Source organism: Trachurus japonicus, chromosome 17 (genome assembly GCF_045865225.1).
Source record: "Trachurus japonicus isolate A0001 chromosome 17, Traja_1.0".
Lineage (NCBI taxonomy): Eukaryota > Metazoa > Chordata > Actinopteri > Carangiformes > Carangidae > Trachurus > Trachurus japonicus.
The window spans coordinates 34,863,023-34,931,110 of record NC_140923.1 but is presented as its reverse complement, the minus strand read 5'-3'; the positions used below and the strand labels follow the sequence as shown (position 1 = coordinate 34,931,110).

General features: G+C 40.7%; 1 protein-coding gene across 2 annotated transcripts; it reads left to right on the top strand.

Annotated features, from left to right (window-relative positions):
- Nucleotides 1–49,811: 49,811 nt before the first annotated feature.
- Nucleotides 49,812–64,307, top strand: rb1cc1 (RB1-inducible coiled-coil 1). 2 transcript variants are annotated; one of them, XM_085805617.1, is made up of 23 exons: nucleotides 49,812–50,163; nucleotides 51,178–51,310; nucleotides 51,403–51,529; nucleotides 51,624–51,794; nucleotides 52,035–52,237; nucleotides 52,450–52,864; nucleotides 52,953–53,123; nucleotides 53,216–53,400; nucleotides 53,529–53,715; nucleotides 54,444–54,525; nucleotides 54,637–54,701; nucleotides 54,809–54,912; nucleotides 55,667–55,793; nucleotides 55,965–57,895; nucleotides 58,122–58,308; nucleotides 59,634–59,742; nucleotides 60,056–60,356; nucleotides 61,819–61,870; nucleotides 61,968–62,015; nucleotides 62,481–62,539; nucleotides 62,758–62,885; nucleotides 63,064–63,134; nucleotides 63,400–64,307. In XM_085805617.1, exons 2-23 carry the CDS (start codon nucleotides 51,240–51,242, stop codon nucleotides 63,475–63,477), a joined length of 4,872 nt encoding a protein of 1,623 aa, XP_085661743.1. In that variant the 5' UTR covers nucleotides 49,812–50,163; nucleotides 51,178–51,239; the 3' UTR covers nucleotides 63,478–64,307. The 2 variants fall into 2 exon arrangements, with proteins under 2 accessions (XP_085661743.1, XP_085661744.1); XM_085805618.1 differs by lacking the exon at nucleotides 61,968–62,015.
- The last annotated feature ends 3,781 nt before the right edge of the window (nucleotides 64,308–68,088 follow it).

Here is a 68,088-nt window from a genome sequence, read left to right as displayed (position 1 = left end):
GTTCTTTTTCATGTTTAATGGAAGAAGAGCACGTATTTTATTCATCAATCCACATTTTAGCGACCACCAAATGGTATTAAATTAAAGGATCCAGCCCAGCTTCACTGCTTAGGCTGTGAACACTTTGGTCAGATATCTTTCACAGGAAAAAAATTTCAATAAAAAAACAAAAAAAAAAAAACAGCCTGCCTCTCACCACAGGACCTGAGAGAACACGAATACGAACGTAACCTGTGTTAGTAACATGGACTATCCACACAACTACACATCACGCTTTCAGCGGCTCCCACCACACAGCCTACACACTGTGGGGGAACTTAAGCTTAATTCCAAGATTGGCTGACAGCTTGCCTATTTATGGTGAGGAAATTGTATTCTGTTTAAAGCTGTGGTAGTTACTGTGGAAGAAAGTGGCACATTGGACACGAGTTAAAACACCACTCAACTTGACATTGTTGCCTATTTACAGATCTGGCTATTCACCATCTAACTTCATTAAGGAAACAGACACTGCCAAAAATCCTTATGTGAACTATCGCATGTTTAGATTAAAAAGAAAACACTGTTTTTACCTCCCCTCATCTCAGTGCTCTGTGTTGCCAAATATAGGCCAATGTACCATAAAGAACTAACCCTAACTGAAGTAAACCAGATTTTACCTGCTCAGCTCTGCAGCACTAGCTGCTGGTGTGTTGTTGGACTTGGGACACTGCCCCCTTGTGGGGAAAAAAGAAGGGAGAAAATAAAACTAAGAATTTCAATTTAAACAATTTCCCTCGGGTCACATTGATACCAAGTTAGTCAACGTTAACGTCAGTGTAATTTGTCTGAATTATGTTTTTATGACACAAGATCAGAACAACACACTCACTCACAACATTTCCTATGTTACATATAAACCCTGAAACAGGTGCATGATTAGAATTAAGCATTAGTACTGGTGAGTTTTTGGCAGAGAAAACCTACAGGAAAACTGGCCGGCCTTTCTGTGAGTGCGTCACAGTGAGGAATCCAGTACGTCAGCATGACTGCGTTGTCATGGGAAATCCACTTTAACCATAAGGCTAAAAGTTGCAGCCCAAGCATCACAACAGCCAGTTCTTACCAGCAGTTGATTGCAACCCCCCCCCCATAAAAAAGTCTTCTAATGCCTGTATCTTTTGTGCTCTTATCAGCAGACTGGGTGGTGTTAGGAAGAAAGCAAGTGAAAACATTTAAGGCATTGTTCCAGGAAACCTGTTGCTTTACTTTTTAGCATGACCTGTCAGCACACGGACAAACACGCAATCAGGGAAATCTTGATGTGTCTTATCTGAGAGGGTGTGTGTTGAATTGTAGTGTACCTTGATAGTGAAGTTAGCTCCTGTATTAAGCTGTCAAAGCTCACTGCGCTGTTTTTTTTTTTTTTACCTTGGTCGAGGTAGCAGGGGTTTGTAATGATCTGAGGCTCAAAGTCAAGCAAACAGTCTTCTTCGCTCCACTGGTCCTGTTGGTGTCGATTTCTACGACGACTCCCAAAGCACAGCAACATAGTCTAGCTGTAATAGGAGTTATCCATGACTTACAGAATATCCTTAAAAAAAAAGGCCAGTGTGCTTGAGATATCACATGTCATTCCAAATGATTGGTCATCTTTTCATTGTCCTCTTTTCCTGGGCTTTGTCTTCTTTCAGGCATTTCTGTGAAATCCTGTCTCCCCTCAGTTCCAGCATGTTGGTCTTCTGTAGCTTCTGTCCAGCACAGCTACTTAAAACTCTTCCGGCATTTGCATCCTGCTGTGGCCTGTGATGTGCCTTCAATGCAGACCTGCTGAATGTGGTCACCAGCAGGAGCCTGAGAGGTGAGTGGACTGAGGAAGTGGCTGAGAGAGGCCATGTGTGTCACACTTCACTCGGCGTCATTACCTCCTGGTGCTTCGTAATACAGGTGTTTGGTTCGCGGGGTCCTACATAAGAAACACTGATAGGATTAAAGTTAATCCACTATCCTGTTGTCTTTGTTGCGGTTCGGTCCGGGGGAAACCTGCACCATGGTAAATCCTGGGATTTCAAAGTGCTGACCAGGTAGCTTCTCTTGTGTGCCCCTCTCTCCTCCTCTGCCCCACGGCTAAATGCTTCTCCCCGTTGTAACCGTATCTTGATGGCAGCTGGGAGGGTTTCTCAGAAAAACAGGATTAACATGTTTTCAGGTTCTGAATTACCCTCCGCCTCCTCCGCCTCGTCTCTATCTGCGTTGACGCACACACCTGCCTGGTTGTGTGCAAGATCCCATACTGTGCATGCTGGCCATTTATCTAATCCGTCACTGTGACTGTACTATTGTCACTTTGCCAACGCGCCGCTGACCGGACTTTGAACTCTACTTTCCTCAGTCCCTTAAGGTTTTACTTTTACTTTACACATCTCTCGTCATATATTATCACTGCCATCTCTGTTGGTTATTTCCCCTGAGCCCTCTCTCCTTTCTCAAAAATGAAGCATTGCATTGTGAATGCACAACACATCCATACAGCTGATCTAAAATAAATGAGAGTACAAGAGGGGAATTTTTTTGTTTGTGTTGTTTTACGGGAAATAACACCTACATTTAATGCGGTGCAGGAATCATCATTTAGTTCTGTTGGAAAATCTTATTACAAACCCTAATTAGACAGGCTGTATTCGTGCCTCTTAATTGAAGTCAATTAGAGCCCATGTTATTCAACAGCATTTGCATTTTCAGTCGACATTATTCCACGCAATATACTTGTCATTTCCAGAGGGGGGCAGTCACAGCGCTAAGGAGGAGCTGCATACTTACTCGCAGAAGGGATTTTTGGAGTTTTTTCAAAATAAAAGTAAATACTCATGTGGAAGTTTGAGTCAAACTTTTCAACCACCACCACCACCACCGTCATCATTTGGATGTTTTCCATGCTGTACTCAGCTACTGTACGCCTGGAGATAGTAAGAGGTTTGAGAATGTTTTTTACAGTATCATCAATAACCTTCAGGGCGTACGCAATTTCAGGGCTTGTGCTACCTTGTGAATACCTATATAGCAGAGACCACAGGGCAGATATGTGTGAACGGCAGACATGACAGACAGGCAGCACTGTGGTGTGTTCATAGGAGGACGCAGACACTGTGCGCAACAAACACTGGCATTGTCTAGCAGATTGCGTGATGCATCCAAGCCACATGAGTAAACCTTACCAACCCCTCGTCAGTATTAGAACATGAGTCAGTGTGAAGAAGACAGCCATGCACATATGTGCGCTCTCTCATGATGACAGTTTGCTTCCACAGGCAAACACGGTTACAGGAACAGCAGATGAAGGCGGTGGTTGAAGTCAAACACTGCCTTTTTCTTTCTGTCAATAAGGTGCCACTGACCTCATTCGCACATACACAACAACAGAAGCACGACTCACACCTGATGGGTGCCCTGCATCCTCAGGTATCGAGTACAACAGACAAACCCTCTGGTGTTATCTGATTTCCTAGAGCACAAACACACGTGTGTCACCTGCATTATTCAGAGGTGCAAGGCGAGAGCTTTGCATGACAAATCAGTGTCAAAGCTTGCAGCAGTGACTCACAAGGTCTAATGAGAACAAAAATGTTCTTGAGTTTCTTAGGTAATGATGTCATGGTCGTATTAGCTTTGTGTGAACATGTGAATTGTACATGAGTGTTTTACATATAGAGAAAGCTGGAGACATTATTCACACCTCTCAGAAAAGTCTTTGATTGAGGAGACGTCTGACCTAACTGGACAGAGTCAGAAATTAGTATAATCTCAAACCAGACACATGAGCTATGAATTGCTAATAAGACCCTGTGTGAGATTCGGCCTGAGGCTTCAGTCAAACCAAACGACTTCTGATGCCATCCTCTGGATTTTTCTTTTTTTAGTTTCTTGCCTGCCAGCAACAAATGATTCTAAGCAGGAAGAGGATGGAAAACATGAGACTTTGTTCATGTACATAGAGAATAAGTGTTCCTGAGCATTCTTAGAAATAGAAAGATGTGGGTATTTGAATGAATGAGGATGAACAAGACAAGCTGAGTCATGACAAGTTTTCTTGTCACCCACTGAAGCATTTGGAGAGGCTTTACCAGCCCTACCAAGGTCATCAAATCATTGGTCCATGACTCAGTGTCAGTACATTTCCTTCCTACTCGAATGGCATTAAACTGATGAAAACTCCCCAATTACTCAAACTGCTTTCAAATATTCAAAGATAGCTCTATAGAAAGAAAGAAATGTTGAGCTATATGTTTACTATAAATGTATAACTTGTAACAAGTGTTGTTATTGTAACTACAATACTTATAGATGTAAAGTAAAGCACTGATTGACTTAATGTGCTACAATAATCAAAATATCTAAAAATAATAATAATAATAAAAAAAAACCCCCAAAAAACACACACATATGTTTACATTACTCAGTTGTGAGAAAACCCCATTAATTAATTTGGCAAATTTAGCTAAACATGCTAAATGATGTCTAGACTGAATATCTTTAGGTAATAATGGTTGATATGAAAAAGAAATCAGATGACATCAGTAGCTTTGGGAAAGTGTGATGGGCATTTTTTTAAGAAACTAAAGGATAACGATAAATTGATAACATTAGGATTTGTTACCTGCAGCTTGAGTGTCATGTAATGAGTAAAGCCATTTAGATACTGTAACAGAATTGTTGAACCAGTCTGACAAAACAAACTAGTGCAAGTTGTGTTTGTTATTTGCTATTCGGTGCCACGTCCAGCTTCACATTCATCTAATTGAGCATCTTCCTATGAAGTCTCCCTGACTGTGATCATGCTGTTGTAGCACCAACAACCTGAACAGGGCAAAGTAATAAGAGAAATGCCTTTTCTCTATGACTTAAAAACAAAAAAGGGGGGGGGGGTGAATAAATTATCACTGTTAATTGTGAGTTCCTCTGGAACACTAATGTGCTCCTCTGTGCAACTACTCAGCTCTCTGTGGCACAATTAACACTTAGTATGGCTTCCCGCAATAATTACAAACAGGTCTGTCAAACAGTGAATTCCCTGGAAACATCGGGATATTTTGATTGGGGAACAAAACACAGTAATGACTGTTAGAGCTGAAAACTGAATGAAAGCGGTCTCTCCCGGCAACAATATTTACTCCCAGACTCCTCTATGGCAATCTCTAAAGACATAATGTAAACAAACTGCAGTTAGGCAGTCATACAAGCCAATCTGTGCATCTGTGCAGGAACACATGTGCTCATACACTGAAAACCACACACACTGAAAATATGAAAACATGCTTTTGACCCTCCCCCTCCACACACACACACACCTAGGTGATTACACACAGCACCAGCGATTACACAGTGATCTGCCAATATTCAAAAAGCAAGACCCCCCCCACCTTCCATTTGCATCCTCCCCTGAATGCATCAACACTGAATTAACATCTGCAACTAAACAAGACAGGAAGAGACAGAGGGGCTACAGACAGCAAGGAAAGTTTATGATAATTAGGCTTGCAGTAGTGGTATTGAGCGTGGGTGGAGAGCTTTTTAAAATTCAGCTGCACTAGCTACAAGCATACGTCACCATTGCTCCACTGCAGAGAAAATGATAGGTTCGAGGACGTCTGTGGGAGGCTGTGAAAAAATTCCAGACGCTTCTGTCTCTAAAATTCTGGTTTCAAGAGAGCGTGCGCATTTCTATATCGTGTGTATAAGAGAGAGAGAGAGAAAGAGAGAGAGAGAGAGAAAGACAGAAAGAGAGGAAGACAGAAAGAGAGAGAGAGAAAGACAGATAACGTATCAGATTGAATGAAAGAGGGAGAGAGAGACAGTGAAGCAGAGTGTGTATTAGTTGTGTAACCTAAGCTGCGTATGAGGCATGAAATCCCCTTATTAAAATGTTTGACATTCAAGATGCTCGCTGCTAATTTTCCTGTTTCCTTTGACAGAAAATAAAACATTAAGCACCAGGGATCAGTGTGTTTTTTGTTGTTGTTTTTTTTTTACATGAGTATTTGTACCTGTAACTACGTGCTCAGGTTGGCGGGAGTCTTGACTCTCTGACTTTTTGCTCCTCGCTAACCATGACAAGCACCCCGGCAGCCAATATGTTACTATTGGCTTGATGTCTCCGAGCCAGAGGAAATTCGAAGTGCAGGAAACTGTGGGTGAGGGTTTGCAGACACTGGCTGGAGAGAATGGAACAAATAACCACAGGAGGAGAAAAAGAAAAGGGGGGGTGGCAGTGTGAATTTCAATAACTGGGAATGGGCAGGGAAACATGGAGGCAACATCCTGGTTTGTAGAAGATGACAAAATGACCAGTGAGAGGATGTAGGAGGAAGCAGCAGAGAGAAGCACAGCTTTTTTTTTTTTTTTACAGGCAGGTTTGTGTGGGCTGGTGGCTCCCAGTCCTCCTCCTCTACATATTAGTTTGCAAACCCCCGCTTACTTCTGGTGTCATCTTTTCAAAACTTGCTTTCGAACTCACTTTTATGCAATAGCTTTGATGTGGTACTGCATTCTGTAATCTTTATTTCAATGTAGGAGTAGCAGCAGCAGCAGCAGCAGCAGCAGCAGCAGCAGCAATATATCAGTCTTATTTTGGGTATTATTACAGAGCAACACACACAAAAAAGAGAGATCATCTTCAGGGAGAAGGGATGAGATGCGCTTGATTTCAGAGATAGAATTCACTGACAATAATGGACAATGATTGCTGTAATGCGCTGTAATTTGTTGATATCTCGGTAAAGCAGCAGACCATTGTTAACTCAGAGAGGTTGTGGTGAGGGCACAGAGTGCGAAACACAATTTAAATGGAAAGAAATCCTTTTAATCAGAATCTTTTAGGAGAAGGGCCGACGAGTCCATATCCAGCCCTGTATATTTCACTATCTATCACCAATACATGTAGCCGTGTAGTCGTGTGATCATGCTACCTGGATCCTCCAATTTCATTCTTCAAACAGGAACATGAAATCTGTCACACGCCATCTGGTTTTTCAGTTGCCGCTGCTGTTAAAATAAATGGAACTGCCAATCACAGCATCAGTCAACCACAAACAGATGTCACCTCACTACAACATGGTAAAGTATCTTCAACTTTACACGAGCTCTGGGTTTTATATACCCTTACTGCTCTTCATTAGGTCGCAATGATGCTCTTGAGATGAGAGTCATAAAAAAAAAAGCCCATTATCACCACTTCTCGCTGTGGTTTGTCCTGTAAAAACCTCACGTCTGTTGTGTTCCTACAGTATAAGCAGTAAATCTACAGTGCATTGTTTTAATTCTGTTCAGTCCTTTTCAAGGTTCCTCATTCCGTGCTGTTCCAGAATGAGGGCCAAGAATAGCGACACATTTGGGCACAAGCTCCCATGTAATTTCCCACGCCTTTTGTCTCCGTTCCTATGCCGCCCATGCACGCTGAGACAATAAGCTGGTTGCTTCGTTATGAAGTTGACAACGCCATTTTTTTTTTTTTTTTTTTTTACAAAAGGAGTCAGGAGTAATACTGTCATTCCTACCAAATGCCATCCACAAGCCCCCAAACCTGCATCTCCCTCATCAGTGCTAATAACAAGCAAACCTGCAGCACCTGCTCACGGCTTTAACTAAAGTTTCCATTTGTTTCTATAGAGCTGATGCAGTTCATGATCCCCAGGTCTGCAAAAATTAAAAAAAAAAAAAGAAACTGTGTGAATAGAGTCAGTGTTTCTCCCGTGATACGACACCGTTGGCTTGCTGCAAACTATTATGCAATCGGTTTCCAACAGATAATGGCTCCAGGATAGTGACGCATCATAGATTCTGTATTCAATATGGGATTAATTGTTGTTATGTTCATTTAACTAGCATATCTGTGACTGATGAAAATCTTAGATCCTCAGCCTGTGAAATAGCCCTGGGAAATTCAGCTCCACAGGTGACTGACAATTAAGCCACGCTCTACCAGTTCAAGTTAAGTGGGGGGGTGTGGGGGTGTAAAGCATGGTGCTAAATTGTAGGGGAAGACAGAGGTAAACATATCCAAGTCTGAACAAAAAAATCTATCTATAATCTCTTGATTTAAAAATGCTGAACTAACAGATTGAGATTCCCTCCCTCGGCTTCCACAGTCCTGAGATCTGCCTGGGGCTTCAAAAAGCCTGGCTTTGGCATGAAATTGAATAACTTTAAAATAATTTATAGTAAAACTCTATCAGAAATGACATGCCATCAGTATTCTGGATGAGAGCACGTCCCCAGTCAGACAGCCAGACACAGAGGCTTAGTTCCAGCTCACTTGTCGTCTACACTGGCTGAATGACAGAGACACGGAGGCTGGAGAGGCCAGAGCAAAACATCTGGATCCTAATTGGTGAAAGTGTCGTGACAGCTCTATTTGTCAAAGTCAGTTACATTACACTCTTCTTCTTGTGACATTTTTAGGTGCCTTTAACATAATGACGGATCATCCTGTATCTTCCAGGTGACTTCCACAGGAGCAAGCCTTTCATCATGCTCGTTGTTTCAGCTCAACGTGACGAGGACGAGAGCAGCAGGTCGAGGTGAGCGTGGAAAACCTGAGTGTGATCACAAAGGAGGACGGGGACGGATACGATGTGAGTGATGGTGCTCAGTGCTCAGTGCTCAGTCAGTATTTTCCGCAATTTGGCTCTTTGAGAAACAAGTCCTGCTGGAGGGCTTTTGATGTAATGTCAGCCAAGTCTGAAAATGGCAGCGGTGAGATGGTTTTGATGGAACATTAAGAAACAAATACAACAGCTTAACACACTAAAAAAAACATGATGTCGATATAAAAAAAACATACGCTCGCTTGTTGTCACTTTTTTTTTCCTCCAGTCATCTTTAATGTTAAATGTGAGGATATCAAAAGTGCTGATCAGAAGATCTGATTCTCTGCAGGGAGCCACGGTGTGCTGAATACACACTTTCTGTGCCTCCATCTGATATTTTATTGCAGAGTCTTCATCAGCTTTTGACAACCAAAAGATGTTAAGTATTACATAAAGAGATTGGCTATCAAATCCTGCCCCACAAAACAAAACGCCACAAACACGGAGCCAAAAACACACCATGTGAGAGATCACGTGAAGAGATGAGCGCTGCGTTTTCAAGCTGCAAGGGAGAATAAAATGTACTCAAGGCTTTATATTAACTGATATCCATCTACACCACTTTCTCTCTCTTTCACCACAAAAGATCATCTCAACTTGGTCAGACTTAACATCCAGCCTGGAGATTGAATTCTTCCAAATGCTGACAAGCCATCTTTATCAGACAAGGACGGGGGGTTGTTCTTCCTTCGGGAAGTGTCAGAATCTAGTCAATTTAATGGAGCCACATATCTGCTGTACCAAAGAGATTCATTTAATAACTTCTGCAGCTCTGTGGAGAGTGTCCAAGCGCGCAGTTGCCCCGCGTGCACAGTTAAGACCTTGAAGCAAACATCCATGGGAACGATGCAGTCATTCTCACTGAGGATCTGTCATCAGAGCCAGAACAATGCTGAGGCTGGGCTGGCGCTGCACTAATTTCACACATTTCTGCAACTTTTGCACATGTAACTAATTATTGGCAGCAAAGAAAATGGCAGCTAAATTGCAATTAATGGGCATGTAACTAGCAAGAGAGAAATATGCTGCACTTGAGATGCTGACGAGTTTATGTATTTAATTTCCCAGAGACCCCTTGACTGCACTTAATCACAAGTACCTTGTATGTTGAGCCTGTGAGGTGTGCATTATTCAACATTACTGCCTCATTGAGATTTGAAGTGTCATAACCTCCTACACCTCCAATCCATGCCAACTTTTCAGCAATTGATCCCCCCACCCCCTTGCTGCTGAGGTGGATTGTGTTTGTGACACACACAAACACACAGACACACACACACTCACTCAACATGCATCTCATGTCTTCCCTTGTGTAATCCAAAATGAAAATAAGCAGCCTAATGAGCTGAGAATTTAGGTTTGGGGCTACTGGAAACAATCCTTAGCAGCAGAAATGACACATGAACGTGATCTCCTCCAGGTTTCTCCTCCTCCCTCTTTCTGTGTCTCTTCATCTTAAACTCGATCCTATCCGCCCACAGCCCTCCAGCCTCCAGCCTTCCCAGGCTCGCTGAATACTGCATCAGTAGCATCCCCATGAGAAAGGAGGACCTGTTCTTTAACTAGACCGTTACGAATAACTGCCACTTAAAAAAAACAAAAACAAGATGCGCCGCCTTCATCTGCACCCACACCTTCTGGGAAGATGGGATTGTATAATGTGATTCTCCTTTACGTAATCCTGCGTGATAAATAACTGTAGACACTCTCCAAGATTAATGAAATTCAGGGGAAGCCCTCCCCCCACACTGCCTGGTCTACGGTACTAGCAGAAGATGACGGTTCTGCTATTTTTACTCAGGCATCTCCATAGGTATTATAGTTTCTGAGGTCACATGGTTGCCCACCCCTTTGGTGAAGCTCTCTGCTGCAGTGCACTATTTCTGGGCTCCTGGCAGGAGGAGACAGGTGTGAGCGCTTGTGGAGGAAGAAACCTGCTGAAAGGTGCTACAGCACTCGGCTGCTTCATGGCTGATGGTGGAAAGATACCGCAAGGTGCAAAAAAAATAACTGGGATCCAACCCTCCCGCTGTTTTTACCTCTAATGTGACGGAGGCAGTTTAAACAGTTGTGAGTCAAGGTCAGTGTTTGAGGGGGGTGGGGGTGGGGTGGGATGGGGTGTGTGGGGGGTGGGTCAAAAGGTAAAGGCACGTGTAACCTGCTGTTATTTTTGACTGATAGGCCCTTTGTCTGTGGCGAGTCTGAAGCGGCTGCTTGGCCGCTGCTGCTGCTGCTGCTGCTGCTGCTGCATGCCAATGAGAGCAGCACAGCAGCAGTGTCAGTTTTGAGCCTCATCACAGTGACAGCTGCAGGATGGCCAGCATTATGTCGACATCCGTCTTCCTCTCTCATAACCCAAGTCTGGTCTATCTATTGAAGCACAGTGCCACTGTATTCAGAGAGCTGATAAGGAACTTTATGAATAACAGCACGAAGAGCCACCGAGTAGTTGATAACTGAGGAGAATTTTGTGATAATGGATATCAAAAAATGCCATCTTTTAGCGTGTTATTCCTAACAAGAAAGGTATCCAATATCTCAGCAGCATGCTGTCTGAATGCCAACCAAGCCCTGAGCACACAGAGTGTGTATCTTGTGAAGCAGAAAACAGCATCTGACACACAGTGCACTGATGTTGTGTTATATCGGGACAGTGGATCCACGCCCTTTTGGCTTAAGACCCCCTAAAAAGAGGCAGTGTCTGCTTGTGAACCTTTGTTGTGACCTGTTATTTCACCAGATATCAATGTATAGGCCTCACGGTAGGCCAAACTACCCAATCATTTCAAATACAAAAATCAAAGATTTGGGGAAAGTCTGAAGAATTTAACAACTTTGTGCTGCCAAAATATGTCTATTTTTCTGTTATTCCATCCTTGTAAACATCCCATGGCTCCCGGGAACCATCCTGCATCCCCCTCGGAGCTACTTTTATGAAGCACGGAGCTGCCTTTTCTTGTGGAAAGAAACTGAATTGCATTGGTTGAATAATCACAAATCTCTAAATGGGAAAAGTCTCATGCAAGCAACTACAAAAGGTCAAGGTCCTGAATAAGCTCTGTGACCAGATAATGCTAATTTAAGTGTAAAGTGCAAGGACATAAAAGAGACGCTATTTGTTTTGTTGCGGTAAATCAGTTTCCATGGCATGTTTAGAATAAAAACCTTCCAGTCTTTGAATTTGGGATATTTTTGGGAAATGATGTAACAGGAAAAAAACAAGCAATCAAAAACAAAACAATCAAAACTGAATACCACTGAAATTATTAGAAGCAGCAGCAGCAGCAGAATAAAGGCTTTCCCAAGGACTGTGTAACCAACAACTCTGTCCTTTGATGATATTCCTTTGTGTTGATATGCATGCAGAAGCACTGATGCAGGGGGCACCATTTAACACAATCAAACAGAAGATTGCAGTCCTTGAAAGCTAATAAAGTTGCCAGAGTTTGAATCGTAAACAAGCTGAAACAGGTTCTCTTCACATCAGTTATTAGATGGATGCTCATTTCACTGGGTGCAAATCATTCTCACTGCAGCACATTTTCATTATTGGCTCGCCACCACCTGAACAGTTCAGATGACATCACTCCTTTAATCTTGTATTGACGGACAGTGATAATCTCTCACCTGATGTGTTCTGCAATACAAAGCCTGTCGGGAGCTACCGCCACAATGAGCGATTACTTTAAAAGATCGTCGTCATTATCCAATATTCTGTAGCAGAGCGGTGATGAGATCAAAATCAAAAATGCATAAATTAAAGTGGCGGTAATGGAAACTCTTGAACTGTAAGATATGAATTCACTGCTCGTAGTAAATGCTGGAGACAGCGAGTGGAAATATTCTTTTACAGTCCGACACAATGGCAGATAAAAGTTATTTGATTCATGGATTTTATGGGTATCGAAGCTGTAAGGTATAAAACTACATTCTGATGATTTACCAGGGTTAAGTGTGTGAGATGAGCAAGCAAACCATGATAATATTAAAACCACGGGGAAAAAAAGAGATACTATATGGTGTCAATCTCAGTGGTAATTTCCTGCTACTCCAATGGCAAATTAACTTCCCGTGTAAACTGTGTAAGGAGGTAAATACATGTTTGCTTGTGAAATACTCGACAGATAAGCAGCTGCTCTCGGGATTCAGTCTGATTTGCGCTGGCTTTCGCTTCCTCGGCGCTAAGTAGACTCTGCTCTGAAAGCACACATTGAAAAAGTCATGACACATGCACATTTGGTATGAAACAAACACCACTGAGAATGCATTACTTACACTGAGGCCATACTTGCCAGGATCCTGCGGGGCACTGCCCATGAATAAACTCTCCTGACTATTCTAATGTCTATTCTAATAATAAAAATATGTGGGAGACAGATTGCTAATTATCCACTTCACATGTAAATAGCTGCTTGGTCTACTGTAGTCCTGTTGGTGTCTCCATATCTCCTAATGGTCCAGCAATGACTCATGCTGCAATAAAACTAAAGCCTAGGGAAAGATGAATCCATCTATCAAGGTATTCTATTCATAAGGAAAGCTTTACTCACTCACGAGTAAGTCACTTGGCGTCTTTATGCATTTTAGCATAAAGGAACCATTACCAGAGCAAACCATCAAAGACGACATGGCAAATCCAAAGACCATCAGAGGTGCAACTTGAATGTTTGGATTTGGCTTCGTCAACCCTCATTTTAATTGATTTGTTCACCATGTGTCAGGCTTTCCATTTCTCAATGAGCATCTGTGTCATCAAACATAGTAGCTGGAGGCAAAGTCACAGCGCAGCCCCTTGAAATGGTAAACTTCTGCCATAAACGTGCCTTGTGACTGAAACAACGTCACTGCAGAGAAAACTCAGAATGTTTCTTTTAAAAAAGAACATTTTCAATTAAATATACAGGTCACTTGGGGGGAAAGTGCCTCAGCTGTCCCGGCTCGCTCAAGCAAAAATGCAGCGTAGATGAGAAATATAGTCACTCAAGTGATAAGGACATTGAATTATTCTGACACACTGGCCTTTTCGGATACTCCAGATAGACTATCAGATCCACAGATAATAACAAAAACATAATAGCCTCTGTGCACAGCCCCCGGAGAAGGGACAGCTGCAGAGAGTATACAAATAGCTAATCTGACTTTAGCCAACAACTGAGCACTGCCTTGACACAATAAACGGAGGAGATTCATCTAAATCCCGACATAAGCCCTGCCCACGTACTGCGCAGAGACGGGCACAGCACAACAGAAACCCTTCATTTCTGCAATCACCCCCCTCCTCCCCACGATGCTCATGGGTAATACAGTTTGTTGCTGTGGCTCCTTTGGAGTCCCTCTTCAATTTGATGGGGTGTACCTACTTTGTTCCTCTGTCAGCTGATATGCATAAACACAGTTCCACCTCAGAGGTCAAAAAGAAAAACTCCTGATGGTGGGTGTGTGGTGGTGGGGAATCACCACAGGGGGTCGCTGTTGCTGTATGAGAACTGCTAAATAGACAATCACAAAAACATTTGTACTTACAGGCCTCTTTTACTACCATCACTGAAAGCTGATGTAGGAACAGTCAAAATACAAACTACATCACTTTCTGTATGTATGTACCCACCCAAAATATGAGAATTTAGAAAATATGAGCCAAACATATTATCTTTGGCTAATATTTTCTAAATTCTCATTAAAATGATCTAAAATATATCTTATGATGTCTTCAAATCTGTTTTAAGATTTATGCGCAGATCGGCATGCATTACACAGCCTTCTTGAATTGTAAACCACGCTCACACAAGAGCACTTCTCTGCCAGCCTGTGCTCACTGTGGACAATCCACCAGCAGCGTGCACAGAGAGGTTGGAAGACGGATATTACATAAGAAGCTCATCAGTGGGGTAGTGGCCCACGCACTCCGCATCCTCTGTGGAATCTCTCACTGTTGATCGGCCTCTCACTCAAAGTAAGAACAAAATGGCTGAGGTGACTGGCTGTGTAGAGAAATGCAGCAGGGAGGCTGCAAATTTATGTAAATAATTAGCCATTATGAGAGATGCTACTCAATGCAAATGAACTGGGCGGCTTCAGGTTTATAGGGAATGCTAATTAAGCTCTCACAGCAAAAACAAACATTATTCATGCATTGCATTAATAAATGTACCTATGGCAGTTGCTCTTGTCCCCACGTTAACCCACTGCCTGTCTTTATAGCCCAGGGTGTCATTTACAGCGCAAACTGTAAACAGACAGCAGAGTGTGGTCAGTGGGGTCTTCACTGTGGTTTCAGTGCCTACTAATGAAAAAACCTCAAGATCCTTGACCTTTAAAGAGGAAGCAGCATTTTTTTCTACACAGCGATTTCCACAGGATTCAGAGCTTCTAACATCTGTCAGCTGGAGAAATGGAAATATTGTTTGCATGAAAATGCCATCCCTTGCTGTGACAGTTTAAATTACAAGCATTATTTTGCATTGCATATTAGAAGTAGTACAGGGACTGCAATGATTTTATAGTGAAGGAATCCTCCAATGATCAATAAAATGGCTGGAAATACAAACCACGATATCCTGCAGCTCAGGTCAACATACTCGAATGACTTGTTTTGCCCAAGCCAGTCCAGAACCTGGATCGGCAACTATTTTAATGGTCAATTTAATGGTCAACTGATTAACCTGATTAATTGACTATTTTAATGGTCAATTAATCAGGTTAATCAGTGTGTCAAAATAAAACACCCAATACTCTCATATTCCAGTCTCCTGAGGAGTTGCTGCTTTTCTTTGTCATAACTGAATATTTAGAGGTTTTGGACTATAACGGTTAAAAAAAAAAACAATACATTTCAGAGCCTCACCTCAGGCTATCATGAATTATAACAGTTTTTCACAATTTTCTATCACTTTTATGGATTTTACCACATTAGGATTCTTTTATTTTAGCGATGTTATAAAACAAATTCAATTCACTATCAATGGAAAATTACATTGTTATAAGATATTAGAAAGCTGTCAAACTGTTAAAACATGTATCAAACAGATAAAAAATGAACATTACTCATAAACATTGAACATAACAATAATGACAGTCCCTTGCTCTCATAAGAAATGGACATGAATTCAGAAATACATACAAAGAAAGAGAGCTTTGGTCATGTATGAATATGAGGCATGACTATGAAGTGTTTTGAGCTGTGTGTCTGGCTGGCTATATAATGTACAGTATATGGCTATATAAATGCAGTCCATTTAAAATCACTCTTTTTTTCCTCTCTCTTTTATACTAGAATCATCAAAACGCATAAGATGATGTCAAATACACTTTTAGGAAAAGTAATTGACTGGGAGACAGAGGGTTTTTACGCAAACAGAGTTGCATGCATTTTAAGAAGAGAGAGAGGTCAAAATGACCTCACAGCGGTTCTAGTGTTCAAGCTCTAAACTTATGACGACGGCATTATTTGGCACGTGACCCTCTACACAACATTCAGCACAGGCTGCAATCCAAAAATCAACAGAGGCTGAAGAGAGGACAGATCCTGCTCCACCAGGTGTTCCCTGATTGTGATGTTTTCACAAACTGCGGTCGGCTTCCTGCCGTGGCCCGGCACCAAGTCAGGGTGTGTGTGTGTGTATTCCCAACATGCCACAGTGTTGTGACCCTCCTTATTTCCCAGCAGATGGACGAGGGTCAACACCACTGTCAGATCATCAGCAGCAGGCCCCTGTGCGGCATGCGCTGCGCCTGTGTGCCAATCGCCTGCCTCCGCTCTCACCGGCCCACAAACCCCTGTTGACTCCACACCCACTTGCCCATCCATCTCACAGGCAACCAGTTGCCTAGGCAACCTCAAAACCCTCGTGCCTGTTTAAGTGTCAAGACAAATTTTATTTTACATTTTATTTGCTCAGCAGCTCATTTTTCATTCATCCGTCCATTCACTAATTTATTTCCACATCGCCTGTGAGCAAACCTGAGGCTTACATTTTAACTCCTCAGACTCCACCAGATAATTGTGGGATCTGACATTAGGGACATTTGGAAAATTAGGGAAACAGCCATTAGGACACTGCTTTCAATCCATCTTACAGATGACAAGAAGTAATAAAACTGCCACAGTCCTCCATCTTCACAAAGTAGGTCACGAGGAGATCATCTACTAATAGCTCCGATAGATAAGTATCATCTGAATTCCAATTACTGCGCTGTTTCCACTACAGTGATCTATACCTGTAGATAAAAAGCCAAAGGCCTGATCAAAATCACTTATCAAACACAGAATAAGCCTGATATCAGCACATGGCATCATTTCAGTTACATAACAGCAGATCCAACTTACCTGTTCAGTCATGGTAGTAAATGCATTGAAATCTAATGTTCATGGGAGATGATATGATTTATCCATAAAACTATACGTTGGATTAATCAGGCATACAAGATCCCAAGAGACAAAGTTGTTAGTCTTTAATATTAAAAAGGACCTGGAGGTGCATTAAAGCTTAAAATGAAATTAAAATAATTCAGAAGCTGCTCATTTTAGAGGCATCTCATGGTACTATTCTCATTAATCCATTCTCCACTGCTTTTTGGTCACCCATCACCCAGCAAGCCATGGCAGCCTCCACTCCACACCCTGTTTGACTGCTGTGCAGCCATCCGACTAACCAACACCATTTTCTCTCTCTATCAGAAAATAACATGGGTTAGGAAATTGAAAAAAATGTCCATCAGTCGTTGGGTTTTGTATCAGAGAGAAATCGAGAGAGAAGAAGAAGAAAAAAAACAGACAGAGAGGCAGAATCACAAATAACATTCAGTTAAACCCAGCTGCTGTTGCATTCATCAATGCCAGCGCTCTGTCAAAGGGGGCGTGACATGCACAGGCAAACTCACTACGAAGCACATGCATACACAACCATAAACAAACGCACACACACACACACACAGTGAGGCTGATGCTGTGCTCATCAGTGTCACTGTTGCCGAGCCCCTCGCTGCACTAATCACAGCAGGAGTGCAGACGACGGAAGGAAAAGGATGCTTACATAAAGGCAAACATAGAAACAAAGGCATTATGGGATGCAAACATCCTCTGGCGTAAACACAGACACAACATCCAGCATGAGAGAGAAAACCATCAACGCCGCAGATTAGTATAATAAATCTGCGTCAATGACAGACTTTCACTTTCAATTAAAAACCTCACGCAATGAACCTTTGTATAAAAGCTAGAGTGTCGCACACAAAACGCACCACAAAATGGTGGTGCAACACAACTGTCGGCCCAACAATTGCACATCCACAGCCCCAAAGACAAACAAGCACCTTTAAACTGTCTCAGTGTTTCCATGGGTGTATTTCTTTATTCCTCATTTCTAGTCTACATTCACCAGAGCGCTGCTGTCATGCTCTGTACAGCCGCCCACGTTCACCCTTGCCGAATGTGAGGGAGAGGGGGAGAGGGAGAGAGTGGTAGAAGAGAAAGCCTTGCTCTCACAGCGAGAGACCAACGATGCATTATGGGAAGACAAACCATATTGCTCCATGCTGTTTTTCTTACAAACCAAACAATACGTGCTCATAGTGTACAAATCCAAGGTGGCACGCCAAGCCTTAATTACCATGGCCCTGGTTACACAGCTGAATAGAGCTGAAACACCAATATGTTGTGTTTACCTTCTATCTATAATGGAAACATGTTCACCCTCTCTAAACTTCCAGCAATTTCCTGCTGGTAAATTAATCTAAATGACAAAAAAAAACAACAACTCCCCATGTTTGAGGAACCAACTCAGAAGACTCAGTTACTGTTTATCCCTCAGGTCAGAGAAACATTGATTTTTGTACCAGAAAAGAACAACTTCGGCCTCCATGTTTTTGTAACACATGAATCCTCTCACCAAAAACATAAAAAACCCGACTGCGTTCTGTCTAGACAAGACTCAGAGACTTCAAATCCTGAATACTGCAGCATCATTATGAAAACTGTGCATCTGAAACTCAGTTTTCATAATTAAGGAGCAGAGAGAAAAAAGAAAAAGAAAAACAAAGTGCAGCCATGTTATGTAAGACCAACAATTTTCCATCCTAAAACCTGTAAGATCTTAAAATGATATGACGGCAGACGTGGAGATGTGCGTCGCATGGAGGTGTAGCTGCAGTGGCCTGAGAAGACTGAGGTCATGTCCTCCATATTTGTTCTTGTGTTAACAACCTGAGGGGAGTCTCTGCAACTTGTAGATAGACACCCTTATGAGCTCATTATTATGTTTTAATCATATTTTAATTAGATTTAAATGTGATTGAATGTATTCTTTGCCCATTTAAACAATAGAGAAACTATTAAGGCTCTCACTCCAAGACAGTGTAGAAAGGGCTCCAGACCTTCATATTGGAAAATGAAGTCTTTATATGTAAATGACCAGTCAAGTGAATACATAAAATGTTCTTCTGAAAGTTTTCTGGGGATGCAGAGGATTATGTGGGTGGGACCATTTCTAAAATCCTGGCTTCTGCCCTGTCTGTACAGGCTGTTTACAAAAAAAAATAAAAAAAATACCAACACTGAGTAAACTGCTTGTCATGTTGGACTTGACGGATCTGTGTTATCATCTGAGGATCCCTGATGACCGTGACCCATATTACTGCAGGGGGGAGGGAATCCATCAGAGGCAGTTCATCAGTGAGGATGAGCGTCTCTCATGGGATGAGAGTCATGGCTCATATTCAAGACCGGCCATTTGAGAACACACATACACAAACACTGGCAAACCCCAACCCTACCCCTCTCAAACGGCCTATCACAACTTCCTGCCTCCGTCTGCTCTCCACTGCACAACACCGAGCTGACGGGGTAGAAAAAGGTGAAAGCAAAGCAGTGGCCTCTGGTTTATTACAGATATGTTTAACCCACTAGTAGTGATGAAGTAAAAGAGGTGCAGAAAAGGAGATAATCAGATGCTTTGGCACTCAAGTATACTAAAATTATTTCTCCATGCAGCCTGAATTCCATCTGGCTTACCAACCGCACTGTCAGAGACAAAATGTTCCTTACTGTAGCTTGCTGTAAGCATAAAACCTGGGTAACCATGGAGAGTGGATTACTGCATTCTCTATCACTGCTCACATCACCAATTAGCCAACCTGTATTGAATCAAATGACAAGAGGGTCAAAGCTGACAGCATCTGATGCACTCTCCATTATATTCAGCAAGAACAGTATTATTAGTAAAGTGTGTGGCACATGGCAGCCAATATAAAAGTACAGCACATGATATGAACACATGCTCAGTGGGTCTTTGGGCTCATTATTTTTGTAGCTGACTATTAGGTAGCTAGCACTCTCATTATCTGGAGAGAGACAGCTCTCTGCAGTTCAGTGCTCTCCAGGGGAATAGAGCTTAGAAAGAGAGCACGCACCTCTGCCTCAAATTTGACCTTAACTGCTTTAAATTAGGTGGTTACCGCAAAAAAAAAAAAGGATGGGGAGCGAGAAAAGCCGTTTTATTCCGTTGAATGAAACCTGCAACGCAAAGAATATCAAGAAGGCAAAGATTAAAGAGTAACTGCATTGATCTAGGGTGCAGCTTGGTTGCAACGCACCCTAAACTGATGCTTCTCTGCAGCCTGTGACTAATCCACGATCAGGGGATTTGGTTTTACGGGCATGTTTTGGATGCCAGATGAGCTAGATGTTGTCTTGTTGAGAGGCAGGGCAGTGTACGTCAGCACCGCAGGCTGCTGTCCAACACCGCAGAGCAAGGACGCAGGACAGACAAGCATGAACTGCAAAAAGGCCTTTTCCCTCCAGGATTTTCCTCTCGAGCCTGGCAGCGCTCCGAGCCTGTGAGTCTAATTCTGCCACCGGGCCAGTCCCTGGCATCCTCTCCAGATGGTGGTTGAACAGGGGGGTGAACAGAGAGATTAGGAAGAGAGTGATGACTGGTTCCTGACTACACATCCGGTGGCTGAGTCCCATTCTTCTCCTCATCCTCCTGTTATATGCCAGGCATGGCCACGGAGACCGGATGCTCCCCTGTCTCTGTGCTTAAGCAAGGTGTTAAGCTGTTTATTAGTAACACGACATGATGCTATGAGGGTGCTATAAAGTCAATGCAAAACAAACTAAGGAAGGCCATTACACAAATTACAACAAAGTGGAAAAAAAGTAGTGCCAAATAATGATTTGTTTACATCTGCACAGGCATTGTTCTGCTTCATTCGATAAATGACAACTAGTAAAAAGAAAAACCAGAGAGAAAACTTGTACAGTTATAATGAAATTCTATTAGAGCAACCGATTAAGAGTGGGCAGATCTTTGTGTAAAAAACATTCCCCTAAAAGCTGGAAACACATTCAATTTGAGTTTTGTTGTAAATACTTCGTCGAAAACAGCAGTGCAAACTAAACCTTGAAATAATTTAAGCCCTCCAAGTATGAGTAAATCTGTGTGTGAGAACAAGGAAAACGCAAAGAAAGAGAAGAGAAGAACTGATGCAAACTGTGTGGCAGAATGAATGAGAGACGGAATAACATGGAGGAAAAGAGGACGGGGAGGGAGAGAGAAAGAAAGAAAGAGAGAGTGAGTGTGTCACAGCAAATTTCACACTCCAAGACCGGCAAAGCGAATCATCTGGCCAAAAATGCTAAATTCAACTAGCATGGAAAGAGTTGCATCAGCTTCTATTTTCTCCAAGTTTTGGAAAACTTTCAAGAGATGCTCTCGCCAAAGTCTTACGATGTGATGCTGAAAGAATGCTTGAAAACAGTAGGAAACATAGAATCGGAGGCTTCCCCCTTCATTTGGAAAAGTTGATGAGACAAGGAAAAGTGGCAACTTTTGCAAAAAAAAGAAAAAAGAAAGAGAAACCATCTACAAATTATGGCTCAGAGTGCACTGCAGTACAAAAATGTGAAGAGTAGTGGTGATGAGACGAAGGAGAAGACAAAGGGTTTTTTTGTCATTTTAAGTCAAATTGCTATCATTACCAATATTCAAATTCTCAGAGCCCGAGAACAGTCATGAATCATTAAGGCTGGTAGTCTTATAAAAATGCTACAATCATCCCCCTAATTTCTATCTCCTCCAGATTACATAAAAGAAGGAGGAGGAGAGAGTGAAGTGGAAGACACAAAGGAACAAGAGATGAGGAGCACTCTGAACGACTGAGGCAAAAGTTGCTGCATTGTTGTGACTGTGCAGCTTGATTTATGACTTGCCTGTTTAAGTACCAGGCTGCAGATGTTACGTAACTCCATTCAACTGGAGAAGCCATGAGCCACTCCACAGGGTGGCGATGAATGATTTCTGTTCTGCCTGTGCCCGTGCGCCTTTGTCAAATCCTTGATTTGTATAGTCATTACAGAAACAGGACTGTAAAAGCAAAGAAAGCACAGAAAGACTGGAGCTGTCGGGATCACAAAAGCCTCCCATCACCAGATGCTGTTGTCAAGCCTCATCTCTTCAAGTCAGTTACAACTGTATAGTGTGTGATCTTAAAAAAGGCAGCCAAAAATCCCTAGATTAGAACCATGCTTAAAATCATTTTCTTCTTTGATCCGACATCATATTACAATATGTCTTTAAGTAAATTATGTGATTTTCACAACTATCTTAAAGGGATAGTTCAACATTTTGGCAAATTGGCCCATTGCCATAATCGCTATAGTCATAGCAGTAGGTTTGTTACCTTTAACTGTCGGTGTAAGCTATTTTTAGAACGGAGGAGCGGAGCGGCAGGCTGCTCAGGGCTACGCTATGGAGGCTAAGGGAATTTCTTGGTTTTCCTCATCAAACTCATCAAATACACAACCCAACAACTCCAAAACGCTGTCGTGGACAAGTTGTGACCTGCACAATCACCACACTATGAGATAATAATGGAACATTACGAAACAGAGCCGTTTTCGAGGTAAATTCATGCAAAACCGCTGATGCGCGTTGCGTTCAGGGACAGTTTTTCAGCAAGCAGTCTCTGTATTTACCTCGAAAACGGCTCTGTTTCGTAACGTTCCATTATTATCTCATAGTGTGGTGATTGTGCAGGTCACAACTTGTCCACGAAAGCGTTTTGGAGTTTTGGGATTGTGTATTTGATGAGTTTGATGAGGGAAACCAAGAAATTCCCTTAGCCTCCATAGCGTAGCTCTGAGCAGCCTGACGCTCCGCTCCTCCGTTCTAAAAATAGCTTACACTGACAAATAAAGGTAACGAACCTACTGCTATGACTATAGCGATTATGGCAGTGGGCCAATTTGCCAAAATGTTGAACTATCCCTTTAAGAGCTAAAACGCAAACCCCCTGCCACAGTCTCACAGCAATCGGACCGTACAAGTTTCGCTTTTACCATGCACTAGTGTCATGCATGCGCGCTTCTCTGTGTGTGTGTGAGAATGACAATAACGGAGAAACAGCGCTATAGGGAGATAACGAATAAATTAATGTATGGGAAACACTGACTTCCTTACAAATAATGAATGCAGTAGTCCACTTCAGTGCCAATGAATAAGAGGTCAACTATGTAGGCTACAAAAAATAACAGCAACTTATAATTATGCTTCCAGCAATTTGGTGTAGACATCCATGTAGCCAACAAATCCAACAACTTTTCCTCTTGTGTTATACCAAGTCAAAAATTCACTTCTTCCAATATTTTGATCACTCACAGAGCTACAACCATAGATGTTCACACAGTCGTACTCTCAGCTGGTGGAGAAAATGTTATTGCAAAGTGAGCAAAGCTGAAATATCCTTAAAATATCTGAAAGCCTATATATATTTCCGCCTTGTAATGGTGGTGTGCTCAATTTTTTCCTTCCCTCTTAGAAACACCAAATAAAAATCAACTGGGAAGTACAGTAGCGTGTCGAGAGTCGTGAGTGATTATATTCTCAATATTTAGTGTGATTTGATGAAGAAAACCTTGATCTGCTTGAATTATTTCATAAGGTCTACTGAAGACAGGTTTGATGTCTGATTAATACTTTGGTACATTTGGTGAGAGCAATTATTACATAATATGCACATTAGCCAAATTGTCAGTCGTGCATCGTGGCCATTAACTGTCCTAAAATATATTAGATTTTTATTACACATGCAAGGCAATGCCAAGTCCGCACTCTCCATGTCAATATGTTGATAACAAGTAATTAAAAGATGTAAACAAAGTCCAAATCATCCTGCAGGTGCCAAGTAGATCTTCAAACCTACACCTCTCACCCACGACTGCAACACGACCGTAGAGATTTCTATCAGTCCATTAAATTGAGTCAGAGCTGAAGGGTCGTAGGTGTTGCTTTTAGACCGACACACCACATTGTGCACGTGTTTAATGATAAATACTCAGGCAGGTGCAGATGGTTAATGATAAATCGCAAATTAAGTTGATGAATCACGTTTGATCAAATTTAATGCTCTGAAAAATATTTCTAATGACATATGACTCAGTCCGAAGCGTCCCACTGGAGGAACCACGTGTTAAAACTCTACTAAAAGACACCAGGTTTATTAGAACTGAAAAATAAGTTGGTTTCCAATTTCACTCCCCCTGGATTCTTTCTTGGCCAGTTCAAAAAAAAAAAGGTCCTTCTGTTTAGGTTAGTGAGAAAACAATATAAATGGACAGATGCACAAATCAAACACAAGTGAGCTCAGATCACAGGCTTGCATTCAGTTCCTGATACACTGTGGCTTTCCTTTCAAGTGTGAAGTGGCTACGAAAAAAAAAAAAACCCACTGCCCCGTTTCCACCAGCTCAGTACAACACACCAAACTGCCTGTGATCATATGCATGTCGATGGCAACTACACAGCCGCAGGTGCTTGTGCTCACCTGCAATTATTGTGGTCCTACTTGTTACAGTCTGTGCCATCAACAAAGCCGTGTTATTGAGCTAACATCGATTGGCATAGCATGTGTTACCATGCAGGTGAGAAAGAAGAAGGGGAGCAATTTTCATTTTCAAAAGCTGCACAATGCTACCGTAAGCCTTCAGCAATTTCATAGTTCCTGTGTGGAGTAGTTTCTATGGAGATTTGTTCTGTTCCCATTCTTACTTTCTTGTTTTTCACAAGGCCTTGACCGCAGCACTGTCGTACCAACCGTATGGAAATTCAGCATACAGTAAGACAAGTGTCTCCCACTGTAGCACGGCCAAAATGTACACAATAATTACATGGCTGGCTTAGCATGAGAAGAAGAGCAGGCGGATTGGACAAATTGCTATGTGTGATGAGTGGTAGGGAAGTAGGCCAGCTGAGAGGATGGCAAACCCATCTGGGATCCTCTCTGGTGGTTATCACTATGAGCAATCCCCCCTGTTCCAGATGAAGATCCAGAAAGATGCGTTCCTAAGACCTCTCCCTACGTCATCAGCACTGCCCTGCTTATAATCAGCCCAGGGGTATATACTCCTTTCCCTTTTGCAGCGCATATGTCAGAACTAATCAAACTAGAAATCTATTCAGCACAGAGAGCAGACAGATCAGAAGGCAAAATCGCCTAAGTCAACATATCAGAAGGTTTCTAGGTAGACTGCGCATTGAGAAAAAGGTCTTGTATCATGTCAGAGATGTTCAAACTCTTTGGGTATTTGAGCTCATGAAGAGCAATTATTGTGGTACTTCTTATTCAGATCTTATTGGGTCCTGTGACCCTCAGGGTACCTGCTGTCACACACAATGTCCAGATGGCTGTGGCCACAATGAACAGCCTCGCAGATACACAGGTACTAATGCAATCTAACAGCTGGCTGTTAGAAATACAGAGGCTGAAAGGGCAGTAAGTCAAAGCTGTGTCTGCTGGAGGCTCTGCAGAGCAGATGGGAGGTGAAACTCTGCCCAGTATGGCAGGCTAGCTGACCCTCCAATTCTGTATGCATCCACCCAGTTGTGTCATTTAACAAGCACTGTAACTGTACATCTGTGTATCTGGCAATATGGTCATGGTTTGACTGTGTGTTCATAATGGTTTGTGTTTGTGAGGCTTACCTGCAGAGTTGCATGATGTTGAAAATCACAATGTTCCAATGGTAGCGCAGGCATAAGAGGGAGAAAAGAAAGAAAATCAATTAGAAGCTCAATAGATGTTAAGTTGAAAATAAATCAGTTCAGACTAAGGTGAGTGACTCAATTAGGACAGGTCTTTCATTATGAATCAGTTCTATCCATTTGCCTATATCCTAATCCAGTGGTACATGACCCCGGAGTCTAAATGCTGACATATGCAATCCTAGTCCATTAAATCCAAACATTATGGATCACTGATTAAATCCACACATTTTGGATCACTGACAGCAGTTTAGTATAGCCATTAATACACTTATTGTGATAAAATAGAGAAATCTGTTGACAGACTTGTTATTCTGCCAAAAATAGTGAGTTAGGGGTGTGCTGTTAGCGCATATCAACTTCATTGTCATTGTTAAATTCTCATTTACTCTAATTTGTCTTGTAATATGACGCCAAGCTTGGCACCTTTCAGAATAAATTCCCAACCAACCACCTGCATAAGTTTTGTTTCATTAGTGTAATAATCAGTGTGTTCGCTTGACAGTTTACTTTGTTGACAGTTTGTTGATACTTGCTCATGACACTGCAATCCGACTAAGGGAACTCAATAAAGGATCTGAATAATGTATCTCATGTTATCAAATGAATAATTCATGAAATCATCACAAAAGACACAAGTTGTCAGGATACGATTTATCCAGTACGAGTCCCCCATATGTTTGACACTTTCACATTTTTTGTAAAATGTCAAAAATAAGTCGGGGATGTCACATCAAAGCCGGAAACTTTTCATTTCATAACAGCGTGGGCTTTTTGTGGGTTAGTGTCAGATTTGACTTGCAGCATTACATCAGGAATGCTACACTTATATGCAAGCTAAATCTTTTAACAATATCAGATATCAGATGATTCACGGCCATCAGAGATGTTCCTTATTGAGTTTAGATAATCTTTGCTTGGGCTGTTCGATCTCTAGTCCACAAAATCTGCTGACTTGCAGATGCTTAATTGAGTTAGTTTAATATCCATCTAATCCATCTACCCCTGCCCCCTCTCCCTACTTCTGTCTAACCTGATAGAAACAAGCCTGACATACATACCAAGAAATCTCAGAGGAATGCCACTGAGCAGACAGTATGTCAAAACACTTTCTTTGTCACTGCCCTGCATTTACTGCAATTTTCGGTCCATCCAGAGTCATTCAGGTCTCTCAGACTAAATATTAAACCCAGTACAAGTTCAAGGCAACCTTTAAGTAAACAATCACATCAGGAGTATAGCCTCACATGTAGATAGAAAACCGTGCTTTGCTACTGCAGTAATTTTGCAGAGGATGATTGATAAAGGGTAACGTATAAAAAGGTTTTTACTATTATGTAACATTCAGAACATTTCTTCATCATCAAGGGATCCAGAAAATACTGCTAAGTGTGGGTGTTATTTTCTCCAGATGGACACAAGAGGACAAATTATCCAGGATGTTCGAGTAAGGCTCCGTAGAAACAACCAAACAAACTAAACTGCTTCCATGTTGAGGAAAAATTAATGTGTGTAGTGCTTAGTCTCGGTTCCACTGTAAGTCCAATAACTCACAGTCATCCAAAACCGCTCCATGTTTGGCTTTGCAGTAGCTATCCTTGTCCTTGAGTCAGTGCAGACTGAGGTGTTGCATTGCTCAGCACGAGGTCATATGCAACCAGAACAATTTTCAATGAGTCATCAGCATACCAGTTAATTCACACAGTGCATCATATAAGAGTTTGTTTAATTTCACCAGCAGCCAAATACGTGTATCCTCAGACTCTATGACCAACAAAACATTCAGCACAAAAAACAAAAAACAAAAACAGGCTAGGTAGTGGTAGTGGACAGTTCATTTGTTCCAAGGCTGCAGTTAAATCAATCTGCCAACTACTTTCTCAAATAATCATTTCCCGATAAAATGCCCATTATAAATGTCCAGAGACCAAGATGACATCTTGTTTGGTCCGACTCCAACCTTCAGTCCGAAAGATATTTCATTTATTTCCAGAATAAGTTGAGAAGCCTGTCAGTGTTAATGTGCATGTCTGCAGAACGAGGCCATCCAATGACAACATGTCCCTGCCTGTTCCATCTCACTGTGACCTTAAACATAACTAAATAGATATTGAAAGGGAATGAATTAATGTTTGCGGTTGACTGAAAGGTTAAAATTTCTCTCACGTGTGATTGCAGTGCTGCAACCGAACCTGTGGAGATGCTTTAGGTCGATCTGCCCTCCGGGTACTCTATCTGATGAGGTCTGATCCTTTCATTGTCAGAAATAAGGATGTCTACTCCCGCACCAGTAGCAAACAAAGGGGTCTAAGCCAGAAGTCAGTGCGATATGGGGTCAATTATCAGCACAGAGATACTGAGAGGACGAAGAAAACAAGTTAAAAAAAGTGGTTATAATCCTAGAAAATTGAGATCGATAGAATGATTCTCCCAGACCTGCAGTGTTGAGAGGTTTCCTCGACAACAGGCCAGCCCCAGCAACTTAAATTCCTGACCCTTCGTCACAACATGACACTGCTGCAATACAGCCACCATCCCTACCCCCCCAAAGACACTAACCTATAACACCAGCACAGCCATCTCCTCAGGCTACAGCTTTCAACAGACAGCAAACCAGGTCAGGGGCAAAGGCCTGTGTGTGTGGGGGGAAATTTCACACAACCAGAAACCACCACATGCACACCACAAACACACTCACGCACAGCTACTCCAGCCACCTACTAGTGTTACATAACACACACACACCACTACCTACCCATCCACCGGCAGATCTGCATTACAGTCACCACAGCTCGTAAGCTGCAAAAGTGAAGCAGTTCACTTCCCAATCTCTCTGCCTAGTAGACTCATTTCAGACAGGAGGACAGGTCCTCTGGGCTGCTGATGCTAAATGACCTGTGTCTGTCCTGACAGTGTAAACCGAGAGTTCAGTGAAATGGACTTTTTCCCAAACGTGACATCTGACAATCCGAGAGGGTGAGAGTGGCCAAAGGATTTCACTTCAAAAGTGGGCCACTAATCATGGCCAAGCTCTCACGCGCCAACCCACTTAAGGTAGGGCCCTATTTACTAAAAGCCCTATTGGCATGAGGAGACCACAGGAAAAGTTGTTTTATTGTTTAAACAGGCAAAAATATAGCTTTGAATTATCTTAGGCCTAGATTATCTGCCAATTTTTCAGGACAAAGCCAAATTTCATCCCAGAGTCTGTCACAACACAAAAGCCACCCCTTTCTGAGCTGAAGTCTCTTGTAGCCAAATATGTGAAAAGCCACAATTTAGTAGTGTGAACACCTTCAGAGAGGCACTACACAAACATTAGTAAATGTGAGAGACATTTGTTATGTGCAAGTACAGCCAGCAACTGGACAAATGGCACAGAAACCTGCAAATCAAGACCACAATGACTCTAAGAACCCAATTTTCTGAAGAAATAAACGTCTTGTTAATGTCTTGCAAAATGGATACAAATGGTTCTTGATGCTTTAATACAGCAGCAGGGTGCATCTCTAGACAACAGTTGGTCCAATTTCACAACAGAATGGGCCCAAGAGCGCAGTGGGGCCCAAAATGTACTGGGTGGCAACACAAGTGTCATAATTCCTTCTTTTTAACTCCAAGGTATTTTATTTGAGGCCAGCAGTTCGTTCCACTTCGCCAACACAAAATTGAGGGAGGACTCATCTTCTGAGAACAGTGTCAGGCTGCTGAACAGTGCACTTTTCACGCCAGGCTCCTCAACCAGGAAAATCTCATCATCCGAACCAGAGCTCTTGAGAAGCTGCGACTGCCACAGCCCTGAGCAATACACTGAACATCTTACTGTATATTAAATGGGCAAACCACAGTGTCCAGTCACACTGGCGATGATGCAGTCACTCAGTCTCATATCACTGCATTGATAAAAAGAAACAAATGGTGAACACTGTAACATCCTGGTAGCCCTCATCTTCCAAATCTCCATAGTAACATTGCTTTCAACAAGCAATGTATTTAGAACATGACTATGAATTACTTTCTCAGATTCTAGACACTTCGGCCTTGTGCTGTTTGGTGTCTGGCATTTTGCGGCCTACTATAATTTTGGCAGAGGCGTACAAATATAACCTTGTAACCTCATCTTGAGGCAATCAGAATTGACTTCAGATTCTACACATGCAGGTTTTTTTATGTCCTGTTGACCATTGAAAGTGCAATTGTGGCTCTCTCCCTATTCATTTAGATAAGGGTCTGGTCTTGTTGACCCAAAAATAACTACCCAGGGGCATTGCTAAGATAGTTTCCAAGTGTCAAGACTTGTCTATAAAGACTTTAGCTCCGTTTTTGTAACATAAGAGAAATGCTCTTTTTATGACTTACAGTATGTATATGCATACAAAATGCTGCAGCACTAACGCTCCCTCCACACAAAGGGATATTAACCATTCTGCCTCTAAAAAAGTTAGATCATGAGGATGCAGCATACTTCAATAAACATAGACCTTGAAACCACACAGGTATAATGTTCTGCCTTATTGCTTTTGCTTACTAAAGTCATCATTTGTTTCAAAATGGAAAATGGTTTTGAAGTCTAAATTGTTCCATAGTTTTTAAGTATTATTTCATTAATAATGCAGTTATCAGATATAGGCAGCATGTGGTGTATTTACAGCAGACAGCAGGGTCTATTCAAAGCTCAATGGAAACAAATACAAGTTCATACATGAAAAGAGTGAACAGCATTTAGCCAGAGTCCTACAGGAAGTTGATCTTTACAGCTCAGAGCCAATGTCCTGAGTTAACAGCAGCCATTCTAAAAAACCCCTCTGATGTCGGGTCCAAAACGGGACTGTGTTCCTAGAGGGGCTGTACATGCAGTTCACATACCCCACCAGTCCTGGGTCACGGCCAGAGGGATTCAGCAGTGGAACAACTTTAGGTTATTCCAGTCATAGAAAGCAGGAAACGGGGGGTATAAACAGTAAATGGGGGTCACATTATACTTCCTCTGTGATAATTCCCACAGAATAAAACATCTCCTCACAACAAACCCTCCTCCAGAGTTTTGTTATGTTTCACAAAACAAGTGACCAAAATATCACAGTTGATCCAGAGTTAAGCTGAGTAACAGATGCATCAGCTCAGAATCAAACTTTTTTTTTGTATTACTTATCAAAGCCAACTGTCCACTGCTGATTTTTTTTTTTCCCTGTTACAACGATGACATGCATTTTCCCATAATCAGCTAAAAGATAAACTGGAAAACAAGCACCTGACATATGGCCTGAGAGAAGCCTTTGAAGCTAACAAACACAAGGCCAGAGGACATGTCGAAACACCATCAAAACAGTGACATCTACAAAAGGAATGTAGGACCTGTGTGATAACAGTCAGCTGGTACATGTTAAACAAGCCATAGTGACAAGAGGGCTAACCTCAGGAAAGTCGTGTTGGCAACACTTATTATCCATTTTGAGTCTAATGAAAATCAACTGAGGAGAAGTAATTTAATATATACAGTGAGGGCTTTCAATTCACAGCCAAGTGAAGGAGCAAGTGTAGAAGCAAATGTCAAGCTACTATATACACATCTTGCTTTAGCTACTACAAATACACCATGTGATTCTGCTTTAGAGGTGCCTGACACAAGAATTATTATAATAGTATCTGATTTTAGCCTCAGAACAACTTGGTTTGGTGTCATTTTTCAAATGCTCTGACTTTTACGGGGGGGGTTTACACTCAGTCAGGCCATCAGATAAGGAACAATGGAGCCCTTCAGAAGAGTGCAGAACAGGACAGTAACTATCATGAAAACCGGCCACCGGCCTCCTGTGGAAACAAACAAACTGAAAGCATGTCCTTGAAGATTGACTGACACACCAAAAAAAAAAAAAAAACTGTGACATGTCCCTGAGCTATTAAGAGAATTACAATGAATTTCCACAGGCCTGCAACCTTTAAATAGTCTGTGTGTTCTCAATTACATGGTTCTCCAAGAGCAAGAGTGAGTGACTTCTAACACCACATACTGTACACTGCCATAGCCTGCCCTGCAGCACCATGGCCTCACACACTGCAGGCCGCATTTGATTATTAGGCATTTTCCCTAGTCAGTGAAGAAAATGTGCTCCCTGAGGGCCAGAAAAGTTCCTGTATGATATTTCTCTTCAGACAGAAAAATGCAACTGCAGCTTTTTCTTCCTAAAGAACAAGACAACTAAAACCAAATCACTGCTTTTTTTTTCTTCTAAATGGCGTTATGTAAAACTGCTCCTGTGGTCCACGTTGATTCATTGCCACTATTCTCCATTCATCCCCAATTAAATAAGATCTGAATCCTCCCACAGTTAAGTTTCCAGAGACAAAATGGTCTCAGATAACTATTTCTATTATAAGGACACTTCATTCTTCACTATGATCCTCTATCCATCCCCAACCTGGACAAGGCCAGAATCTTCCCACAGTTAGTCACGGGACTGCTGGCAGGCTGAGGGGACTTGGAGGCATATGCGCATTTCCATCTGTTGCTCACTCACTGCTTTCCAAACCCCTTCCTCTGTCAGCAGCCATCTGTTTCCAGCCCTACCCCACTGGCAGGAAACATGAGCACTTCCACCATAGGATATGGATGATGCACAAATTGAAAAGAAGGAGAAGAGCCCACAGTACATTTAATTGACAACTGACTCTGCCTTAAAACACACAGAGTGAGAGCCTGCACCCTTATCTGTTTTCCTGGGTTTATCTGTTGTGTGTAGATCTGCGACTGTTTGTCAACTATTTTGATTTTATCTTTAAGCAAAAATGCCAAACACTTCCTGAAGTGATGCAAAATATGATGTTTTTCTTTGCCATTCATGACAGCAAACTCAATATTTTGAGTATTTTGACATAGGGTAGACAACACATCACCATGGAAAATTTAAAACAGGACTGTTTTCATTTTTTACTGAAAACGTATAGACTTTTTATAGATAAAGCAATTAACCTGGCAATTAATTTGCAGACTAACCAATAATAAAAAGAAGCTGCAACCCTTACTCTCTAAAGGGACATTGTCAAATTGCTTATTCTGTTTTACACATCTTCATGTTAAAGACAGAGAAAAGCAGGAGAATCCACATTTTCTGTATTTTTAATAGATATCACTGTTTTTATTGCCAGTTATTAATTGTTTCCACTCTTCTTGGATTTAAAAAGGCAGCATGTGCTATGGTGAAATAAATAGATTGTACTGTATGAAATTGCATTATGCTGTCTCATTACCATCTAGTATCACATATATTGTAGCACACCTTCATTTGAAATTTAATTGGAAAGGTCACATCTATAAAAATTCACACTATCCCTGTAGCATAGGAAATTATCACCATAAATCTTCAGAAACTACCATTTTCTCCCTCTTTCTTTCATCTGAATCTAATGAAGCTGCTTAATGCTGGATCACAGTTTCATATATGATCTGGATAAACATGTATCTCCAACTCCGTATTGAAATCAATATGATTCAAAATGAACTCGGCACAGAATTTCAATGGCTCTTCCCTTCAATAAAACATTAGATCAGAGCTACTCCACACTACCCATTAACTATGTCAGAATATGACAGAGAAAACCCCCTCCCCTCCACTTTCTGCTTGTGAGAGATTCGGATGAGTATACTTAAAATATTCCTTTAAAAGAAAAAAACCCCTGACCAGCATAGCACTGCCGCTCCTCATTCAGAACACAAGAAAAAAATTAGCTGTCCATCAATGGGAAAGAGGGAGCCTTTGTTCAACGGCACAATGGAGGATATTCTGCCGTGAAGGATAGCGTCACATTCAATAAGCCAATGCTATGGTGCTGCAGCAGAAAGAGGACAGTGGGGCTGATGCAGAAATGACACTCTGACCCCGCAGACCTCCCATACCCTCAGACCGAGGCTCTGTTTACAGCCCGCCAGTTCAGCTCATCTCTGCTGACCCCCGGTCAAAAGTCAGGTGCAGTGTTAAAACGCATTACAATGGGGATGTAATGAGCATTTGGAAGCTGTAGCAGGGAGAAACAGTACAGGCCAATCATGAAAAAGGGAGTCTTTTAAGAGTAAGACATGTGCAAACCCTGATAGCTGGCATGCATCTGTCAGGGGGAAAGTCTGTTACTACTACACTCACACAAGAATAAACCTGTGACGTAAACTTGATGCACAGTGTTTTTTCAACACAGCTCTCAAGGATTAAACATGGCTGAAATGTGATACATGTCATGCACAACACAGAGGTGGTTCCGTTGCTATCTGACAATGTCTTCAAGAGAATAGGAAATCAAAAGAGGCTTATACTTTATCAATCCCCGCTTGGGCGACTGACATGGGAGCTTCATGCACATTTCAGGTGCTGAGATTAATCAGTGTTGCATCACATCAACAGGCTCAACTCAAAGCTTGACAGTGGTGCTGTAGACCTTTGAGGCATAAGGAGCTCTTTCCACCTCAGTAACTGGATCAGTCTTTCATCCAGCACAGAGGCAACAGAAATGAAATGTGTATTTTCCTTTTATTTTTTGTGCTTCTTTTCATTTTTCAGCGGAAGCAAAATAAAGGACGTCCTTGAGGTGCATCAGTCAAGAGATATGTCATTTACAGTGGTATCCCTGATTCAGCTCGAGCACTGTACTTCTTATTCATGTTTCAAACTTTCTTATACAGCCAAAACCAGAATAACATTTTTGTAATTGATTTATTTTTATTTTCTCTAAAGGAGTTAGGCTACATGAGATTCCATACAGACATCAATCTTGTCTGTACATTAATCTGGTCTGTACATTAAAGGAGCTATTTGTTAGTTTAGCTATTGCTACATGGGCAGAATAAACATGACCAGCTGTTAGAGCTTCAGCCATCGTTGTATTTACATTTGTAGTACTAGTGCATGAGGGCAGAACGGATGGGAGTCTGACTCGGTATTGGAAATTGGGCTAGCTTGTTAGCATGCTAATTTGAGAAGAAGAAAATAAGTGATAGAAACAGAAGAAAAACAAGAGGGTAGCCACTGGAGCAGCTCTTGGCATGTAAACAAAGTAAAGTTAGATGCTAAACAATCACCATTTATCTCTAAATTGGTGGGCAAACAGCTGTTAGTAATAACTTAGCTATACAGCAATAGCAAGACTTACAAATAACTCCATTAAGAATAAAGCTAGAGACGTGAAGCTTCGTCATAGCTTGCCTGTCCTTTTAAGGTATTCATACTGACACCTCTACATCTACCTCTACGCCAACTAGCCTACAACCAGAACCATCCTCGAGTTGTGTTGCAACAACAAAGCTGTCTCATTTGTAATTTAATTTCCTGTTTGTGTATGGAGTGAACATTATGGCATGTTATAGCCTACATAAGTGCCTAAATGTAAAGTGTAAAATAAAAAACAAGTATCACACACCTGCATAATCTACCAATATCCTACCTTAGCCTGTCCTTCTGTGTATGTGAATCAGTACCAGCAGAAAATTAAAAGAAGAAAAACAAGACAGGCCATGCTTGGGCCTATTCCATCCTTCACAGATGTATTCATGTGAGGCTTTATTTGGGCATAAGATCTACAACTAGTAAATACTTACTGAGCTTCTCCATAAACACCAGCATTCCACATAAACAGCAATTTACATTGACATACCATGCAAAAGACACAGCTGGTGGTATTGACATACATTTCTAACTCTATAACAGTTTCTAATCCATATTCACGGATACGGTTTTGAAATATAATGAGCACATTGTGAAGATTTCACTTGCCAGAAGTGGCAGTGGCATTCTCCTGACACAGATGGCCCACAGTGACAGTAAGCCCAGTTCATCAAATCAAATTTAAACCCCACATACATGCACTTTCAAACTCAATGGAGCTACAACCGACTGGAAAACCTCAGTAAACACAGGCTACATTTATTTTTTTAATGAATAATTATTAATCGGGACTTTATTTACCATCACGATTCTTGAATTAAGCCACAAAAGCGGCATTGTACATACCATCTGCTATAGCATGGGAGCATGTGGTCAGTGGAAACAATGTTAATTAAGATATTTTGCTGTTGTGCATCTCAGTGGTCCTACAGAAATTAATCCTGCCTCAGCAGCAATGGAAACATGCATTATATTAATTCTCTGCTTGTGATTAGCAGATGAACGCTCTGCTCAGGCTCTCCCTGGCAGTTGACTACAAAAGAGATGCAGTGTGTACCAGGGAGCTGCTTAGGTGCCACACAAAGCCAACAGAGAGCTGTGAGGCTTCAGTCTGCATGCTTTTTGTATCTCTCTGTGTCATCCCTATTGCTATTGGAACACACAGTGTCCCATTGTGCAGGCTTATTAGTACCGTCTTGAAATCCCAAGAACCCCTCTTGAGCAGCAGTGGATTTAGGTGACTGCCCTTGCTCTGACTTTGGACTGTCAGAAGGAGACGTTAATGACACAGGGAGCTTTTTGCCGATTTATGAATTACAGTTATTACTCAAGACACATGATAACATGACAACAATGCAATGTATCATCATAACACTTGGCTCAACTAAATCCCTTTAAAATACACACAGGTCAGTGTCTGCAAATCATCGCCTGCTGTTGAGAAAGTGCAATGCCACCTTCTACCTTTATATCATGCCAGCCCTGTCCATCACCTCTGTACATATCTTGCACTATCTATATGTGCTTTTATACCTTATATACACATTTAAGTCCACATGTCTTTGAACTACCTCCAAAAGTCCTCAACTAAACTAAACTAAAGCACATTGCACAAGTTTGAAAAGAGTAGAAATTAGGGTAGAAATCAGAATTCCCATTGCAAATAGAACCAAAGAAAACAATTCCCAGGGCATAGTCTTGTTAATGGAACACTCCTCCAGTTTGAAATGAATGGCTAAAAATATAACGGAAATCTGATGCTATTTCGAACAATCACTCAAGCAGTAAAGGCATGGTATCCAGTGTCTTGGCAGATGACTGTTGGATATTCATTAGCTTGGTTAGCTGAGAACTAAGACTGGTAATATTAAGAAAACTGTTCACGTTAGCCTTACAGTTAAAGTGAGGATAACATGTTACTATGAAATTCCCTATAATTATGCCTACATGTGATGGGCTGGAAACTATTCTATTCAGCTTTGCATCTTACATGTTGTGCAAAATCTTTCTTACCCTTCTATTGCCATTTCCCCCCTTTCTTTCTTTGAATTTCAAATGCATAAAGGGAGTTTTAACCTGATAGCAGTTGATCACTGCCGTGGTGCCATCCTCAGCTAGAGTTGTGTTTTTTGGCTGACAGCTCAACGTTCGTCTGCAGCAAACTTCATTTTTTCTGCTGCATCATCAATGTTGCTTCACGGGGAAGCTTTAAGATGGCCACTGGCAAGAGGGCTGGCCTGTGTAATGTAGCAATGATTAGCAATGGAAGATCAAGAGAAAGGTTTGGCTGTCAGTGAGGAAGATGGAGCTACCACTAATAATTATACATGTTTCCACACAAACCAAAAACATTGTGGTTTTCATCAGATTGCAGATAATTATCCTTTTTTTCTTAATTAAATGGTTCACATTTTTTTCCACCATTATTTCACACAATGAATCAATTATCCTAATTGTGATCAGCTTTGTCCTGACTTGCTTTGTATACACTGAGAAAATATTTGCTCATTATTATTTTTTAGCAGGATCCGGCCATTAGTATAAGCCAATGTGTTGGTCAGTGTGTCCATCAGTGAAAAAACAAGACAACAGCATACCAGTTATGCTCCATCCTGGGACATGGTAGAGTCTCTCAGTTGGTCATGTGGAGATGAAGTCGTGTCCTACATATATTAATAGAGTAATTCTTATTCTTACATATATTTCCAGACTAAAGACAAAGATGGCACAGACACTGAAAGCTTATGGATTAGCCCAAATTGCTTTTGGTAATTTTATCACTTGCAAATTTGTCATGAGAGTTTGCTCAATTATCACATTATCTTGTGGCCCAGAATCTGGCTTAAACATCTTCATCACTGTGGTTCACATTATGCTCTCTTAGTGCATTTTGTGGCTGGTTAGTGTCCATGTGTGCGTATGTGTAAAACATAATCAATCTGCCATCTATAGTTTTCTGTGTGACTTGTACTTAGAGGGGCCCAGCAACAGATATCTTACCCATGAAGGGTTTATTCCAGTTTTTTAATTGGAAGCAAAACAGCTAAAAAAAAAAACCTTGCAATCCACTTATCTATGCTTTGTCACTGCCTTTATGCTCACACATTTTGTGGCCTGATCATTCTCAGAGCATATTTAATTCAGAGAAGACATCCGCTGTTTTACACACAATCATTATTTAAGAAAATACAAAAGAGAAAAACAAGCCAATACTTGTTCTTACATTATCTGTAATTATAATAGGAGTCAGCTAACAGAGACCAAACAACACCCTGAATATCAATCACTCGAAAAACGATGTGAAGCAAAAAAAAAACAACAACTGAAAAACATATACAACAAAAACCAGCATGGTGTGTCATCATCATGTAGAGGTCTTGTTATTCAACAAAACAGCAGTGAGACCTTAGTAACGAAGGGAATTCATTTTGTAAGGGCTGTAATTTCTATTCACTCTTTCTTCAGCATTTTCAGCTAAATGCATGAGCTACTGGTTCCTTAGCAACAGACTCTGCAATGGTGCAAGATTGAAGAGGAACAGATCTGCAGTTCTACGGTGTAGGTGAAGGCAAGTTGGCCAGTGTCTCCTGTTGCAGCTCTTCAAAGCTGCTCAAAGTGACAGTGATTTACAAAACTGTCCCTTAATTAACAGCACAAAATGCATCAGAATATAAAGCTAATGCAACATTTGTTTTGTGAAAATGATATCAGAATCAGTTCTGTATTTTGACATCAATCCATGCACTTTAAATACTAATCGCAGCCTACACATGCTATCAATGTGCTAAATCAACTAACAGAATAATAGCAAGTGTGTGCTGCCTTGTATTTCTAACCCTGTGTGCTTGTGGATTTTTTTCCTTTGGGTTTAAATATTTTCATTCACAGTATAACATTTGGTACAAGCCTGCAGGCGTGGACATAATGCCACAACATCAATTTGTTTTTATTCCCAAGGCTACCTGGCCAAACACAAGACAATGTGACAATCTACTCAGAGCTCGCCCAGGTTTAGCATGCAGCAATTTGGAATCAGAGAGAGAAGATGTATTTCTAATCCTCTGCAATCAAACAAGAAAATAAAAATAAAAAACAGAGGGAGATGTCACAAAAACACCAATGTCTTCACTGACAGACGCTGCAGTAAACAGTGATGTGAATAATGCAGCCCATATGCCGCCTTTTGAGTGCAGTAAAAGGTCCAGTGGCCTTCACACATTGACAACTCAAGAAGCTGTTGACTAGCTAGCTGTATGTTTTACTGTTAAAACACAATCTTAGATCATTGGAAATATGCTTGCACTCTGAGGGTTGTTAAAGGCCTGCTGGGAAAGAGCAGAAATCCTCTTACTGAGGAAGACACACCAGCTTGGAGAAGAATGAATCCACAATGAAGAGTGAAGTTCAACACCACACAATTAGTCCCTACAATGCTTTCCAAATGTACGACGAAACCCTGCAGTGGAAAAGCTCTGACTGTGGAGTTTCCCTTGGGGTCAAGTGTTTGCCAATCTTTTTAAGAAGAAACAAAATGTTTGTAACCAAACTTATAAATGGAGCAAACAATAACCTTTCAGCTTCTTAAAGGTACATCTGAGAGATAACACACAAAAGACTCTGGTGTCGTTCCATCAAGACAGAATAAAGGCTTCACTGAGTAAATTATGCAACCAACCTAAGGCATCACAAAAAAGGGAAATTCATCCCATCCACAAAAGGTTGAACTGGCCCACATGTTGATTGTTTATTTCCAGATGAGGGTGATTTTCATTTTCATTCTGATCTGTCTGAACACAACACGCAGCATAACACACTGATCCCAACCTATAAAAGCTAAAGTAGCAACTCCCTGTTTGTGACAGGTAACACAATAAACCTGAATGTACACACCCACGGGTACATGCACAGCCTATAAGTTGTTCTTTTTACTCATAGAGGATAAATATTATCAAGATCCTCTCTGGTGCTTCTTAAGTGTCTTTATAACCTTGAAGTACTGGCATTACCAATCTACATGCACAAGTGCACTGGTCCTTGACTCACATGTATAGTTGCATTAAGTGACTGTTTGCTTAGCATTCAGCTAAATTTCCCATGAATCTTTGCTACTGGCATGCTGTCAAAGCTTCACTCATACTGTATCTGTTGAATGCTGACAAAATAACAACACCTCAAATGGCACTGTCCACTACAGAGCAGCCAATGCTGCTCTATTTTATTGATAGTGTATTTTATTGATGGCTGGTTTCAACATGACCTGCGCCTTGAGTTGCAATAAGAAATGTATCTAAATGGAGATAATGCTATCACAGGAACTAGTGGTTGAAATGTGTATGTCAAGACAGTTGCTATAACACTCCTCGAGCCCTATGACAGCTGATTTTGACGGGCAGTACCCCAACTGCAGCCACTGATTGGATACATGGGTGTGTGAGTAGCAGAGAGAAAAACATGAGAAACTGCTACCACCATTTAAGACACTCAACATCTGTCAGTGCACCATCGTCACTTGAATTTGACAGGCGGCTAGCAGCTTCCCTACACACTGATTGTGCGGTCTGGTTTGCAGTCACTGTCACGTCTTCCTTGGACAAGGTAATGACATTTTAGACTTGATTTCCAGAGTGACAAAGAATGGCCCCTCTGACTGGCTTTTGTAACAGACCAAATGATGCATCATGCCATCTCTAGTGGTAGCCTACATCATTATTTCCCCTCTCCTGCTCCCTGTGCAACAACTCCTTGTGAGTGAGTAGCTTATGCCACCTCATTGTTCAGGGCAGTCATTGCTTCCACCTAACACGTGATTTTTACATTTGGCAGCCTCTGCTTCACTGACATGGGTTCAAAATATAATAAATAAAAACTCTGACCCTTACTGGAGGTCAGGCTGTAGTGGATTGAGATGGAAAACAATATCTCCTTCAGCAGATGTCATTATGCAGCAGAACCAGTTTCTGGGAGCTAATTACAATTGCACAGGCAGCCTCTTGTGACTGCAATTGAACATTTCGATGTAGTGCATGGGGGCAATTCAAACCTTGAACAGCACTATGAGGTCGGCTACGCCCCCAACCTCAAAGTGTGATTGTTGACACTGTGCTATGAGCCCATGACAATGTTACCAAGTCTACATGAAAGGAAGGAAAAAGGAGACCCCCCCCCCTACCACCACCGCCTCCTCATATCCACCAATTCTCAATGAATGAAAGGCACCACACCACAGTGAAAACCCAGTATGACCCCCCCCTTCTCCTCTATTACTCACCTTCAATGGAGATTACATGCTCTCGGATCTGGTTCTGCAGGGCCAGGTCATCGATGCGCTCGATCAGGTCGTAGATTGCGTAAATGTTCGGGTGGACAGACTCGAACCGATGGATCTCTGCCCTGATGGCCGCTGAGTTGGACAAAACAAACTGCGACCCCGCTTGGCCGGGCTGGGCAGCCTGGCCCGAAACAGTCCCCGAACCGAACTGGCCAGCCCCTGAGCTTGCAGACGATCCGGATCCGAACTGGGACGGGATGGACTGGGGCACTGGGACGGGAACGGGCGCCGGGACCGTGCCTGGAGTGGGCATGGCTGGCTGAGACTGCTGCGAGATACCGGACACTGGGACGCTCGACTGAAAATTCATCTTGGGGGTTTGTTTTTTCTTGTCTTTTTTTTCCTCTTTTGGAGCGACTAACTCTTGTCCTACAACGGCAGCACAGATATGCAGGCTAGAATTTGGGATTGAAGCGATGCGAACAAAAGAAGTCCGCGCGAACTGATGGTCTGGAAAACGATCGGCGCAGAAGCATCAATAGTTGGTCGCCAATTGCAACAAAATGCGGCTCTTGTTCATATTATTAAAACTTGACTGTGATTCATTTTCCGTTATTAGCCAGATCTGTCCAGGGCCCCCCTTTTTTCTGTGGCTTACAAACCCGCAATGCCTACCACTTGGACACTCCTTACTGGGCTACACCGCTGTTTTGGTCAAACCCGTTTTCCTTTAGTTGCTCTGTTTGAAGGAGACAATGGGCTAAGGCTTCAGCACGGCGCCCTGGTCCACTGCCTTGAATGCGTTGTTTCTGCTGCTGAAATGAAATAGCGTTTAGTCCTCTTTGGTCCAAGTGGTCCCTGCCCAGCGCCCTCCTCCGCATGCTGAAACGTCACCCATCACGTAATTGTACTTGAGATGGGGGAGGGTGTGATTGGATTTGGTGTAGGGGTAGAAATCGCAACGTGCACATCATTATAATAACCTACCTGACAGTTATGCAACCACAGAAAGAGAAAAAAAAGCCACTGCAAGACACAACCGTATGTGTTGCATTTACATTACGAATAATGTGTCTTTAGTTGTTGTCGTCTCGTTTGCCCCCCGCCCTCCCCCAAAATAAGGCTGCTGTTTCCCATGTAGGCCCACGCAGTAACACTTTCACACGTGCACGCACGCGCATGCGGACGCGCGGCACTTTGTAACATCCCCAAGTAATTAAAAAAAAGATATATTTTAAAAAAAATACAACGTGTTTATTCACAATTTCATAAAATCGAACACTATATTAGTTGATGAGTGAGCTTGTCAGATTCAAAACCACAAACACACTCATAAATTATTGTGTGTGTAATGAAACTTGTAGGCCAGGGCTATTATTCTTTTGCAAGAGGTTCTGTGGTCCTATCTCGTACAAGCACACATTTGTATTAGGCAATGAGAGAGTGGTGAAAAGAAACAGTCAGGTTTTACTTCTAGCAAACCAAAAAAAAAAAGCGATAAAGTATTCTCCCACACTTTTTTGTTTCAGGCCAGTTTTCTCCAACAGCATCCGCAGGCCACTGTGGCGAATATCACTACAAGCCTGTGAGGTCTCACATTAAGAAATCTCCTAAGAAGTGGTGTGATGTGGAATCACAGTTGATCTTTCTTCCCCTGCAAAGGAGGACACGGAGCCACCTGCTGGTCTGAATGCGCCTCACAACAACAGCTGTTAAAGGCCATACGTGACTGTCACAGTCAGTCAAGCTTTCCACTGCTGTTGCAGCAATGTGCTGCTGCAGATAATGAACAAAGACAAACAAAGGCATGAGTGTCATTTGTATGTCACACTTCTGCATTAGAGGAAAAGAAGAACAGGGCCAAAATGAAAAGGGTTTTAGATCAATGAAAATGTAATTCAGCAAAAATTATAAAATTTCAAGCAATAAACAATTTTGCACTTTTATTGTTATTCGTGAATTAATAACAGTCTAACAGCCTAATCATTTTTTTTTATTATCCTTTCCATCATTACTTTTGGGGATTAATATTGATTTTTATCACAGAGTTATTATCAAGTGGCATGAAGGTTGATAATTTGAAAATTGCCTATTATAATTCTATATATATATATATTTTTTTTTTTTGAGAGGCATAAAAATTCTGCCAGTAATGTAATCTAAATATGTGCTATCGCTGTATTATTTTTATTCTGGCCCGATCTTTCTTTTGTGTGTGTTTACCTAATTATGTTTATTTGATTGATTATGTAACCTCTTGTGGTGGCTCAGATGATAATGCACACATCTCTGAACAGCTGCATTATGACACACAAGTTTTTATTCTGTGGCACAGCAGTGTCATTGTCGGAGCAAATGTGAATTCAGCAGCCACAACGAACCTGCTGCTTTGAAGATTAAGATCATTATTCAAGGTCATTATTTCATGATGGATGATGTTGCTCCAAGTCACCAACTTGCTTCACGAGTGTGTTGCCACATTGTGCTTCCTAATGAGCGGGACTGAACCACATCTGAAGGATCCGTTGGGAGATATGGTCTAATCAGCAATGGTGTTTTTTGTTTTTTTTGTCGCTGTTATTTTCTGAAAACTCACTGTTTACAACACCTTGTCAGAATCTGAAGCAGCAGACATATATTTTCATTTATGTAACAATGAACCACTTCTGCAACATACTGCATCTCACATTGTGTGTGTGTGTTAGTGTATGTCTGTAAATATGAGTATGAGTGTGTGTGTTATCTTCAGCCTTCTGCCACCATCTGTTGACCAAATTTGAAATTCCTTCTTACAAATTACTATACTCATCCTGTTGCACGCGCCAAGTGTGAACAACAATTTTAGCAGCACTGTTTGTTTACTAGCTATAAAGATTTTTGTCACTCTCCAGTTCGTTTCATAGAAGTGTTCAATTGGTGACTTATTTGCATGACATTGACAATTACCTGTCCTGCTTGGATGCTGCAAGTTACACTTGGTGGATCAGAAAATATCTTAATATTCAGATAGATGAGTTCATACCCTATGCTGTGACTTCCTGCATCTGATTATATGCAGGAGTGCTTCATACTCTGTGCAATTACATGAATTATGCAGTTCATTCTCTGGCTCTTTCAGTGTATGTATTGAAACATGATAATGGCGGCAGTGCTCTTATGGGCTATCTTTCCTTGCAAGTACCTTGTTTTGAGGGGTATGACACACAAAAGAATTTCCTGTGGGGTTTTCCTTGTTGGCAAATGTTTCACCCAAAAAGTTGTAATAGGAGTAACAATAACAGTAACTATTCCACATGATGTAACAATGTCACGTAATGTATTTTTTAGTTGTTTTTTTTTACCTTTGACCTTTGACCAGAAAAGTGAAATCTGTCCAAGTGATTACTTTGGACAAGCAGCTCAAAATCTTTGAATCCCGCATAGAGGCCAATTCAAAAGCAGTCAAACTGAACAAGGAGGATATTGGAAAAATGCAGAAACAAATTGAGGCTCTGACAAATGAAAACCACTCTCTCAAAGAAATGTGCCTTGAAAATGCTAAGTATTTTTATAGTAAGAGACAGTGGGATCTCAGACTTCTGGGATTGAAAGAAAGAGAAAACAGAGACACAAAAGACATGGGTCACAAGGGTGACCCCAGTGGCTGTTGACAAACTCAGTGAAATGGTCGACACGGTCCATCCGCCTGGGGGGAAAAAAATTATACTTCACAGAACAAGATGCCGAGGCCCATTATCATACAGTTTGCAACGTGGACTGCCCTAAACTAAGTCTTGAGGAAATTCAAAGAGGCAAGAGTCCGCAAAGAAATGAACATCCACTTCAAGGAGGACTTTTCAAAGGAGGACAGAGAGGCTCGGGCAAAGCTGTGGCCAAAAGTGGAGGAAGCTCGACTTAACGGCAGAAAGGCCTTCCTAATGATGTTTGGAGTGTTTTTATGTCTCAAAATAGACTAAATAAACATAATCTAAAGAATTAAAAAAAAAAAAAATTAATATATATGATTTTTTTTTTTTTCCAGATGAAAAAGGGCCAGGAAGTTATGTTTTCAGACCGTTTTAGTGGAGCAAAATGGCAAACCTGTTTCCTTTGAAAAAGTCTGCAAAAAAGGGTTTCAGTATGGCTTCTTGAAAGTCATGTGATAAATTAAAGCATTGTTATTGGTTCTCTAAGGTCTCCTCTCTTTTTTAAAGTATTACAGCATTAAATGGGATGAATTGTGGAGATGTGACAGGCCAAAAAGTTGTATGTTGCCTGAGGGCAACATGGTACCATAGAGGGTTAAGTTGATAAGTTGATGCATTGGAACTAATATCTTAGGACAACATGCTCATCTCTGCAGCGTATTCAAGGACTTTTGAAAGTTATAATGTCTGTTTTATTTGTTTCTGTCAATGTAAGTGATTATTTTGAAGAAGTTCTTTAAGTTGTTACAGAGATATTGTGTTGACAGGTTACAAATTGTGATCCGTTGAAGTCACTATCCCCTTGACCTTTGACCTTTGACTACCAAAATGTAATCAATCCACCACTGAATCTGAGTGAATGTTTGTGCCAAATTTGAGGAAGCTCCATCGAGGTTTTGCTGAGTAAAACCTCGATGGAGCAGGGACAGTATGTGTACAGGCCGGACAGATGGACAGTCTGCAAACAATATGCCAGAGGCTCTGGTGTGTTTCATTTTCATCAACAGTTTAAATTGTTTTAGTTAAACAATAAGCTTAGGTCTGCTTTAGAGCAAAATGACATTGCCAAGTAAAGTGTTATATCTCATAGCTGAATAATTGAGCTTCCTCCTCCATGTGATCTGCAAGAGCCTCTGAGAACAGCCCCAGGACACTGGAAGTTGTCATGAATATGCGAATAGTCTGGTTTCATTTACACCTGGTGAGGAAAGGTTTAGAGGAGCATTACTTATGAAACTTGTCTGAATTAGTCCTCCTGGTTGTCAGTTTAACTTCTGGTGAAATTTCTCCTGTCTTTATGAATACGTGTGACCAAACCCTTCATGTGAATCTTTACAAAGTCCTCACCAAACTTCATTTCAAATGACTGTTACACTTGAACTCTGCTGACATTACTTGACTGAAGACAAAATGGAGCCACTCGAACACATTGCTTTTTCATCCACCAACCACAGATGACTCAGTAGAAACATCTGCTGGCAATGTACCAGCCATACAGAATGAAATTGAGTTATATTATTATTGATTGCACAATATAGCCATAGTTGTGCATAATGCATAGAGGCCGCTGTTTCTCAGTTCTATGGAAGGCAAGAAAGGCCAACATTAATATGTCCCGCCTGCTTTTAGACACACACGCCTTAAAATCTATTGTCTCCCATGGACATTTAAGTCTAGCCCATTAAAACCCTAAATATGCTCTGTGCTTTTTGTGCTTCTCACACAGGATTTATTGTTGGTGATATTTGACAATATTCGAAGAGAGTTTAAAATCAGAATACATAATAACATAATTCCAAACACCGGAAACTGTTCAGAGAAAAGAGGCGACCAGCAGCTTAATAAATGGTAAAAATACTTTGTTTGTCAGGCAAAAAGCTTAAATATTAGCATCCACAAGAGACAGCATCATTTCATGAGCAAACTGAGCTAATTGCAGAGAGAAGATATGATTCTCAACTATGTTTAGGCACTCTTGGGTGCCATCCAGACACACCAGTTTAACGACCATCTAAGGGTGCAGCGAGTGCAGTACAGTGAACAGAGGCCTCTTAGAGATTTTAGATAGCTGTGCCTGGATCAGGCCAGCGACCTTTCTGGTTGGACCGGCAGAGATCCTCTCTCCTTTTCTATTGCTAAGGTTCAAGTTGTCAACCCAATTCAAACACAACCCCAAGGTCATCCTTTTACCACACTGTAATAGAGTTTATTTTCAGCAAGAAAAATAAGTGATTTCAGATTGCATCTGTGTTCACCTCAGGGAATCTTTTACTTCCAAGATACATATGACTATTCCCATTGTTTGATTACAGCAGGCTTGGGAACTAGTAACTAATTGTTATTGGCCTGCTGATAACAGTTAGAATTGGCCAATAATTTCCATTTAGTTCATAGGATTGAATGACTTGTTATAGGCCCCCCCACCCCCACCCCCAGTCTCTGACCTTCCTCCCAGCTCACAGTGATATTTTGAAACTCAGTGCAGTACTTAAATGCTAAAAGATGAAGTGGGAGGGCATTTGGGGGCTATAACAACACATAAAAACACAAAAATGGTAGCAATACAAATACAATTTCCAGTTGACTACAGTTATACAGTGAACAGAGTCACTGTAGATTTTAAAATTAAATCATAGCTTAGGGTAATATTTGATAAATCGATAGGTATGAAGGACAATTCAATGTGACCTCTAATGTTTTGGTTTGGGTCCTGGAGCCTCTTTAAAGGGACAACGAGGAGTTTTGGAAAAGCGAAGCATTTTCACACTACATTTATGAGCCTCCGCGCGCACCGTGAAATTCTTTGACGGACTCATGTTTTCATTCATCAAGAATTAAAGTCAGAGGTTTGAAGACGTTCACATACCGTCGTAGTTCCGACCATAAACGGCGATTCGGCGGCGTTATTCTCATGACTCGCCACGAAACCGAAAGTAAAGAAACGCTGGTCGGCTCGACCAGCATTTCTGCCACCACTAATAATAACAAAATAATGATAGAGACAAAACGATATATTTATCGAGAATGGGCCCATTAACAAGTGTGGGTAGCGAAGATTCATCCACATTAACATGAGACTTTTTTATAACCAAATAGAAACTCCTCGTTGTCCCTTTAATAGCTCAAAAATATAGCCTATAACAACATTGTTATGGCTGATACTAATTTAAAAGAGCAAACATTGTTTTTAAGTGTATTTCAGAAATCCACAACAGAAAATGATGCTTTACTTGCATTTGGGGTTTGTATCCCCTCCACCGGAGACTTTTAACACTAAAGAAGAGATGTTGAGCCTCTGTTGGGTCAAACTGCCTAACAAATACAATATTATCACTATGTAGGACATAATATACGTGTATATTACACAAGCAATATTTACCCCTGCACAGCCTATCTAGCATATAATATAGGAAATGTCACTCTCTTTGCATAATAACACTTCTTTATAGTTATTCTGGTCACCCTCATCAAATGCACAAGCTTAGTTTGTAAATGTTACATTGTTACCATATGGAAATATTTAGGGATATTAGGAAACAGGACAACCACAGGGGGTGTGAACCCTGATCTTCTACTTAATGGTCTGTTTTGGTATTTACACCATTGCCCCAAGTGAACAAAGTGAACATGATCTAAAGGTGACCTCATATAGCCTAGGTCACAGAGGATGGCATTTTTCATGTTTTTTGTTTAAATATTTTGAGTGAACTTATAAATGATGGTGTGAGAAATAATAAAAGGTGAAAGAAAAAGGAAAAAACTAATTTGTTTGCAATTTATGCCTTCAGGCCTTTATACAATATGCTTCTGGCGAACAAATTATGATACTACAGTGACCTCTAGTGGTCAATGAAACCTTACATGGATTTAAAGGGACAGTTCAGCTAAATGACAACTAATAACTACACTAAGCAGAAGAAAATCCTGCAGTTTGTTTAACAAATGGCCCTGCCGACCACTGTAGCCTACCCTCTTGCCAGCATCAATTTGCCAATGCAGTATCCTTCACAATGTAAAATTATAACATTATAATGACTGTACCACTCTGTCTTTTGAGAGGCATGATATCTATCTGTCATCCCGGTCTAAAAGAAAAACAATCAGGTTTGGCAAATATAGAGTAGGGTACCTTATTTATTCATTCATGTAATAAATATTTAAGTAAGTAACATATTTTTTCAGATCACTAAAAGACAAATGAACCAAATCAAGTTACACAAGTTACAGGTTAAACAGGTTTTTACACAAGTAGCCTATAACATTTCTGGAGAATAGTCCTCCTCAGCTTTCACATATTAACTAACTAAAATGCCAGATTAAAAAACAAAAAAAAAACCCATAAACGACGATCAAAAGTTTTCGCTTACCCCACCAGTGCAACCCCCAAACTACCTCCTCTTTGCAGCAGGATAGGATCATCCACACACTGCAGCCTCACATTAACCACACCCCTTCTCATGTTGCAGCAAAACACTCGACTTCAGTTTCCCATAATACACCTGGAAAAGTACAGTGACGAACGCATGCACTGATGAGAAATTAAACACTGTTTTCAGAGCCGAATCTTTTGAACCGGTTCAGTAACATGTATTTGTCTTTTAAATGCATTGATCGTAGTAAGCTGACGGTTATGTAGGCTATACAAAATGCAATGATCAAAAAGTAAAACTGTTAATAGGAAGCCAACATGTTATAATAACATGAATTAGGAATTGAGATTGTCATTCTTTCTTTTCTTTTCTTTTTTTAAGACGGATGAAAAGGACTGGGGAAAGGGACTTGGTTCTTTGCTGAAATAAGTTATAACAAACCAAAGAACTAACTGGACAGAATAAAAAAATAAGATAATTGTAAATATATTAAATGAAGGCTTAAATACCTTCTTAAATACCTCATAGACTATGTAATTACCTTATTCAGAACAAATGTTGAAACTTTTTTTTTTTTTTTAAAGAAAATGTAAAATCCATAAATGTATCTACCTTGTAAAATAGCTGTTTGCTGTCCATGAGTTGAGACTCAACTGTACGGTTCGTCCACGGACCGCCCACCAGCAGATGACAACAACAAAACAGACAGAGCTACTGAGAGGGTGTTAGCGTAGTTAGCTACCTGAGATAAACAACTGTTGGTGTAGTCCGTGTGTTACACCATCTCGGCCTTGGTTTGCCAATTCAGAAAATTACTAAACAGCAGTATGGTTAATATGTACAACTAACCATGATTGTCACTTATTCTAGTGTTGTTTAGTCTAGCTAACGTTTGCTAAGTGGTTCGCTAAGCTAACCCTATGTATGCCAAGCTAAAACAGGTTAGCTAGCTAGCTCAGTTGCTAGCTTGTTAGCTAGCCAGCTTGCCTAGGCGAGGTGGAGACCAAGAACAGGGAGATGCGAGTAAAGTGAGGTAAGACCACTGAAATCATGCATTTGATTAATTCAGTGTGGAATCACATCCTTATTCTAATAACGTTATATGTCTGAGCGGGCGGCGAGAGCTATTCGGCGTAATCTTATTACATTTGTCAAAATCATCGACGTTAGAAACAGCTACCCAGCGCTAGCCTGACAGCTGTGTTAGCTAATAGCCAGTTAGCGCAGTCAGCGGTTTATTATTGACCAGTCAGGCTGCTAGCAGCTGCTGCTGGTGGCTTCTTGTTCAGTAACAACGACTCACTGGAGGCCTCGAGGTTAATAACAACGGTTAATAAGTGTTCCGTGTAAAAAAAACAAACAAACATGAACATTTGGACCTGGGTAACCCTGAACGACAAGAGGCCCACAGACGTGTAAATCGCTATTAATGGCAATTAGCCGACGTTAACCAACGTTCACATTGTCTGTGTCTCTTCGGGCAACTTACTTGATAAGGTGCTTTGTACTGTAACGCTAACAACGGTTAACACTGGGTCGTTAGGCAGCGCCAACTCTATTATAATGTCTTTAACTTTGCGTTTTTTAATGAATCTCTCCGAGTAGCCTCTTTGTCTATGGATGTCAACAAATGTGGAGTAGTAGTTTTATGTATTAGGTGTACACGTAACATCAGACCAGATCACACAGATCACACACTTGGCAGTAGGTGGCAACCACCGATATGGTTACTAAATTATTTAGAAGGCAATAAATTCTTGGAGCCTTGCAGTTTTTGTTGTAAGGCGGATGGTGACATGGCCCCTAACATCAAGGGTATGAGTTATCTAAAGAGATGGTCAGTGATAATAATAACCTAGCTCATAATTATAGCCAGTGTTGTAGCACAGAAAATGCCATACATGGTTGTGATTCCAGAAACTTTATGGCCTTATGTGTTTAGTGGCAGTGTCACACACAGTTATTGATAACACAAAGAATTGTTTTGATAAAATGTAAATGTGAAATTCTCAGGTGGCTCATGTTGATGTTTATGCTTTTTTCACAGGGTGACCTTGCATGACTAAATGAGCAAGACAGGCAAGTGCGAAGAACTCTGGGAGATTCAACATGAAGTTGTATGTGTTCCAGGTCAACAATGGCAGCACTTTGACATTTGACACTGATCTTGCTGTCCAAACGTAAGAAACCAACACTTCAGCAATAACAAAAAGAAACTGTGGGCAGTACATCATGGCTGTTTTTACCTAAATAAATTCCTCCTTTGTTGTAGTGTCCTGGAGCTTAAACATGCCATCCAAGCCAAATATAAGATTGCAATTCAACATCAAGTCCTTGTTGTCAATGGAGGGGAATGTATGGCTGCAGAGAGACGAGTCTGCAGCTACAGTGCTGGCACTGTAAGTCCATGCAATGTGTTTGTGTGTTTTTGTTAGTTTGTAAAGCTTGCTCATGCAGTAGTCTAATGACCTGTGTCTTACTCTTGAATTATAGGAAACCAACCCCATATTCTTGTTCAACAAAGAGATGATCTTGTGTGACCGGGATCCAACGATCCCCAAAACAACCTTCTCCATTGAGAGTGAGATTCAGGTCAAGGTGGAGGAGTCTCTACTGATGCCAGCTGTCTTTCACACCGTTGCCTCACGAACACAACTTGCTCTGGTAGTTACTTACTTTTTTTTTTTTTTTTTCATTGCATGTGCATATCAGGCCAAAGAAGTTCCTTTCAAAATGTTAGCCTGTCATATGTGTACTACTGTTTTAAGCTATTTTTTTTTTTTTTTTTTACCATTTGTATTTGTGCATTTAAAATTGTCTTACTACTAATTCAATTATTGTGACTAATCCAATAATCATGGAATGCATGCAACTTGGCCTGACATTATTCTCATGCTGTTTCAGGAAATGTTTGAAGTTGCCAAGAAACTTTGCTCTTTCTGTGAACGTTTGGTTCACGATGAACACCTTCAACACCAAGGCTGGGCTGCTATTATGGCTAATCTGGATGACTGCACTCTGTCGTATCAGAAGTTGCTTGTTAAATTTGACACCTCGTATGCAAATTATCAACATGACTTGGAAGAAATAAAGGTGAAACTTACAAAGTAAGTATTGCCAAGGAGAACTGCATTACACTCAATCTTATGCACTAGTTTGGAAATTGAAATATAATCTGCTCCTAAATTATTACAGTGAACAATATCTTTATATACCTTTTGAAAATTTTGAATGACTAAAAAATGATATATTTGTGCTATAAGGAAATGAGCTTGATCAACTTTCCCTCCTAATGCGCATGTCTTTATTATAATTACAGGCTAGGGACAGCGGTAGCCGTAATGGCAAGGATACCACTGCTGGAAAGTTTGACAAGACACAGTTATAGAGAGAGCATGGAGAAGTCCAGTTCCACCCCAGAGAAGGATTCAGATGAGACAGAAGAAGAAAAATCCACTGACTCTGTGCTCCACCCTGGTGATGCACAGAAACCCTCCAAATCATCAGCATCCGTCTCCGCTTCGGGGACAGCCACATGTGAGCCAACTGGTGACCAGGAAACAAATGAAATGACTGACAGTGGTGGATTGAGAGCTGCGTTATTAGATGAAGACACTCCAGATTTCGCTTACCCGTCCTCCTTCAATGTCACGCTGTTAGACTGGATCAACGTGCAAGACAGACCCAACGATGTGGAATCCGTTGTGAGGAAATGCTTTGACTCCATCAATAGGGTGAGTCAGTCATGCATGAAATATATAGACATAAATTTTGTGGAGGAAAACTATGTGGAAGTCTGCATTACAATGTTATGTCTTTCAGCTTGACCCACGGATCATTCAGCCTTTCCTGACAGATTGTCGTGACACAATTGCCAAGCTCGATAATCAAAACATGAAAGCCATTAAAGGGCTTGAGGACAGGTTGTATGCTCTTGACCAAATGATTGCGAGCTGTAAGAAGTTGGTAAATGAACAGAAAGAACTTGCTCAGGTATGAGAAGTAAGACATAAAGAATATTGTAATTACTTTCTCTGTACTCTAGGTTGTTTTTTTAAACTGTGCTTACATGTTGTGTCTTGAAGGGATTTTTGGCCAATCAGAAGCGGGCTGAAAACCTGAAGGATACATCTGTTCTGCCTGACTTGTGTCTGAGTCACACCAACCAGCTGATGATCATGCTGAACAACCACAGAAAGCTGCTAGACATCAAAAAAAAGTGCACCACTGCCAAACAAGAACTTGCAAACAACCTTCAAGTCCGACTCAAGTAAAAAAAAAAAACAAACAAACAAAAATCACTTCTTCCTCAATATTTACCACCTTGTCTTCATAATGTGATTTTGGCTCTTGCTTTCAAAATGCTAAAGTCCTGTTTGCGCCTCGGTGTTGAAATAGATGGTGCTGCTACGTGATGCTTCATGCAGACCAGGATGGGGAGAAGCTTCAGGCTCTGCTTAGACTTCTGACAGAGCTGATTGAACGAGTGCGAGTGGTGGAGGCTCTCAGCACTGTACCCCAGATGTACTGCTTGGCGGTGGTGGAAGTCGTCAGGAGAAAGATGTTTATGCGCCACTACAGAGAGGTCAGTGCTAAAAACGCCGTTTTTGGACACTAATTGTGTTTCCAGCCACAGTCATACAAAGAGGCAATACTCAATTAAGCCTCAATTAATGATGACTGCCATCTTTCCTGTTTTTATTGCTGTGTCCGTATGCGTTGAGTGGAAAATAGTTGCTGTGCTTGATGTTTGCACATGTTGAGATCATTTTATTTTTTGACAGTGGTTGATGCAACAGGGAGCCACATGTATTTTATTTCTCCTTGCTTTCTCTTTCTGTTTTTCTTAAATTATTTTAAGTTTCCTTTTGAGAGCCTGGGAACATTTTTTTTAAGATTACTGAGATGATAAGATTGATTCTGCAGTTTTGAACAAGGATGAAACCAAGTTATCTTATTTTGTGACATTTAAAGCTTTTGCCTTACAGAAGGTCAGTGTCTGGCTCTGGCGTCTTATGCATTTTCCCTTTATTAAGACAGATGAAGTCTTAGCCCTGAAGCCTTCTTCAAGATCTTGAAGAATGCCTGAGGGCTGAAAGATCATCTGTGTGTGCTACTCATTTTTCCTGCACTTAAGTCTGTATCAAGTGGTCAGAACCTCACTACAACTCTTGGTGTGTGTTACTTTTCAATAATTTATGACAGCACAGTAACATTAAAGTGTGATGGAGTGTCACCAAGCTCCGGAAGTGGACCGAAAGAAACACAACTGTTGTTTTGTTGTAGTAAAGTCTTCACATTTCTTCTTTTTAGTGGGCTTATGCGCTTGTGAAGGATGGGAAACGACTGTACGAGGCAGAGAGGTTTAAAAGGGAATCCTTTGGGAAACTCTTCAGTGAGTGTCTTTTGGGAACCAAATTAATTACATTTGTGTGGTACAACACATTATATGGTTTTGCAATAACCATGGTCATTCTCAAACTAATCTGATTCTTTGTCTCTTCAGGGAAATCTTTCCTCAGAAATCGTTTGTTCAGAGGACTTGATTCATGGCCCCCCACATCATTCTGTGTAAGTTTGAGAGTGTTCGTTTTTTGACCATGTTGGTATTAACTTCATGTTATTCCCACTATATTTTAAGCGGCATGTGCTTTTGCCGTGTTGGTTATTGTTTACAGACACGTAAGCCCAGAAGGTTTGATGATGAACTTCCAGACATCTCACTTGAGGACCTGCAGTACTTGAAATCTTGCTGTCCTGTAGAGGTGCAGCCTTTCCTTATGTAAGTCACTGCCCTCAGTCATTGAAATGGTTTTAGGTATAACTGTGTCAGTTATATAAGCCCACTAGAATTTTCCTTGGATATAGGCAATAAAAACAGGTGCTTTTAGAAGTGTCCATTTCTAAATCAAATGCAATCAAATGAATGTGTTTTCTGGAGAATAATCACGTGTCTTAAACAGTGAACACAACACACAACAACTTGATCGACTTTTGTTTGATTGATCTGCTTGTGTTATCTGTGTCTCACAAGTAATCCACTTCTGTGAAAGAAAAGACAGTAATCCCAATTGATTTTTAAAGGGGAGCAAGGACAGTTATCCAGCCAATTCTAAAACCTTTTCATAAGCATTTCTAATTCCAGCCTTTCTCCACACTGTGTTTTCAAAAAATAAATAATCAGTTAAGCCAATGGAAACCATAGTAGATGAACACCATAATTTAGATTACAACATCCAATTTATGATAGACTATGACATTTTGAAAAATTGTACTAGATATGTTGGGTGAGGAAGGGCTGTGCTCCCCACATGTGGTATATGTTATCTATGGTCCGTACATATGACCTGTTTAATGTGAAATTAAAGCACTAAATGAAGTCAAAAAGATTGTATTGATTGTTTTCTGCCTTATCTTGTGGTGTGGAAATAAGCCTGAGACCCAGCCATTTTTGCACTAACTTGCAGACCTCTGCCCCAGAAAAATACATGTGGTTATTATCAATCTTCCCCTTACCCCTCATTTTTCTTCCTCAGGGTTCCCGCAATGTGTGACTTTGAGCCCTTAAATCACCACATAGGGACGCTTCACCAGCTGGTCCAAGCAGCACAGAGTGTGGACGAGATGTCTCAAACTATCACTGACCTGCTAAGTGAACAAAGGGTAATGATTTCATCAGCAACTTTTAGTTTCACTTACTTCATGATATGAACTGGTTACAGAAATTCGTAAACATAGTTATTTTTCAACAGCATTAAATCCTATTTTATTCCCAATCTGAGAAAACTGTAATAATCCTCTTTTCCTTTCCCTTCGTTTGTTTTTATTTCCAAGGCATCCTATTCCCAGAGCGCTCACAGATCAACCGTGCTGACCCCACATTCTGAAGGTGTACCTGGGACCACCTCACCGATGTCCTCCAAAACCCCCTCCTCTCTTAACCTTCAGGGACCCAGCTGCCAACCTCTACATGTTCCTGTTCCAGCTCCTTTAGAGGACCTGTCCCCAGACAGCATCGACGCGCAAACATTTGACTTTGAGACCATCGGCCATCCAAGCATGGATCCAGTCTTGCAGCATGGCTCCCTTGACCTGGATTCTCTAGCAGAGAGCCCCGAGTCCGACTTCATGTCTGCTGTCAATGAGTTTGTGATAGAAGAGAACTTGAGGTCTCCAAACCCTATTAGTGACCCTACGAGCCCTGATATGATGGTGGAGTCTCTGTACTCTTCGGTGATCAACGCCATTGACAACAAGCGTATGCAGGATACCACAACACTAGAGAGGGAGAACTTGAGGATCACTGTCCTCAAACAAGTTATTGACAAGTACCAGTCTGCTGCAGAGGAGTCCCATTCTAATTTAAGAAGTGTGAAGGACGACCTCTATCACTTACGAGGTCAAGTGCTGAAAGAACAAAATGACTTTGGATTTGTCCTGAGGAATATGTCCACAGAGGTGCGCAACATTGTGGACAACTTCTGCCAGATCCATGAACTGGAGTTGAAGGAGCATCAAAGCGAGCACGTCGCTGTTCGGCAGAAGCTTGAGAAGCAGGTTCAGACACTAACGGAGGAAAATCAAGTAAACCAGAATATTGTCAGAGACGTCCAGCGAGCAATGCTGGAGCTGGAGGGCCTTATGGAGCGCAAAGAGAATAAACTTACTCAGCTAGAGAATGAGAAAGAGCGATGGCTTGAAACGGAGAGTAGCCAGATGGATAAGATCAAAAATCTGGAGCAGATGATCAGCGATCAAGCTGAAGAGATCAAGACACTCACAGCCTCTAGAGACTCCTTGACCAGCCAACTGGAGAATCTGCACTTTGAGATCGAACGTGGCCAGCAGAAGATTCGACAGGAGTTGGAAGTTGTTGAGCAGTCCCATTTGAAGGAGCTGGAGGACAGACTGAAGCAGGAACACAATGCAGAACGAGAGGCCCTTATCAAGGATAACCAGGATGCTCTGGCCCACCTGGTTGCTGAAAACAGTGCAAAGTTAAGTGAGGCAGCTGATCACCATACCACTGCTCTTAAAGAAAAGGACAACCAAATCAGCGACTTGGTGGCTCGTATTACCGAGCTTACAGAACTCCGCTGCAAAGTGGAGGTGGAGCTGGCCCTCAAAGAGTCAGAGACAGAGGAGGTGAGGCTCCTGTTCGAGGAGGCCAAGATTCAGCAGGCCGAGGCAGTGAAGTCCCAGGTTGAGGCTGAGACCAAAGCGCTGAGCGAAGAGCTGGACGGCATCAAAAAGCAGCTTCAGGCAAAGAATGAGGAGTATGAAGTGGACCTAGCTGAGCTGAGGACTCTTATGAGGATCGAGAAGGACCACTGCATCTCAGAGCTGGTGGACAGACACGAGGAGGAGACTATTTTGTTGCGCAATGAGATCTCATCCCTGCAGCAGAAAGCCCAGGACGCCGAGATGAACCACGCCGAGCAGCAGCAGAAACTTAAGCAGGTGTTAGACCAGCAAGTGGCTCTAAGTGAAGAAAAAGACACTCAGTTGAGGAGCTTCCAAGAACTGGAGCAAGAGCTGAGGACAGTCATCAACAAATTGCAGGCAGAAAATGACCTGCTCTCTAAAAAACTAGAGCAGGACAGACAAGCAGTCAAGAAAGATTTAGAAAAAGAAGAGGCCACCAAGGTTGCCACAGCAGAAGCCTATAAAGAGTTAGAGCAGGAGAAGGAAGACATGGAAAAGAGGCTGTTAGAGAAAATTAAACAACTTGAGAATGAGCTTCATGAGAGGCAATCCTTAAAAAGGTAAATGCCAGTGCACCACATATAGAAATTTAACTTTGGGTTCTAACTAATTTGCCTACATTGAATCTGCTTACGTTTAAAACGACACACTGAAAGAAAATCTGAGCAGCTACTGTTCAGTTGATTAAGAGCGAACTGTTAACTATCCTTCACCCTTGTTTTGTGTTTGCATGTCCAGATTATGTAATTACCCTGTCAGAATGAAAGTTTACTGTGTGCCTTTCAGCGATGAGGGGTTGTCGCTGCATGCTGAGGGTCGTGCAGATGCCGGAGCACCCCTGTCTCTGGACTCGGCACTACAAGAGCGGCTGCAGCAGGAGAGGGCCTCCCTGCAGTCCCAGATGGAGCTCCTGGAGAAGAAGAAGAACGAGGAGATGCAGAACCTTAAGACATCACTAATCGCAGAACAGCAGGTTTGTAGTCAGGCTGGAAGTAGGCTGGAAAAATATTCCACCCTGGCATGTGTAGTGGTTAACTAAACCTATCTTATCTTATCTAATTGCGTTGGAAGGCAATTTCTAAGATTGATCATCTATGATTGATGTTATATGGTTTCTAATAATGTAAAAGGTTGACTCCAAAATACACTTGAAATAATGACTTAAAGCAGATATCAGTGGAATGTTTTTGTTAATATAAGTCCTAAATAGTCCTATTTTCCGTCAGCAATCACTTACATGAAGTATTTCAGCCTAAACACGAGTCTCTCCGTCACTCTGCTCTGCTGTAACCCGAGGAGAAAATTTTCCTTGTGGGATACAAGTGTTATCCAATGAGGGGAGAGAACGGCATGAAGGGCTGTGTGTGCAGCCAAGGGATGCGCGTGAATGTGGTGACGTAGCACGAGGACCAATTGATGCCTGACAAGGGCGGGGGCTGCTAACTCATGGTGCGTTCAAGGAAACTCGTACTTTGTGTTTTTCCTTCCTGTGAAGTCATACCAGTTCGATCTGGTACGAGTTCACGGGTCGGAAGTTACGAGTGGCCGTTATAGGGAACTTTCACAGACAACAGGACGGTAAAAACACGAGCTACGGGTTACCTGGAACGCTACCAAGTCGTAGTTGTGACTTGAAGCTGTAACTTACGGTTTCAAAAGCCTGCCTTGAACACAGCATTAGCCGAAACGGCCGTGCCACTGATATCTGCTTTAACTAATAGATGTTCCTAACAAAGTGGCAACTGAATATGTGTGTAATGTTCATATTTTGTGTCGGTGCTTATGGGCTGTCTAGTCTCTGAGTTTCCATTTACATAGTAACACAATCTAATCCAGCCATTAATAATTTAATATTAAATAGCTTGGCTTAAGTTATAAACCTTTTTTTCTGTGTTAATTTTGTATTTCTTGTCACTTAAGCGTTACAACGATTTATGGCATATCTGTTTCATAACACCCCATAGTTTACTCTAATAGGACTCTTGTCTTGCATAAAATATTGCACCAATCAGCCGTTTTATTATTTGCAAAACGTTTTAGCCTGCATAATTCCACTTTGTTTTTTGTCACAGAGTGTAATAAATGGAGAAAAGATCAGATATGGAACAATACGGAAATTCAAACAGATTATAAAACTCCCATGGCTGCAAGCTGATCTGAATCCTCAAAATTTACCAATTAATAAAAGGCATTCTCACAAATAATTTGTGCTTTGATATGAGTTCTCCCTTGTGACCAAAATAGATGTTAAGCTTGTTTAAACTCTAAATGATTAGTAATATTATATTTTTTTCACAGACTAATTTCAACACTGTTCTAACCCGAGAGAAGCTGAAGAAGGAGCAGATCATCAATGAGCTCACAGAGAAGTTGCGGAAAGTTACACAACAACAGGAGAAGGACAAAGGTGAGCGCTGGGCTTTTTTTTTTTTTCATACTTCGATTGGAGGGTAGTGATTTTTAATTGGTCTAATGAAAGAACTCATTATTGCAAATTGTGTCTTTAGATATGCCGCTCACACTTATTGACACAGGTTTTCTTAATTAGAGGTTTTCATGGAGCAAATTTTATGGTAATTTGATGTTGCTATTATTATACCTTAGAAAGAGTCAGACATCTTTTCTCTTTTCCTTACTGCCATATTTTAAGAATGGCCAGCCTTTGAAGTCGTAGGTTCTAGGTCGGCATTTTGTTCCTTATTTATCTTCTCTCATTGCAGCTCTGATAGAGACGCTCTCTGAGGACCGAGCCAGTGTCATGCAGGAGAAGAAACACTTGGAAGAAGAGCTGAACCGCCTGCGCAGCACTGCACTAGTCTCCTCTGCCTTCTTCGCTCCAAACCCATCAGCTCAGGAGGTCACAGAGGCTGGAGGAGCAGCAGCAGCAGCCAGAGCTCTGCCTGTGGCCGGGGCCTGTACTTCTGAGCTCATGGATGAAACTGACAGACTGGCCTCAGTAGCAGCCATTCGAGATGACGAACATGTCGATTCAGCAGTGGAGGCCAGCATGGTGACAGTCCAGTAAGCATCCCCTCTCCAGTAAATATTGTGTTGTTGACAGTCAAAGATATATTGTAGTGGTTGCTCGTTTCACCTGGTTACTGGGAAGAAATCAGGTCAAAGCAACACATTTGCATGCATTTTCTTAACCAGATTAAGTCCTGTGATGACATGCATTTGGCCAGTCAGTACATTTCTCTTTTTTCCCCCCTCCACACCTCATTTTTGAACCAAAATTGACACATAACAAGTGCATTAAATGTTATATAAGAAACCTGTTTAGTACTATGTGAGACTGACGCCAAAGGAGATTTTTTTTTTAAGGTTGAAGTGTTTTTGACAGCTCACTGAAAGGACAATCTGTCTCGAGGGGAAGCACAATTTTACCTTACCTTGTGTGTGCGCGTGTGCATGTGTGCGTGCCTGAATTTTTCAAATAGCCTCGTCTTCACTTCATCCTTCATTTTTCATTTTTTATTTTTATGCACTGATGTTACTACAGTCCTTTCCCACTTCCCATGGTTGTCCTGTACATGCTCATCTCCTTAGGACTCTGTTACATTCAGGACATTTACTACACAACTACACAGTCAAGATGTCAGATGTTTTATGTAGAAATATATGGATTTTCTCTTTCTTTGAGCCCGACAGAGGAAACCGTGTTTTTGTTCACATGATGTACAAGAAGTCAAGCTGACGTTGTTGTGTATGTGTAAACCTCTTTTATAGTCTTGGTACATGGTACAATCAAACATGAATGGCAGTGAATCACTGCATCCAGTCATTCTCACTTTTCCTAATGTTAAAACTGACATGCCCTTTTAACCTGTAAAAATTTAAATACAGATCTCTTCTGTTTTTTAAATGCTTTCTGAGGAGCAAGTGAATTCAGCAGCAAATATCTAGCATATTTTCATACATATTTATTTTTTTCCACTTAGTGGGAAAACACCAATAAGTTGAGATAGTTTCCAGTATGTTTTCCTACACCAGTATGCATCACCCTTGATTTTGAGTTTTGTTTATGAAGTTGCTCTCTGGTTTTTACCAAGGATATCATTTTGAAAAACCTAATTTTGCCTAATGTTGTATTCTCAGCATGTTAGTCTTATACAACACACCCATAGCAAAGATAGACCAGACCTGAAGGAGGCTGCAATTACATACAGTCAAGATCCTTTTTTGTTAGGATGATATAAAATTGGTTGCTAGTCACAGACAGGCATTACTGAAGAATGTCAGGAAACCATGCCATTTTGTACACTAGTCAAAAGTGGATGGACAGAGAGGACATTTGACAGTGGAAGGAAGGCAGGCTAGGATCAGTCAGTGTAAGTGTTTCATTCATCATTATCAAGATTGAGAACTACTAAGTTTGAAAATGACAGATTTCAATTTAATATGATTTTTTCATTTCAACACCTTACAGTTTTGTTGACATTTCACAGAGGGTGATCAATATCTTGATGTTTTCTTTTTGTAGTGATAATATCTTGATGTCAGAGGAGAAGCAGCGGATACTTTTACTTGAGAGGGTAAGTGGACACTTTATATCTTTCACATTGTATTTACCTTATGACACTGTGTATCTGGATGCCTCCATGTATCAAATCAATCTAATATATGTTGCAGACTTTGCACATGAAGGAAGAAGAAAACAAGCGCCTCAGTCAAAGACTGGTCAGTTACTTGTCATTACTATAGGTTATGTAACACCTGCTCCACTAGGTGGCAGTAGCATCAAAGCCTAAAATCCTGACCCAGGAGGTTAAAGAGCTCAGTGTAGACAAATGATTTTTTTTTTTAGAGAGAGTGTCATTGGAATACACAGATGATGAATTCTAGTGAAATTGCATGCTTGAAATACAAACATACCATTTAAAAGTGTAAAAAAAAAAAAATGTAATTGTTTGGTCAAAAAGTTGTTTTAATCAGGCCTGACACTACTTGATTCTAAAAGAACACAACTGAGATTAGTTTTAATATATTTCTGTCAATGGGGTAAAAGTACGAGCAGTAATTGCACAGCCTATTTCTTATAAATCTCTAGTCAGACAGATGTTCCTCTTGGAAGTCATTTGTAGCCAATATTGTTAACACTTGTCTGTAACATGTGTAATGTCGGCCTAATCCTTTTCTTTGTAGATGTCTCAAAGCATGTCGTCTGTGTCGTCACGGCATTCAGACAAAATCGCCATCAGAGAGTAAGTGAAGAGAACACAACACATGGCCTTAACATGTGCTTGCTGATGTGATTTTTAACTGAAACTCTGACCATTATTACGTGCAGTGTAATTATACATATTATTATATAATTACCATTGATGTGTTGTGTTTTTGTTAGCAGTTAGTAGAACTGTGTGTGTGTGTGTGTGTGTATCATCATCCTTTTGTCTCTTTGTCCATCTTTTTTATGTTTCAGCTTCCAGGTAGGCGATTTGGTTCTAATCATCCTGGATGAAAGGCATGATAACTACGTGCTGTTCACAGTCGGTCCCACCCTCTACTTCCTCCACTCAGAGTCTCTCACTGCACTGGACCTCAAACCAGGTCAGCTTTGCCCAAACCCTTTTGTGATTATGATGAGAATTGTACAGTTTGAATTTGTTTTGCGATGTACTAACAAAATAAACATGTGGCACGTAAGTCAAGTATGAATTAAAACGGTGACAATATATACTGTATGTACGTGGTAAGTACATAACTCATTTGGTTTTGTTTTGTTTAGCATCGGGGACCTCAAGACGGCCGTGGGTACTCGGAAAGGTGATGGAGAAGGAATATTGCCAGGCAAAAAAGGTACTGAATTTATCCAAGAATATATAATCATTTTTAATGAATATTCAAGAGACAATATATATTAACATGGATGAAGTGTTGTCCTGGAAGTATTGTTATTTTTTGATTTTTTAAAAATTTTTTTACAGTTTCCACACTGGGTTTTTTTTCCCCTGATGTGTTGATTTGATCCGTGTCAGTAATGCTGTTACATTGATGTATGTACAGTCTGTACCTTCTCCCGGTCTTACAAAGCTCTTTTTCCTTGTGTCTGTTCCTTCACCAGGCCCAGAACAGGTTCAAGGTTCCTTTAGGAACCAAGTTCTACAGAGTGAAAGCTGTTCCCTGGAACAGAAAAGTATAATAGCCAAGTAATGAGCTAAAATGTATATTTATATTGCTTAATTTTTGAACAGAAACTTCACATCATAATTCATAACTTGAAAATTGAAAGACCTTAAAAATTGAGAGAATTAAGAGATCATTATCATTCAATTTTGAGTTTCAGTTCAAAATCCCACACTGCTACCACATTTTTGTTTTCTTTTAATCCCAGATTTGTTATTGTGGACCAAATGCTAATAACCTTATTAGGGCATTGCCCTATACACTGTGGCATTATGCCATTTGACCTGTGTGTAAAATTGAACAAAATTTGGATGTTAAATATTAGTTCTCATTATCAGCATTTGTCCTTTTGTGGAAAATACTGTGTCATTATCAACATAATTAAATGAAAATATACATTTATTATAAATGTTTATGGAGGAATGTTCATGGCATGCATATTGATATATTTTCTTTGATTTACTTATCCAGATAAATGTTGTAGTTGGAAATGTAGTTAATGCTGTTTGTTACTCACAAAGCAGTATGGCCCTCTGTCAATACTGAAATGTACATTACGGCTGACTGATGGAAACAGTCAGTTTTGCAATCCTTGAAATGCACTTTCAAAAACAATGCTTTTGTTGATTTGAAAAGGGAAGTAATTGAGCTGTCAGAACTAAGTAAATATATCAGCACAAACTTCTCACTATCATAGAATATTGATATGTAGAAAGGAATACTTTGTGACTGTGTTTCATTATCGGAAGACATTGTACATTATCCATCAATCACACATGTAACAATAAATGACTGTATTGTAAAAGATAGAGTTTTGAAACAATAAAGGATTGATCCCAAACATAATCTGCTCTCTTTGTTATAGCCAATTCTTCTTCCATATTTAGCGATTATATTTTATTTATTTATTATGTCTGATACCAAGAAATGTAAACGATCCTATTTCACTCACCCTTATAACGTTAGACAGGAAGTCAAAACTTTTCCTGGTTCACAGACAAACGCCTATTCACATTAATTACACCAGCAGACAATTGCTCATTTGTAAGGAGAATTGCTCACCTGCTGGAAATGAAGATTTCTCTCTCATCAACTCAAAAAGCATTTTATAATAGCTCATTATTATGAAACATAATACAAAAATAATACACAGTGACTATTAAGGCATATGTAATAAATATCTTTTTAATGATGCTTTTAAAATTTTCTGGGGGATTCGGGAGTCATTGTGGAATAGGACAGTATAGTGTATTCATTTGATTTAGCATTTTTGCTTTTGTGGAAACATTAATGTTGGCACACTGCTGCAGGAAACAGACTTCAAAAAGGCTTCAAATCGGGGCCCAAGAACGATGCGGCCCTCATGGAGAAGGAAGCCCACCAACATCACTTTCCCAGTTCACAGCGGGGAGCATAGCAGCTCTCCGCCGAGCACTCTCTTCCATGTGGGTCTAGGGGTGTTTTAACAATGTTTAGCTCTATTTTCTCCATTTAGCATAAGCCTGTTGTCACATTTGGATGGCTCCTTCATAAATTGATGGTGTGATTCCTACAATTTCGGGACAGGCCTGAATGACAAAATATGCAACACAACATTCGATACCGAGGTGGCTGGCAAGCACCAACCATGTGCACTGGACAGGCTCTTAGTGTAAATGTTTACAACCCCCCACTGAGCTCAGTGCTGCTGGGAGTCACTCTCATCAGGCTGAATGGGATTTAACATTGCCATGTGCAGTCTTTTGCTAGTTCCATCATTAAAACTGCTTTTGACTTGCTGTCAAACTTATTTCTATAACACATGACTACTTAACTTAAGTACTATATCATAAAATTGGTAGTTGTTAAGCAGCAAGCACATAAACTTTCAGTGTAGGGTGCATCTTTGTTTTTGTTTTGTAATATTTATTTCAACATAAAATTATCATTTGATTGAGCAGAAAAAGTAACCAAACAACACTTAAACAAAATATATATAATTATTTAAAAAATTGATTAACAATTATGTTGCAATGAAATACCAAAAAAGTGAAAAATATTTAAATCAAGGCATACAGTATATACTAGCGCATATGTTACATACAGTATGTATTAAAACACACATGGAAATGCATTATCTAAATTTAAATTATAAGAAAAAAAATCATGAGTTGAAAATTAGCTTTCAGGGGTAATATAAAAGAAAAGTTGAGTTGAAGTCCACTAACGGCACAATTTTACACAATAATAAAATGTGCTATATATATATGTATAAATATACCCTTTGCACCTTTAAAATATATAGAGAGGGCCGTACAATGTGATGTTTATTAAGAACAAATATGTAATGCTTAATAATTAAGTGGTGTGACTATGTGTTAAACCCTTTGAAAGATGGTTCAGTGAGGAAACTGTCTTAAAATTTAACACAACATGCTGGCTGTATTTACAATATACCATCATGCACAGGCTGATTCAAATTCAACTCTTTTATGGCTGCCATACAAGAGTTCAAAAACTAACTTGAACTTTTTCATGTACAAAAGCATAATTTCATCACAAATATGCTCACAGTAATTGTGTAAGGACAGGTATGCAGCTTTCAAATGCCATCAGCTGAAATTCAAAGACACATTATAATAGCTTTTCTTTGCATGTCAACATGTGCTGGAGGCACTAAATTAAGGTTTAGATGAGTAAATGTGAAATATCAAAATGATGTCAGAGGAGACTCACAAAGAATGTCATACAGTCTCAGATCTTGCCCTTTGTCACTGATATCTCCTGCATTTGAAGATAATACACAAGTTGTATTTGATTTTCCAATATCTCTGACATTATACTAGATAGATGCAGCTGCAAATAAACAAGCATTATTTGTAGAGCAAATATATGCATGAACTTCAAATGATGGATAAATGAAAATAAATAGGAAAGCCTTAACATAACATTTATATTTTCAAAATCTAAATGGGACGAGTGTGTTGAAGAAGAGCCAAGAGGCATTAAGGCTGAAACTGCAAACCAAGGAGTAAATCGACTTAATGCCATCACATTTCCACCCTATTCATGCCTAAGAAAAGGGTTAGGGAAAGAGATTAGGTTATATATCTGCTGTCAGAGACTGAAGAGACCAAGTGGAGAACTTCACCTAAACAGAATGATGATCAAACAGACATGCTTTAACAGACATGCTTCATAATCTCATCCGTTATTGTCCTCTCTCTGCCTTGACTACAGGTTCAGTAGAAAATCTTAGACAGGGGCAGATTAAATGTGTGATGAAATGTCTGAGAAATATGTGAGAATGCGCAATATAAGGATGGTTGATTTTCTACCCACATGACGAACATAATCACTATTAGTAACACATATCCACATAAATATGATAATTCAAAATTTAAACACATTTATTGGGTTCATATTGGAAATCATCAACATCTGATGGCATAGTTTTATGGATAATTACCGCCATAGAGATAATGCAGCATATGAAAGGAAAGCTTTGAGGCTTCTCCACTCACTGGGAGGAGAGTGCGTAGGTTTAGTTGTGCATCTGAGCTGTGCCCAAAAGGCAAATATGTGGAAAGTTTGGTGACAAGCATCCAGGCGTGTGGTTAACAAGATTGCATCTGGTGAGCAGAAAGTGTAGGATATAGCTTAACTACGTATTTAAAGGGCAAATTATTTTCACATTAAGTTCAATGCCATCAGTAATCCTTCCAAATATAGATAGAAGTATTTCATTTTCAGTAGAAAATAATTATTCAAATACCCTATAGTGCAAATCCCATTAATTTAGTGCATGACACAGTTTTTGATTTTCTACCACAAAACAAAACGGAAAAGAATCCAGTAAACATTAAAATCTGTTGTCTTATTTTGGTAATCTGGCTGCTTACTGACAAGTAAATAATCAATACAAATAGTTCTGAAGTGTCTGAAAATAGACAGGCGATTTAAACTGTAACTAACAGCCATGCATTTTCCAGCTGCAGTGCAGTGTTGAGGAAATGACACCAGCTTTGATGGGTTGTATAGCTTTTGAGATGAGCCTCTTTATGCCGCTTGCAGTTCCATTATGGCTTTGTTCGAAAGCTTGTTTACCTGCTGATAACATACACTGGTGGATTCAGGAGCACCGATCCAAAATCTGCTGCCAAAGTCACTCAAGTCTCATTGTACTGCAGGAGGGGAAGAATGAAATGTTTATGCGGAGGGGAATGCAAATGCTAAATGTGAAATCAAACTATGGGACCAATAAGGGATCAGAATAACTTTGCCAGGTTTTATTTTTAGCCCAGTTGCAATGCTAGCTTTGTGGAACACTCCTCAGTTTAGCCTCTGTGCATCTGTGTGCTTAGGTTTTACTCAGAGGAGAAATGCTGTTCCAATTTAACAAAAATGTTAGAGCTGCAGATGACTATTTTTTCAGATAAAGCGAACAGAATGTGTTCAGATTCAATCGTGTCTACATATCACTTTAATTAAGCTGGAAATGACCTACCTGGTTGAAGAAAATACCTGAATATGCTACTGCCTGTCTGTTATAATATTCAGTATCAAATAACCAGGAGATCAAAAACTGTTAATCAGATCTCATCGTTGTACATCACTTGAATATTTTTGGATTTCACTGTTAGAAAAG

Bases quoted from the DNA above. Each gene is read 5' to 3' on its own strand.
- rb1cc1 (XM_085805617.1), top strand. From the start codon at position 51,240: ATGAAGTTGTATGTGTTCCAGGTCAACAATGGCAGCACTTTGACATTT. The intron at 51,795-52,034 runs GTAGTTACTTAC...ATGCTGTTTCAG, and splicing joins CACGAACACAACTTGCTCTG to GAAATGTTTGAAGTTGCCAA. The intron at 58,309-59,633 runs GTTTGTAGTCAG...TTTTTTTCACAG, and splicing joins CACTAATCGCAGAACAGCAG to ACTAATTTCAACACTGTTCT.